At 49.3% G+C, this 60,841-nt stretch overlaps 2 protein-coding genes across 3 annotated transcripts; both read left to right on the plus strand.

Moving 5' to 3' along the window:
• The first annotated feature begins 18,737 nt into the window (after positions 1–18,737).
• On the plus strand, positions 18,738–25,717 carry LOC119093071 (calmodulin). Its single transcript, XM_037215959.1, has 5 exons — positions 18,738–18,788; positions 20,313–20,487; positions 20,917–21,058; positions 24,883–24,983; positions 25,203–25,717. The coding sequence occupies exons 1-5, from the start codon at positions 18,786–18,788 to the stop codon at positions 25,229–25,231; spliced, it is 450 nt and encodes a 149-aa protein (XP_037071854.1). The 5' UTR covers positions 18,738–18,785; the 3' UTR covers positions 25,232–25,717.
• A 10,213-nt stretch (positions 25,718–35,930) lies between these two features.
• On the plus strand, positions 35,931–45,882 carry LOC119093931 (transmembrane protein 254). 2 transcript variants are annotated; one of them, XM_037216952.1, is made up of 5 exons: positions 35,931–36,062; positions 37,106–37,267; positions 38,935–39,031; positions 44,757–44,860; positions 45,455–45,882. In XM_037216952.1, the coding sequence occupies exons 3-5, from the start codon at positions 38,951–38,953 to the stop codon at positions 45,633–45,635; spliced, it is 366 nt and encodes a 121-aa protein (XP_037072847.1). In that variant the 5' UTR covers positions 35,931–36,062; positions 37,106–37,267; positions 38,935–38,950; the 3' UTR covers positions 45,636–45,882. The 2 variants fall into 2 exon arrangements, with proteins under 2 accessions (XP_037072847.1, XP_037072848.1); XM_037216953.1 differs by having other exon boundaries at positions 35,934–35,976.
• The last annotated feature ends 14,959 nt before the right edge of the window (positions 45,883–60,841 follow it).

Genomic DNA, 60,841 nt, shown 5'->3' on the forward strand with positions numbered 1-60,841 from the left:
GTCAAAAACCTTGGTGTGGTGATGGACAGAAATCTCACATTTGAACCGCACATTGATCAGCTTGTTGCCAGGTCGACGGGCGCTCTGATGGCCCTGTCCCATGTCAAGCATGTACTCCCAAGAGACACCCTCGTTCGCATTGTCGGAGCTCTAGTTCTTTCCTCCATTCGATACTGTATAGCACTGTATGGTACTCACGGAGCCACCCAGCTCCATCGCATGCAAAAACTTGTGAACTTCTGTGCGCGGGTTGTTGGCGGAAGGCGAAGGTGTGACCATATATCGGATGTTGTCAGGGATCTACGATGGCTTAGTGCTGATCAGCTCGTCAGATATCATATGTTGTGCCTGCTCAAAAAAGTCTTACTCACGGGTCAGCCACCAGATGTAGCCGCGATGTTCACGCGTGCTGAGCACTCATGAAACGCGACAGGCTAACCAGCTGGGGCGCCCCCGAACGGTGAGCAACTCTGGCACTCGCCGATTTAGCTACAGAGCATCGGATTTGTTTAACTGCCTGCCGCCCGACTTGCGCAATGTTCAGAGTCTAGGCCGCTTCAAGCGCCAACTTATGGAGTTGCTACTGAGTGAGGCGAATGTTGGCACATGAGTGGGTGCGTGTGTGAATTCGATTGTGTGTGATGCTACGATGTGAATGCAGTAGTGTGATTCACCGAGATGATCCTTTGACCGATGTGTGATGTGTTAGGCTATTTTTACTAGGTTTCACATTGTCTCTTTTATGCCCGTTTTTATCAATGATGACGTGTAACTTCTAAAAAGCCACTGGATCTTGTGGAAAGTTACGAAATATATGGATATGGATATGGACAGTGCCGACGGTTTGGCGAAGGCGGTAGACCGGGCGACCCCGCAGAGCGGCCTCATGGGTACCGCCCTGCGCCGCCGGGCAGGGGACATGGACCGTCAAGCGGCCTTGAGAGACCGCATGGCATTTGCGGAGAACGAACCCGGTGTGTTCGCGTTCAGAGAGTGTGCTCCGACAGCCAGACAATTGTAACGAACGGTCTAAAGGAGACGTTGGAAAAATGCGTCTTACGTCTGGACGAATGGTCTGGACGTTGGAGGTTCGCGGTGCCAGGCGTCTGCAAAGAATAGTGACTTTTTGGACGGCAAGGCAGCTCCGCTAAACGGCGCGAAGCAGGGAACAAACATTCAGCCGGCTCCGCGGAATGGGCAAACGGAGGACATTTGGCTAGCTCCACTGGACGACCTAGCGGAAGCAGCCGTCAGCCAAGCGAATCTGCCACCAAAAATCACTCGGACATCGACCGTCGGATAGCCCTCCCGAACAGACGCGGTGTCGTCAGCCGGTCTGGACGCCGGTGTATCCGGTCCGCTGACGCGCTCTAAATCGCTGGGTCAGGCGCTGGCCACGCTGTTCTCACGCTGCTGTATAGAACGCCTGGGTTCACGCTCAAAAGTCGAATGAAAAAAGTAGAATGAAAAAACGTCGAACGGCAAAAAATCGAAATGTATAAAATTAGAATGAGAAAGAAAGGGGCAGAAGGGGACAGCGCGGACCAGACGGAACCAGACAAAATCACGAGGAAATGGGCGGCACAGAACGAGATCAGTCGGGACTGCACGAAGCATGATGCTATCGAACAGTGCAGGATCGTAACAGACAAATGTGAAGGTAGCCTTTGGCGAAAGCTGTCATCCAAGAGCCTAAATACGGCGCCAAAATGTTCAACTATTTCTTTCAATCTTTTAAACAACAAGAGGTTTTAACTCTTCTGCAGCATCACCTGGCTCTCGCCGGCTGCGCGGTGGCGCACGGCTCCCGTATCCCCGGCGTTTTACGTTGGGGAAAGGGAGGAGAGCGGGTTAGCAGGGCGGGCGCATGGCAGCAGACATGACAGAAACCTGTTTATGGACTGTGCTTACGAACAACTCTTTCCATTAAGAAAACTATGGCGCTTGATATCAGCGAAAATGGCCTTAAGGTTATATTTGTTCTGACTTTAGGAAGGGGGCTCCAGCACCATTCCCCACTGAAAAGGAAACTACATCCCTGTAGTCGGCATTCTGAATTCAGAGTTACTTTGCCGAGCTATCGACCCTCCATGTGCTAGAAAACATTGTTAAACGAATATACTGGCAATATTCGGCGCTTCAAGCCGTGCTCGCGATGACAAGTGTGTCATCATAATCACTCAGTAGTGCCCCATGGGCTTCCTGTCGGTGTTTGTTCCTTTCGACGTTTCGTCTTTGGACTTTTTTGCCTTATCCCTCTCGGCTTTTATTCCTGTCGACTTTGTCTCGTTCGACTTTTTTATTTGTCTTTTATCCCTGTCGACTGCTATTCCTTTTGACTTGTTGTCCGCCTACTTTTTCCCATTCGACTTTTATCCCGGTGGACTTTTCGATCCCTGTCGACTTTTTGCCGTTCGCCTTTGGTTTGACTTTTTCCATTCGACTTATTGTCCAACACCCGACGCAAGACCTGTTCACGGGAGGTGCAACCGTTTCGGCTGCGGGCACTGCACCGAACTGCACAATCGCGGGTTTGCGGCCGGCCGGCCCGCTGAGAGTGCTGGGGCAGGGAGTCAGTCGACGGCATCGCAGGCAGCGGCGTCAGCAGCCAGCTGCTGATGCACAGCGCGCAGACGGTGCTGACCGTGCCCCTGAAGCGGCTCGAGGTCTGCAGCTTCTGCCTAAGATCTGCGCGCAGTGTGCTGGACTTGGACCGGACGTCATTCTGCTCATCCGTTTGTCAAGATCTGCCGCAGATGCCTGCCGGCCAGCTGCTCTGCCCACTGTTGGGTGTGGTGGAGCATAGCAGCCGGCTGATCAGCGAACGTTACGCGGCCCACATGTGCGCTGATCAGCGGACATTACGCGGCCTACATGTGCGCTGACCAGCGAACGTTGCGCGGCCCACATGTGCGCTGATCAGCGGACATTACGCGGCCTACATGTGCGCTGATCAGCGGACATTACGCGGCCTACATGTGCGTTGACCAGCGAACGTTACGCGGCCTACATGTGCGCTGGTCAGCGGACGTTAAGCGGCCTACATGTGCGCTGATCAGCGGACATTATGTGGCCTACATGTACGCTGACCAGCGAACGTTACGCGGTTGATATGTGCGCTGCGCGATGTATATAGTGATGTTCATTCTGAGTTATTACAGTTATTTCGCGAGAATATGCATGCAACATTCATAAACTGCTTAAAGCTTATTGCTCACGACGTACTGTTCATTTGCTCCTCGACAGCTCCTCTCAATGGCCCTGATTTCTCAATCTCGACTCCTGCCAATAAAAACAGGCAGGCGCAATTTGTTGAGCTGAAAGATCGAACGTGGAGAGCGTGCACGCTATGACATTTGCGTTGTCATATTCCCCACATCTACATGCGTGTGGTACGCGTTACTTGCTTGGCCTGGTGTCTATTTTTGTTGAAAAGTTATTACCGTACAAATTACTTTGGAGGAAGACGATCAGTGTTGAATTTCAATGGGCAACCGATGCTGAAGGACTCGCCCAACCCTGAAATACGTGCAGATCAGGCGCGGCACATTAGAAAGACAAAAGAGTGGGGGAGCAGACGCGCCAAACTCCGAAAAGCATACAGCATGAATGATATGGCTGTGGATGTAAAGAAGTGAGATAAAACGCACGTTTCCCTCCTCCCCGTATCTCTACATGCCTCCTCCCTGCATCTCTAGAGGTTTCGCTGCTATTGACGTAGATATTGTATTTGTCTCTGATGAAATAAAATATATGTTTTCTTAGAATAATTGTATATATATATATATATATATATATATATATATATATATATATATATATATATATATATATATATATAATTTTACTAATAACATACATTTTTCGCGTTCTTTCATTTAAAGAATTCTTTTTAGCTAAAGTTGTACCCCATTTTTCAATTTCACCCACTCAATCCCAATTTGTTCCGCGTTCCAGAAATGTTGGTACATCCATTGCTCATTCAGTAATTTGCCGCAGATTTGTTTTGGTTAAATCTACGATGCAGCCGTTATCCCTTTGTCAGTCATAACACATCCTTCTAGGGGTGTAACTTCATATAATAAGTTGCGCAGCTAATTAAGGATGAGTGCCTTTAATGTTCTACAGACATACAAACTTTAGAACAGGTTTACCTCTGGATTTGACGGATTTCCCGCCCACAGTTGGGGGGGGGGGGGGGAGCAGATCCCCTAAACGTGAAGATGCGCCTCTACAGCCCTTACATTTCCCTCACATTTTCCCTTTAGTCGCTGCCTATGTTCATCTAATCTAGCCTAGCCGCGCCATTTGACGTATATAGCCCCTGAACTACGCATATACAAACCTTTGCCACAGTTGCATGGAAATTGTTGATTTTTTCGTCGCATTTTTCATCACTTGATTAACATGAAACAGTAGCGTAATGCAACCGTGACTGATCATTCAAGGTAGACGCGTTAGGGTATCGATGCACATTTGTAATACATTTGCAGATCCGGGATGGCCAGACATGGACATAGATGTAAGCGTGACGATTGTTGCAGTTGATGCATAATGCATCCTAACATAACCTTACCTGGCCTTGACTGAATGACATTTAACGGCTGTAGGCGCTCGTCGGGAATAATCAGGAATCTTTATAATCGTGATCGAAAACGTAAGGGAATCCAGCAAACCGCAACTCTCCAAACCGTATCAATGCACTATGCATAACTTTATAAGGCACATGTGCACAATAGTCTTGGATATGATTGAAACACCTGGGTCCACCAAAAGCGTCAGCTTGGAGAGCCTTCGGTGCTGGCGGCCGATAACACCCCATAATTGTCCGGAGTTGTAAAAAAACTTTCTATGCTCGTGTTCCATACGTCCTGCACAGATATTCGTGGGTAGTGATCAGACGTGTAGTTGCCGAACCTGCATTATCCAAACTGTCCTTTTCCCGAGCGCTGCCTAAAATTTTCAGAAATTGAGGCTAGATGCGGCCATGCCGCCTACCGGCAGCTGCGCGCAACAGCTGCCCCCCCCCCTCCCCCCCCCTCCCGGTGCGCCGACCCGAGCCGACTGCAGACGCACTGCGCCTGCATGCGCCGTTCCTCGGGGCATGCGGTGCTGTTGCGACACGTGACGTCACCAGACGCAGGGCGACCGAGCTGCCACCGTTTGCCACGCGCCATAACCGTCGGACGGCCGGCCTTGACGGGGCGGGGGGGACCGTCCAGCCCATGGACCAATCGATGCGACAACCTCGGCCGAAATCGATAGTCGCAATGCAACAGGCTGCGGATGGGCGTTATGCTGGGGTCGGTCATCACCCTGGAAAGAGACGTGACCTCGGGCGGGGCGAAGGCCACCGGGTCAAGAGATGTCGGGTCAATAATCTGGGGAGGGGTGTGACCTCTCCCAGGGTGTCAGTCATCGGCCAGGAGAGATGAAGTGTCAGTCATCGGGTCGGGAGATAAAGGCATGTCGGTCCTCTTGTACATTTCACAAGGAAACTGCTTGGTTGCTTGACAGCGACATGCCGACATGAAATAGGTAAGGCTATTCCGTGTGTCATCATAACATCACGTTATTGGTCAGCTGGAAATGAAAAATGTGCATAGTGAAGCCCTGTCGTCTCCACTTCGTGGTGTGCGTTTTCAAAAACCCTACTTTTCCCCCCATTCCGGATTGAATAAGCTTTCTGAATCGTGTTGTGAGAAATACCGACGGCTTAATTCGCCTGTAGGTGAAATTAACAGGTCACCACGCGCTGTCTCGATGGCGCATCCAGTCCCTACACTCAAATTGCAAACCGCGTTCCGCATTGATCTTCGATAAGTGGGTTCTTTTGAATTTAGTTGTTAGAATGTTGGTCTAGTTTTGGCTGGCATTTGGATGCGTTTAACAACACTCTTATTCATTTTTTGAACATAATTTTGTTTGATGTTAAGCAATTTAATTTTTATTTAAGAGATTAAATTTGATTTTTATTCTCTATTTTTCACGTAAAAGTGAGAGAAACCGTGCGCAACAAAAGCCCAATCGTTGGCACTAAAACGTCTAGTGGCCGTTCACCAGCCTCCAGCTCTCGATAACCCAATGACCGTGCGGGCCGGGCGACGGAATTGTGGCGTCGGTCAAGGCCGTGCCGCCCCGACTGCGGCGCATTACAGGCGCCGAGTTATGAACAGCTGTCCGAAGACGTCAGGAATGACTCCGCTAAAACAAAGGCGTCTGACATTACCCTCTGGGAAACAAGTCATTAATAACAAGCCATTTAGTCTGCCGGATACCAGAACAATGTTTTCCTCGTTTCACCAACGGGCTGTGAGCAGTACTGATCCGGTATCTTCTTTTGAAAAATCCTCAGCGTCTAACAAAGCAATATCATATGCCTCAGTTCCGGAGCGGTGAAATACTTATTCGTTCTGATTGTCTTAGTCGTCTGGCTTCTTCTTTCGTACAATGACGTAAAGCCTCTTCGTTAAAGGTACCTTCACATTTGAAGATAGTGAAACAAGCATCAGATATGTTTATATAAGCTCACTTATAACTATTGGTTTACTATTAAGTGGAAAAGGCCACCGCAGACAGCATAGTTTCTCTATTTATTAACCGCACTCCCCAGCATATCAGCATGTTTACGTCATGGAGCGTTTGTAAGACGCTGAGGTGCTGCCAAACTGGCCGTGCGAGAATGCCGCTCTAGTACGCACTTGTAGTTCTTAAATCTCCCGATAAGTGACCGGGCGATGCTGGAGGTGTTGCTGAACCAAATATCGTTATGTACTCGTGTTTTAACCCTTTCTCGTGGTGTTCTTGCCTTCTTCTCTGTGTGTTTAATGTGTTAGCTTATATTCGTATATTTGGTCGTGGCGCTTTCTCAAGTTATTCCATTGTAAGTGCTATTTCCGAAATAGGATATCCAAGTCCTTTCCTTATGTACCACAAAGCGCGCCTCGTGATTGAAACTTGCACAGCCTTGCACATTATTGCATAAAACCCAATTGAAGTTTGTGATCTGTGGATGTCGTGCTCACTAAAGTCAAATATGAGCGACTCGTCGATTACATTCTTCTTGGCGACGTAGCCTGCTCGGCAAATGGGGTGGCTGGATTTGAGTGACGTGTCCATGACGTGATGCATGCCTGGACCTTAAAATAGCCCGTATGAAAAAGTCTGCACACCTTCGCGGGCGTGTAGATCAGAAACTAGAGGGTTTGGGTTTTAAACACGGCAGGGCTATACGTTGTACGGGACTATCTTCAAAGTGGCTATTCCAGCTTAAAAATCATACAGAAATAAAGGACTTCTTCATCATTGAGCAATTTCACCTTATTTTGTTTCTGTTGAGAAACGCTCCACATATAAAGCGAGTCCTCTGTTGACGAGAGAGATTCAAACTAGCTAAATGAATATATTACTGCTGGTGTTGGCTATACGTATAGACGCTGTTGTCGGAATGGCTGTTGGTGAAAGCGGTGGAGCGAAATTCTTGAAAAAAAGAAAATTTGGACTTGGAAGCCGTACCTCTATTTACTTTTGGAATTAGTGGCACGGGCGAGGTTGTCACTGGAAGAGCTACGCTAACTAGCCCAATATTTGCTTTACCCAGCCTACGCTCTTTAAGAGCAGCATTCTAAGTTAATATGTGAATGCCATTATGCAGCGTTCCTTGGGACAATAGAGAGTCGGCGCTGGTGCTGAGTCCAGTTACGGCAAAAGAAGAGGTATGGTAGGTATTCCGCCTCCTTTTTCTTTCCCCCTTTCCCCTCTCTGCCCACCTGATGATGGTGAAAGCCGAACACTCATGCCCCATCTACTCTTCTTCTGATGCTTGCTCATCTATAAGCCGTAAGTCCCGAATGAAATGTGCCACAGTTGAAGATATTGAAGCAAGCATCAGATATCATGAAATATGTTAACCTATAACTATTGGTATAGCTCTATGTCGAAAAGGCTGATATAGACAATACAATTTTCTGTTTAGTGAATATACTCCTCGATATATCATTATTTGATTGCATCACCTTGCCTTGTTCAACAATGACTTAGAGCCAGTTGACGGCAGTTTGATCTGGAAATCGTTCTTAACTAAAGCCAGTTATGAAAGACTTGACAATTGCATTTTTATTGGATCTCGATCGCCGCATGGTCAATGGCCATGGCCAAGAAGAGCACGGCTGTGGACTGCACTGAATGACCTTCAAGATGAGTTCTCAGTTCAAAACCCCATGCAAATATGGTACACGCCCTTTTAACAGAGAACAGGTCAGCACCATTTTATCTAGGCTTCAATAAAACATTTAGCTTACTATTATGGCTTCAAAAGTCACCTATTCATTATCGAATGCATCATATACATCAGTGTGGTGATCCGAGAACTTCGTTGAAACATAATTTTAGAATTTTACAAACCACAAAGATCTGATTGTAGTTGGAATAGAAAATTACAGTGTAACACGCAATGAAAAGTAGAACTGCAAGTCTGTTTCATCGGAATCGATTACGGGATTAAAGCATATTTCCTGAGATCGGTATCGATGCGATTCAAATATGTCCTTCAACTCTAAGTCAGGATCGAACTGAACGTCATATGCTGTGTAAGCGTCTGAATCGAACCCGCATAAGTAGAATCTAGTTCACAAGTACAAGTCTGGTAATGTAAGTCATGAGTTAAGACCGCGCTCATCGAATGTAGACATTCATTTGCACCCATTTGTTTTTTTCGAAACATTTCTGAAGTAAGGTCATTATATTATGAAACGGTCCTTATATCTGGAGCGATGGTGTTCTTTCTGGTGTGCTGATCGGATATGCTCATGTGGGTAAAGAGAAACATAGCCGAAACAGAATTGCATAGCGTCAAAAAATATTTAGGCATTCCTTCATCACATCTTGAGGATACAAAGATCCGGGAGAGACTTAACGTAAAGGAGAGACGTTATGGGTACCATCGATCTGTGCAGCATTGTACGACGGCCAGGCATGCAGTGAACAGTTAATATGCAAGCATTCCTAGGTAAATACGGTGAACAACGAAAACGCAAACATCCCAGGGGAGGGGGAGGGCAAAGAGGGAGGCCCTACCCGTGTGCGAGCCAAGAATGAATGAGGTGATGTGGGCACGACGAATGCGCATGCTTGGAGTGAGTGTGGTGCGACGCCAAATGCTTTTATTATGTAAAGGAGTGTTCCCCATGCTTGCATGGTGTTCTGAACTGAGATAGCCGTTTTGAAGACTACGCGTTGGAGTTCACAGCCCTGTCCCTTTTCAAGACTTAAAACCTCTGATTTCTGACCTTAACGTCTGCTAGCGTGTGCAAATTTTATTGTGCAGACCATCTTTAGACCACCCAAGCGTGCACCCAAGCCAAAAACCGTCACACAAATGCTGCCACCTCACTGGCCGTGAGGTGCTCAAGGCCAGGCAGAATAGTATTATCGAGTTATTCATGACTGGCGTACGTCAGCACGATTTCTGGCTCCAACGGACTTCAACTGACTTTCAACCAATGAAACGCGTCCGGTACAGGTTTCGAACACAATGGTTGTTTGGCGTTTCGTTGTTTGGATTCGAGCTCTTTCGACCAGAAGTGATCATTTTAAGGCTGCGAATCATAAGCACTTGGCACATAAGCACATGAGCACGCCTCGTTGGCTGGCGCATGCAGCACGCGTCTTCGCGCCGTGCCCCGGGCATGTGGCACATCGCGAGGACGCGTGGGAAAGCAAGAAAGGTTAAAAGACGGATCGAACACGAATAACGTTTTTATAATACACAATACAGGAAGGTTGACAATGGTACGATTTATGACGGAGATAAGGCTGGGAAGCGACTAGCTTAGAAAAGCATCATAACCGAGTATGCAACTGCAAGTAAACAGCATAAAATCACCGACAAATATACAAGAACGTCAGGAAAATGACCCAAAACACACGCACTTGACGATATTTGGTTTCTGAAAACAGCGCACCGAACCACGACACCTCTCGGCGAGTTAACGTACTACACGTGAGTCAGCCCGTCCACTACGGTGACTATTTCGTATGACCAGTCTGGCATCCACTTTGACCTCATACAAACGTTTTATGACGCAGTCAAACAGTGGCGTATTAAGGAACATGTTTACTAAACAATTATATTGTGTTGCCAAGAATAGCTTTTTCACTCGAAAGCCCATATCAAACCAAAAGTTGCAAGTGACCTTATTTCATCATGCCTGATGCTTACCTGAATATGCCCAAATGTATAAAATTATCTTCAAGGAATCTGCAAGGGGGGAATCCCCAGAATATGACAGATCTGGAACATGCATTTACAGGATGCGTTATTTCGTGCTATGTTCATTCTATATTAGGACCTCCATTTCGGCAAAATGAGGTTTTTCTGCTCTAGGCTTATAAGATGGTGACCTAGTTGTTAACAGATATAGAGTGCATGGGAAACTACGGTAAACAGTAGCAAAACCCAGCTCCCGGACAAAAAGTCGAATGAAAAGTCGAATGGAAACAATTTAACGCAGGCAGTCGGAAAGGATAAGAGTCGACAAAGGTCAGTAAGATTGAAAACAAGTTGGTGGTATTTTTTTTTTAGCTCGTATGAACGTCGAATCGATAAAAGTAAGCAAGCAGATAGTCAAACCCAGGCGCGGAGCGGTCGTGGTGCAGCATTTTGCGGCACGTAAAATGCTCCACAGTCCTGTCTGGCAAAAAGGCGATGGCAAATTACCCGTCTAAAGGGAATGCTCCGTTTTTTTGTTGTTGTTGTATTTTATTACCGTGGCCTTGTTGTTGTCATGTTGCCTTGATCGCCGCATGGCCAATGAAATGGCAGGATTTGAATGGCGTCGTTTTGGCGTCATGGATTTTTGGTGATCTTGTAATGGTCTGCACATCTTCGCAGGCGTGTAGCTCAGAAACTAGAGGGGTTGGGTCTTAAGAGCGGCAGGGCCGTGAACTGCACTGAATGATCTTCACTGTCTGTTTCAGTTCAAAACTCCATACATATGTGGAATACTCCCTTTAACTGGGCGCACAGGTTTGTGGTAGGTTCAGGGTGAATGGAAAAACCTATGCTTAGCAGGTACCCGGAACTTAAAGCCGCACATACCAACCATTTGGAAACCAACATCTAAAATCGAAGCATTTAAGACGAGGAAGCCTTCATGATTTGACGTCCAGCATGCAAGGGAATGTTGCCGAGTGAGTGCACTCGGATGTGCCTGTGGATTCAATGTGTTTCACTATCTTGCATCCATGGGTCCTCTTATTTAGGCTCGCCCTCGCTCATCCGACAAGCGCTTCTCGCAAAAAGCCAGACTTTACGGCATAACCACAAGGAACGCACCTGAAGCGATGTACGGACGAAAAGCCGAATGAAAATAACTTCAAAAAGCAAGACGAAAAAATCAAACCTCCAAAAGTCGACATGGATAAAAAATCCCCTGGGCTAAAAATAGAAATGGAAACAAAAACTCGAGCAGCCAAGAATCGACTGAGCTTGAACTATAATTTTAAGAAGTCGAAGAACAAATCCGGCCGGAGTAATAGCCGAACTGGATAAAGCATAACTGAAAAAGTTGAAGGACTTAAAGTCGACTGCGACAAGCAAAAGAACTAAACAAAACAAAACGGAAGACGAAATTTCCAAATGGCCAACAGCAGGCGGAACTCCACGAAGCATTATTAAGTGCTTATGATGATACATCCATTATCATAACAACTTGAAACACGGAGTACCGACAGCGTAATGCATATTTCCTCTAGGGATGTAATTGTTTATTCAGGTGGGGAAGGGAAGAAATGGGTTTTGAGCCCTCAACCCTCATCCCCAACTTTAGAAAGAAAGTGTTTTGAATCCGGAGGGAAATCCATTTTGTGACGTTTGGAAGGTAGGTTGCATCATTTCTCCTTTTCCGCCCTGGAGAAAGGGTGGGTGGAGAATCATGAGAAAATTGGGGGTACCAAACCTACTGGAGCGGGTATTTGTACCGGCAAAATGACAAAATTTAGTTAACTTCCGCCAAGCACCGAACGAACCATTTCGTCATTGCAAGATTCGTACCAATCGCTGAGTTGGTTGGAGCACCTGCCTTCTGATGCAACCGCCCGTGGTTGGGCGAGTTCGAATCGCCTCAGGCGTGGCTTCGTGCTCATAATTGGAAATGCCGCCAATGGCAGTGGCCGCCCCCCCCCCCAAAAAAAAATAGAGGACAGAACGTGCCATGCCGAGATTTGGGCACGTTACAATTCACTCCAAAATTCTGTCATGAGCTCGGAATTTTACGATTGGCTGGTGCGGTCAGGGATCACGCAAAAAGCATGGCCTAGCTTGGGGCTGATCACAGTTGTCCATCCAACCAAAAAGTTTGGACCTAATGCGAAAAACTATAGGTTTATCAAGGAAAAGTTGGATTATGTTTCGTCAAATTTGGTGTGGCCACTGACACATTTCCCATGCCCCATTCTCCACCTGCGATGTCAGGCGGGTTGGTCCAACCACCTCCTGGTGCGAGAAACGGTCACCGGGTCGGCTGGGTCGGCCGGCCACCAGGGATCGACCTCAGCGCAGTCTTGGCCACAATACGTCAACCCCCTAGGACTTTGAGGACCATCCTACAAGTCTGACCCCGGTATCAAGCGTGAGAGAACTAAACAATATACAACAACACAGTGCTTCCCCTCCCCAATCAATAACAGCAAATCTGTTCGGCTTGGTTGCACCTTTGACACTGTTTACCCTCCACACACAGCGATACACCGGCTGGGACCAGTCAACAAACGGTCGCCGCGGCCGCTGGCACCGCTGCTGTCCGTGCCTCGCGGGCAGCGCTGCCCGGGCGATGACGTACCCGCGGGCAGGGATCGCACATTCAGCGTCCGCACGGCCATTGTCGGCTAAGGCGCCGTCACCGCTGATATCGAGGCAGCTGCAGTCCCCACTATCTTGATTCGGAGATCCGACGGGTTCGCCAGGACATTCGCCTGTTTGGCAGATGTACCAGGTAGTCCCCTCCCCCCCCCCCCCCCCCTCCTCCCAGGCCGGCCTTACAGTATGATCTTGGGGTCTTGCGCGAGGTCGTGCTGTCCAGGACGGGAGGGGCAGAGCGGGCGGACGCTGGTGTTGTAGAGCTACGTCAGAAGACAGCTCTTTCGACTACGCAAGACCGGAACAGCTGCCTTCTGGTCGCACGTGTCCGCCGCCCGCTGCCCGACGTCAGCAGATGGCCGGTGGTGTGCCGGCGCGGCCGCGTGCAGCCGGTGGCCGGGAAACACTTGGGCGGGCGATGGCCACCTGCATGTGAAGTGTTTCTGAGCTCCAGGAGACCTCGCGCACATGTCACGTGGAGCGGTCCAATAGCTGCTCCAGGCTAGGTGCGGCCACCCGTTCGGACGCGGAGCTCGCCCGGGTCAGCGGGCCGCGGGCAGCGGGTCGCCGACGCCCGGGCCAGTCGCCGTCATGACCACGCAGCAGGCACCTCTCCGAGCAGCGTGATGAGTTGGGACATCTTGGATCGGCACGGCAGATCCGGTAACCGTGTGGTAACTTATGAGCCGCGGGAACAATAGGGTAGAAGCTGGGCGCGATAGAAAATTATGCGCAGGTACTTATTGGCATGACCCAACATCATTGTACTCCAAAGCCTCAGACTATCCAGTCGTCATCCGTTGTCACAATTAATATAATTTATACTTACGAATCTAGAATTCCGCGATCCAGATGTATGATGCACATATAGACATCAGGCCCACAAAAAGCCACAAGGGCCATCGAGAATCGCCTACTTCAGGCTCCGCACCCATCCTTGACATCAATCTTACCACGTGACCTGCCTGAATTTAGCTTGAAATGAGATCCTGAGACCGATAGAACTTGTCCAAGCCGTTATTAAATGTTGCTAGGGAGGGAAATCACTACAAATTCGTTTGGCAGTCCATTCCAGTGATTCACGGCTCTCTGATTAAATAACATCTGCCTCTTCATAGTTCTACTCCGGCCTTTCGTTAAATGAAACCGGTTTCCTCTAAGTCTTGGCCTGATTTCAAGCGCTCCTTGAAGATCTACCTTGTTTGCCCCTTTCATAATCTTGAATACCTCTGTCTGATCTCTTTTAAGTCCGCAATGTTTCAGTGAATGCAAATACAGGGCCTTAAACCAAACCTTATATTCTTAGTTGTCAATCCCATTTATCATTCTACTTGCTCTTTGTTCTGCTCTCCCCAGCCTACCTATATGTTTTTGGAAGCATGGGGACCAGGCCTGTACACGATACCATAAATGTGGTCTGAATTAAGCCAAGTACAGTTTTTTGGCAACATTCCTACTCCTGTAATGGACGTTCCTGTTAATAAGTCCCAGCATCCGAAGTGCCTTGCTCTTAGCAGCCCCACACTGCCTTCAAATTCCTGCGTTCATATATTAGCCTTCATATCCCTGGAAATCATAACCCCTAAGTTCTTTTCGTACTCAATCTGGTCACGCTCTCGGCCTCCCATTGTAAATGACAAGATTGTGCAGAGTTCCTGGCAGGTGGGATAGAAAATAAGCACTTTGGTCTTCAGTGACTGAAACTTGTCAGAATCCACAGCACAATATAATGCAAAGAACTAACCACGACCTATTCCTCTCCTACCCGCGAAATGCACACTGTCAATCTTGGCAAATGGTAGCTAGATTACTGACGATTGGTGAACCCCCACTCCGTCATTCATGACCAATGACTTTATTGTAGTGTAGTTGATAGCAATACGGGCTTCCCTATGACCCACAATATTGGGAGCAGTCTCCTGAAACAAGACTGTATAACGCCGATTTGAATAATGCAAGAATGTCATAGCAAAGTTTGGATGAAGATCGCAGAATACGTAACAGACAATCCTCTGTTAAATTGAGCGTTGAAAGCGTGATAGTTATGCACCAAGTCCAGACAAAGGCAATCGCAGCTGAGTCCTCTATTCCTATATTTGTTATATAAATCGGCCAATGTTCATATTTGTTGGTAGCCGTGGGATCCCACTGGCAATGTGATTTGCAACCAGTACTGTTTTGCTGTGTTCGGCGGCGGGTGTCTAACTTCACTTAGGCCTTCTGCTTTGCACAAATCGTTGTTCTTCAGTGGCATACTGTCCTGATCAAATCCCGTGTTTCCGCAGAGAAACTGCATCCCGTCATTCCAAGTACCACCAGAACCATTCATCTTCGGGAGCCGCGATATAACAGACGGAGCGTCCGTTTGTGGGCATGCTCAGGCGCTGAGCCGGTGGTCCGACTGTGTAGCATCCCCTCAAATGCGTTGCCCAATAAATTAGGCTAACATGTCAAAGCAGAGCAATCGTTTTCTTAAATTGAATCGCATTTTTGAGAGAGTCATTTACTTGAGCAGGATGGTAGTGATGGCTTACAAAGGAAGTGCAAATTACGTAAGCGCAGACGATATTTCACCTTTCCTTTTTTCACATAACACAGTAGCTTATATTGGATCAAGACCATCCATGAGCGGCTCTCACCGGTGTGAGGATGAGACCCTCAAAAGAATGCAAACCGACACCCCTTTGAAGTACCATATATTTCGGCTAGCGGCTCCCACACAGCTTGACGTGCGTAGACGGGGCGTAATTTCGCTGGGCCAGACGCCCCCGAGCGGTGCTATTTCACACTCGGTGTGCTGCCATCCGTAATATTACAGACCATAGCCAGCTGGGTCCTCCAGTCCCCTGGCATCTCCACGGCAAGTCTTCTTCAGTTTTGCCATTTCGCCTCCATCATGGCCAGTACGGGGGCCTCTCAAGAAATTTGGCGGCCATCAACATCCTCGCTCCAGTCAATCCCGGTCTGAGAGGGAGCAGCTTTTCCACCTCCACTGCAATGGCCTGTAATAATCATGTACGAGTATGGAGTCTTGCAAGACAGCCAACGCCAACCGTTCGGGCCTATCGCGAAAGCCCTTCGTCGGTGTTTCCCTTCGTCGGCATGGTGGAGGCTCTCGGCAAGCTCCTGAGGTCAACTGGGTACGGGTCAAATGGTTACGACCAGTTATCATTTGACACAGATTAGCCACTTGGACCATTATACATCCATTCCAAAGCGGTCGAGCGCACTGCGTTCTCTAGGGAAGCCCACTGCTTTCCGCTCATTTCCTGGCCAGTCTAAACTCGTCTCCTCGCTCTGACGTTATTGCTGCAGGATGCCAGTCATGCCAGAGTCAACGCCACTTAGATTTTCTTTTAAATTAAGAAATGATTCATTGTTTCCTGCCTTGCACCATCTTGGGGGCATGGCCCAGTTAACCAGACCCCGCAATGGTCTGTTCTACTTTCGCCTCCAGAGCCTCCAGACGATGAAGGAGTCGAGCGGGCATGTGCCCCCTGCCCCCTGAATGCGGCCTCGTTCTAACAATAACTTACTAAAACAAGGCAGCAGCCCCTTCCCTGGATCCGCCCATGTTCAGAAAAGGCGCTTAAAAAATATGTTATGACAGAGGGCAATGCAGCCGATATGGCGACCGTCCCGACACGCCCCGAGAGCAGCGCATGCCGCGTGGACGACGGGAACATGCCCGCCCGACTCCTCCATCGTCTGGAGGCTCTGGAGACGAAAGTAGAACAGACCATCGCGAAACTTCAGACAGCTTTAGATCATGGGACAGATGGTCCTTGCTGACGGGCTTGCTGAAGCCAGCGACATGTTTGAGCTTATGGGCTTGCTCCGCTAATGGGCCTCTGGTTGAGACGGGGTGAGGGGGTTCTCGCCCGATGCTGGAGCCTCCGGCTGACACACGGACTTTCCACTCTTTGATGATGGATGCGAATCCCTGCATCGCCATTTCACTTACCTCCTGCCTTTGTCAAGTCGGCCCCGACCAACACGAGAGGCCTTATGACCTTCGGCGTCCCGTCCTTGGCCCCGTTCAGCAAATGTGCCCCTGATCGACCTGAGGATGATTGCCAGCACAAGATCCTCTTCTTGGCGCTGTCGACCCCAGATCAGCACGGGGCACTTCGCTATTTTAGAGACCCTGATCAACGCAAGAGGCCCTCTTGTTGACATCTGCAGGCCCCCGGCCTTGATCATGCATGGGAAAGCGGCCCCCTAGGGCTTAGACCGGCGCGGAACCGACTGTTCGGCGCTGATAGTCTCAGTCAGCTAACTGACACACAGACCTTCTCTGTCTTATCGAGCCCCCGTTCGGTACAAGAGGCCTTCTGATTGACGTTTACCATTTTGAGATTTTGGGGGTGCGACCCTCAGGCTGGGGTATTTTCATATCACATCTGGCTTGCCCCTCGGACCCTCCAATCGGGTCCTTGATCCTCTCCTCCGGGGGGCCCAAAGGACCCCTCGGGACCCTCGGGACTTAAGACCTATGGGGAGGGCGTGGGATACATGTTACTGTGCTTATAAATACGTCCTACCTCATTCTAGACCAGTTCATCGTGCTTCATGTGCTTTCATTGTCAAAAAGCCCCAATGAACGGAATACGTACTCAGGTTCTCGACACTGTCCCTGTTCAGCGAATGGCACCCGACGAACGTAAGTGATCCACTGTTGGGCGGTGTGGGCCCCTAACCTGCAGGGGGGCCTCAAGCCCCAACAGTGCAACAAAAGGCTTCTGACTTCAACGCGCACCCGGCCTTGCCCTGCTTAGGAAATGAGTCCCCAGGCCGGTACGGGCTGACGGCTCGGCGCTGGTTCGCTCTGACCGACAGTCCCAGGGCGCCCCCGATCGCCGCATAAGGTACGGTTCGGCGGGCCAGCACCTAAATTGGCACTGGCATTTCAGAACCCTGCCCGGCCGGTCGGGACCCCTTAATACGACCCCCCCCCCCCCCCCCCCCCAGTCTGCCGCTCGAACCCGTCAACGTTTGTCCCGAGATTCCTCAGGCCCCCCGGAACTAAGGGGGAGATCTCGCCCGCGCCGCTGGTCCCAGCATCCCAACGGAGTCGCTGAGCCAGCTGTCAATGCAAGCTTTTACACCTTCCCACGATTTCTCTGCAGCTAAAAATGTTGCAAACTTGCTTCGGCCATCTCGGAACACATTCGAACTTATGAACCCACAAACGACACGGGCCCCGTGCAGTCAGTTTTGCGGGATTCTCTGCAATGCTGCACGCCGCGCACATCAGGTAGCGTTGCATGCTTCTGTAATACAAAACAGCATACTTAATGTTTTGCACGCCGGGTAAAAAATAATCAGGACACCTCCACTCCTCATTCAAGTTTCACAGCAAAGCTGTCATCAAAATGTATCAACAGCTGAGGATTGCTAGCAAAACTGCCACCCGAGCCTCGATTCACTCTTTGAGCGCGTACCATTCAAACCGCGGGACTGAATTCCGATCCCAGCATGATAGCGACCGCTTCCGTCATGGCCTATCTGGGAACAGCGGCGCTGCGGCCGGGATCCACGCAGGCACCGAGTACCGCATTGCAGTAAAGGACCAACCAATCAGAGAGGAGCAAGAGGTTCCGTGCGTATGAACATAGTATTCGTGCCTGAAAGAACGTAGTTTTGTGTAGATATACAAATGCACTTAAACTACCACACATGAGAAAGTGAGGGCACATTTTAACGCATATAGATATAAGTATGAGCAGAACAGCCCGTGAAAAGCACTTCATATTTGAAATTACTTGCAAATTGCTTCAGTCCTTGTGTGAAAGTAGTTCCCTGCGCACGGCGGCAGTACTCGAGTCGTCGGCGCGGGAAGCCGGGTGCCGCATTTGGAGGCGAGGTTCAGTCCGGTTTGAAATTGTGTGGGGTGTGGTACGTGACTTCGTGAGCAAATCATATCAGCATGGTATGTATGATGCTGGACTTGCTTTGGCGGTTTCGTCCTGGCTTACTTTGTTGGTTTAAGTTTTTGGGGATCGGTGGGGCCAGGAACTGGTGACACCTCCAAAAGTGGGTGCAACAAACTCCTTCAATAATTTTCCGAATGCGCCCATGTGCACGTTCATTGGCTTTTGGGATTTGGGTTCTGGTGCACTTCCTCCCCCCCCCCCGACCTTTTAACATGCTTGTGATGCGTCTCGTCGACGGAAGCGGATATTTACAGGTTCTGTGATTGGATCGGTAGTGATTCTGGTTGTATGGTATGTAACGGTCCAAGTGGATGTTGGGCACTGGCTTGGACTGGGCCTCCTTTGGCTGTCAGCCATTGGTGCCCAATTCATTGAGCACTTCCTTATTTTTACAGCCTGAATTGTAATGAGGCTAAGTTGGATTTTCCAAAATTGTGAACTTTTCAAGGAATTAAAGTGTCTGAAGTGCATTTACAGCTTGGATGTTGGGAAACTCCACTTGTGTGGGAGACCTTAGCACAATTGAATACAATCCTGTTTGTAGTGCAAACTGATTGACACATCAAAGGCATTTCCCTCCACTTGTTTTGACTGAAATGTATGAACTAGGTATGTGCTTTGTGAGGTATTATTGCAGGCTCACATTGTCCATTCTAAACACGACAATGTTATGCAAAGTTGACCCAAATTGACCTCTGTGCTGGAACCTTGATGGTTTAATGAATACATATTTTAGAGCACCTGTCACTCCTGGGCTGCTGCTGTACCACCTGAGTTTCTACATAAAAGGGCCTATAAATGGTGTGGGTGCAGGGTGTTGTTCATTTTAAAGTTTGCTTAGGTGTTGTGAGCGGTTCCTCAGGCCATTTCACAATGTCCTGGGCAGAGGTATGGATTTTGGGCTAGCATAGCAGTTTTGTCCCTCCCTTAACGAGAACCTCCAGGCATAAGTGTAAATTCAATTTAATTGTAAAAGGCTTATTTATTTTGCATTGCTCATTTTGTGATCCTGTGATGTCCAAGGATGGTTGTTGATCTGCATGATCTGCAAACCAACAAGACATTAAGAAGTTAGCCTTGTAATTATGGGGTCCTGAAACCACAATACCTTTTAGGTAAAATTAAACAAAGGTCTATGATCACCTTTCTTTGGAGGTCCTCCACTGTGTATGGGCCCTGGGATGGTCTGTGTTTGATCATTTCACTAATGCCCTGCTGCAGCTCTGATGTCCTGTACATGTTGTGATGTCTGTGGGTAAATTGGTCAGTGCTAAGTTCATGGAAATATCCACACATTTTGTATTATGGGTCACCCAGTGCATACACAAAATTTGGGTTCTCAATCTTTCCACTGAGTGAACACTGAAGACCAGTTGGTCACTTAGGTGTTGTGAGCGGTGTTTGTCTGGACATCGCTCTGCATTCTGACAGAAATTTCATCACTACACCTTTTGTGTGCCTCTCAGCAAGCCATGGTATGTTTGGTTCGGTGCTGCAATGTCGTGTGTATGTTCTGGCAGGCCGACCAGCTTACTGAGGAGCAGATTGCCGAGTTCAAGGAGGCGTTCTCGCTGTTTGATAAGGATGGTGACGGCACCATCACCACCAAGGAGCTGGGCACGGTGATGAGGTCACTGGGACAGAACCCCACTGAGGCCGAACTCCAGGACATGATCAACGAGGTGGACGCGGACGGTGAGAATATAAGGGCATATTGAAACACTTGTTGCCTCTGGTGAAACGTGAACAGTATGTCCTGGGTGGTGTCCATTTCAGTGATAATGTCCCTCATCGGATGGATGTGGTGGTGAAATCTACTTCATCCGCTCGCTGCTGGATGTCCTAAATGGACAGAATTGCTGGCTGTAGGGTCGTTTCCTGCGCTGATTTACTGGTGCCCTCGGTCCACTGATGCAATGTGATGGTTCACTTATCCATGAATGGTGTTGCCATTAGAGACCTCTGCTTTCAAAGGATGACAGTGGCCCGAGGACACAGGCTTCCGTGTTGTGTGCCATTCACCTGTTGCAACCTTGAAATGGATGCATGAACTTGGAAACCAGCTCCATCCGCAATTATGGTGTCTGAGCGGCGTGAAACGGATTGGCACGTGACTGGTCGCAGGCAACGGTACAATCGACTTCCCTGAGTTCCTGACTATGATGGCGCGGAAGATGAAAGACACGGACTCCGAGGAGGAGATCCGGGAGGCGTTCCGCGTCTTTGATAAGGACGGCAACGGCTTCATCTCTGCTGCGGAGCTTCGGTAGGGAGCGTGTTCGTGTTTTTCCATGTTATTTGAAGCAGAAACATACCATTCGGTAAGTTGGTTGCGGCTGCACTGCTTGAACTTGTGCACGCATAGTACTGGGACAACCACAGCCACACAGTCAACAATGTCTTTATATTTTGGGAAGTGTTTTGGTTAAGATCCATTTTGAAGCTTTGATGCCCCTGTATATGTGTGGCCTCATGCTGCATTCGTGATAGTTGCTGCCAGGATCGTGTTCTTAGTTGTCTTTCCTCCTCGTAAAGAGAATGTTCCACATTTGAAGATATGGAAGGAAGCGTGAGATACGATGAAAAGCTCACTCTCTAGATGACGCAGTTTCTCTATCCAGTCAATATGCATCTCAATACGTCATTGTTTGATTTTATGATCACACCTTGCACAACATTGACAGCCACTTGACGGCCGTGAAGTCTGGAAAGCATGCTCACAAATACCATATATGGATGACGCGACAATTATATCTTTCTTGGCCCTGATCGCTGCATGGACAATGGAATGACAGGATTTGAATGACGTTACTGGGGGGACGTCAATACCTGGGTGACCTTGACATTGCCTCTCCGAGGTAGTCTGCGCATTTTAGTGGGCGTTTCTTTTGCAAACTAGAAGGACTGGGCCTCAAGAAGGGCAGGGCTGTCAACTGTACTAGTTGATCTTCAAGATGGCTATTTCAGTTAAAAACCGCAAGCGAATGTGGAATACTCCCTTTAAGCGACACTACCCTGCCCTTGTTCGCCCCTTTACGCGTGAGGCTAGACGACAACCCAGCCTGGTTCTCTTTTCGGATGAATGAACCTTTCAGCCTTTCATAGCAGCGCCAGGATTGCCTCGGTACGACCAGGCCCTTTACACTAGCTTGGCGAACGGGCCGGTACTGCGAGCGTACTGCACGTTTCCCGAAGTGAATAGCCATCGATCCAATGCATGAGGTCGTGCTCCGCCCCGCGGACGGTAGCTAAGGCACTTATGTTGGTCGATATATGCTGTCGGTGGTGCGGGCTCCAAGCACATTTTAGCGGTAGTCCTCAGTTGAGCGTATTTATATGTACAGTTACATTTGTTACTGGCGGGGTGAGTGAGCATGCACTCCTTGATCCGCGCGTGCACTGGTGTTTGACGGAACCTCTTACGTTAATCATGCTTCCATCTGTTGCGATTTGTTAGAGATAAATACGACAATTAACGCTTAATGTCAACAATATCAGTTAATATGTGATAATGCAAATGGTATCATTTTACATTTGACATTCTGTTATGAGTTCACATTTTATGATGATATTGATAATAGCAACGTTATATCGGGTTTCTTGTCATCAGTCTTTAGTCTCGTGATAAGACGCATCGCTGACTTTATTCCCAACTGCCAGCTGTGGTTATTTTCTGAGGAAACCAATTCTAAACTTATCTGCTTAATTAGTGGGATGGCCCATTGTATCCATTTCATCGTCTCCCGATCGCTGGTCGTTTGTTATCGTCATCGCTGATCGTAGCGCAAACCTACCGGGAAATCGACGGCTTTATTGATGGGGAGCTGTGTGATCGACACTCATTAAATCGTCGTTGGTTGTCACTGTTAATGTAAGGTGATTCCTGTCAGCTAAATTACTCGTTAGAGTAAAGAGCACTCGATGGCTGAAAAGTAGTTGCTTCAGAGAGGTGCATCTTCTCGCTTGCAGAATAGGCGTCGACAAGATCGTGAATTCTGAGAATGAGCTGCACTGTTCTGGAACTGGAGGGTCAGCCCGTTTATTCAGTTTATAGCCCTGTTTCCGGCTGAGCCCACTCGATGGGTCTGCAATTGGCTGGAAGATGTCCATCCAGTTGTAGGGCTCAGGTGGGATCTGCAGTGCATCATGTTTGTTTTCTCAACTTCCCGAAGCCTGCAGCAGCGGTGGACACCAGACACCAGCTTGTTGGCGGCAAAAAATCTGGCTCGCACATCATGCAAACAAACCAATGGGCGACACGCTGCCCGGTTGCGAAATCTTTGGTGGCGTTGAAACCAGGGCCACTGGTGAAAGACGCCCATCGACCGACACGACGCCAGAAGGCGAGCTGCGTTGGCACATTATCCAAATTTACGCGATCGAAAAGCAGCCTTGCGTGAACATTTACCCCAGTGATAACGCGGGTGCTTTCACCGAGCAACACGCAAGAGATTTAGTGCCTAGGTTTTGTCCGGAACCGTGAATGTTATGCTCCATTGCTAAGTTGCAGGCTTGTGATGGTCCTATGCTACGCATCGATCGGTTTGTATTTTCCAAGTGTTCAGAATGATCAGGGCATGTGGTGCGACTAGATGCAAGTGATAACTTAGTGAAAAAATGCCGACCTTGACTGGCATAATATAAAGCAAAATGTCACCGACATGACCAGAGGCCAGAGATCATGGACCGTCGGGGCTGGGAAATTAAGATTTGCACAGCACGTATGAGAGTGTTGTAAACTCATCCCAAATTTCAACACCATGCTCAAAACCGTCAAGAAGTTACTCCGGGAAAACCTGAGATCATTGCGGACACGAGAGAACCCTTTTCCCCGAGGCCCCTCAGAGGGCGGGGGTTGGGTGTGGCATGGATTATGAGTTCTTGCTAGTACGTTGTTATATTTTGGCTCAGAATGGACATACAGACTAGACGGATATCGGCTTTTTTGGTCCGTTTCTATGTCGCAAATTAGTTCGGCACCGTAAGAAATCACGATGCGGTTATCGGTCTTGTGGGGCACGTCAGTCATGGTTATCAGTTCAAGCCCTTTGTCAGGCAGCTCATAACTTGAGTCTTTAAGTGTTGCGTGAAGCTAGAAATATTCGGTTCCGCCAGACCGTCGCACATGGCCGTCACGATCTGAAAATCGTTCACTTTGATTGCATCGTTCTCTTCAAGTATTTTGTTTTTATTGAAATCGCCCCGAACACCTCACAGTTGCATTCTGCGTGTTTTGGCTTGAATGTCATCCGTCTGATTGGAGCAGGCGCCGTAATGCTAAATGTCGGCACTTCCTTCATGCTCTCGCATTTTGAATTAGTTTCCACTTTAACTTTGTGGTTCTATGCATATTAGCCTCGTGATCGCGCATTTAAAGTGACAAAAGCATTTAAGATTTACGCTATCGTATTTTTTTCGTTTCCGGTCTTTGCATGAAGCGAAATAGTGCATAACATGATGGGGATGGATTACTTTAGGAAAATGTGTCCGAGAGCGGATCTCCCCTTCAGCTTTTTCGAAGAATTGCCTTTATCTATTGACTTGTGATGGTGTCACCGACGGGTAATCCGCCTTATTAATTGTGCTGTCGTCCAAGAAGAGAACTGCCGTTCTGTGCGTGGACTTCCCCACTTCCCCTCTGCTCTTCCCTTTCCCTTACCAGTACCCTGTCGATTTGGCAGCATTCGTACAAGGTTACTGGCTGGGTATATTTACGATGTATTTGCATTGAATTGGTAGTTATTGGGACGGAAATGCTGCTGATGTCCGGTTCTATCAGTCATTTCTTGATGTGCAGGAACGTATTTGATAGTACAAGGTGGCGTAGTCCGCTTTTCTGAAAGCCTAAGCGTGGCTCATGTACGATCCCGTGTGCTACCACATGCTGCCAAGCTGCCGGAGCTCGTATCTCCTTGATGCCTCTGATTTGTATACTGGTACTAAGACGTGTTGCTCAAACTCGCGCTAGTCCTCATTTAAACAGATGCATGATGCAAAATTCAACAGCGCCGGTAGCGCAGCCACGTGTGGAGAATGTAGTTGATGCATCCATTCGTGGCGTCAGTCGCTCACCATGCATTTTGGCGACAGGCATGTGATGACGAACCTAGGCGAGAAGCTGACTGACGAGGAGGTAGACGAGATGATCCGGGAGGCGGACATCGACGGTGACGGCCAGGTCAACTACGAAGGTAAGCGCTCGCCTCGCGATGTTAACATTTGTTGATAGGCATGCGTAATGCATGTTCCCGAACGTTTGCCGGACGTCCCCGCGGCGCATTTAGTACCAATGACTCACATACTGCAGGGTGTGGTCGTGTCAGCAGTTTTCCCCGTGTTCCCTCGTCAAGTTTTCCGCCTGTGCATCTGCCGCAACTGCGGATCCGACGGGCCTGTTGTTCCCGTTACAGAGTTCGTGACGATGATGACGTCCAAGTGAGCAGCGGGACATCCGGTGCGTGCCGTTTTTGGAGAACATCCGGACAGTGTACATGGCTACATTGTGGGATGTGGCTGGCGCCGGCCGGCCGGCCATACCGTCGGCCCAACATCACGGCCAGCGCGGCCGCCGCCGGCCGGGAGCGCGGTCCGCCGCCTCCGCCGCGTGACGACCACCAGCCCTATACATTCCTGATTTTTATACGTCTCCACTGTGGTAGTTGGGTCGCCAGCTAGCCGCGACCGTCGCCATGTGCTGTCATCACCGCTCTTCGTGTCCACCATTTTATTCTTTGCGTTCCCCCGTGATGCGTTCTTTTTGCGTTTCCAGCGTGGCTCTTGATTTCATGAAAGGCAGACGTTTTGCCGGCGTGCAAGCGCTCATAGGCGAGTGGAAGGTACATGCAGATACCAATGTCAGTCAAACGTGATTAACAGTGATTTAGCGATGAAGAGCATGGTAATATATGATGGAGGTCCGCGTGAAGAGATGTTTGCGAAATACCCAAATACCCAGAACAGCTACCACGTCAATGCGTTCACAATCAATATGCTGGTATAAAACCATATTCATATAACTCGTGTGTATTTGTATCTGCGAAAGCGTCGGCTGACTCCCATGTTAGCCAGTCATAGTCGCAGTCAACTGACGGTTGTCACAACTTCAAACTCATTTCTTGCCTATGCTATAATTTCTAGATCTGTAAGTGTCCCTTTTGGTAATGAAAACTCAAATTAGTGACTTCTTGATCACTTATTTACGGAATGGATGTATAAAAACGCCAGCTGACCTGCGTTTTTTAGGACAATACCAAGCGACACGTCTGGCGAGGTCAACTGGCAGTTTCCACACAAACTCAAAGCCATTTATATATATATATATATATATATATATAATGTATGTATATATATATATATAATATGCATATGTATATGAATATGTTATGTATATGCATCGATCCAATGTGGATGAAATCTATTTTCGTCGCGCTTCCACGACTTGCTGCGGTCATCTTCCATCAGACTCGAGGTGGTGTTTACGTCGACAGTGCTGTGAGGTCGCCGTAAATAGTGCGATTAGAACGCAACATGGCCGGCAAAACAAGTACCGACGAGTTTTGTGGTGCATACGTCATCCTTTCCAGGCATCGATATGTTTCCGCTGCCGCTGCCCACCGGCAATGGCTGTAATTCTTTGGAGTTAACCCACTATTCAGGTAGGAAGGCAAGGTCAGGCAATGAGTGGTATCGCGAGGTCGGACAGCGCAATGATGTCGCACCAGGGTAGCGTGTTCGTGTCTCAAACATAGGTGCTTAAGTTTAGACAACGGTTATTGGATCACGGCCAGAGAAGTCCACCAGCGGTCGCCAATGTCACGAGCAATGCAACGGCGATAGCAGAGGCCCTGTGGCGGCGCGTTGCAAGTTACATATATATATATATATATATATATATATATATATATACTGGTAATAACTTTCTGCAGCTACCGACATTTTTCCACGCTAGTTATTTGCGAAATTGTCACCCGACAAGGACAGCTGGCCGCGGGGAAATGTACACGAAACGGCAGCTGACAAGGTCAACTGACAGCGAACAATGCCAAGTTATTTCATGTGCATATGATTATACTTCCTTCAGCTGATGTCAGTTATTGTAATTAGAGCTTTCTCAAACGGACGAGTTCGCGAGGGGGCTCCCGGAGCTACAACCCCCCTCCCCCTCCACTAGCGCAGACGGCCGTTCACCCACCCAAGCACTGCGTGGTCATCTGCTACGCTCAGCCGCTCCAGCGCGTCGCCAGTCGGCTGCCGGCACTTGTTAGCGGGAGGCCGGTGCGCGTAGACAGAAGGCGGCGGCCGAACCGATGAAGACTAGACGCGGAGATGGTGGCGTGGACGCCGCGGCGGTGCCGCCTGCCAGGTGCGGCACGCGGCAGTCCTGCGCGCCAAAAACGCTTACCATCGACTGGTCTAAGTCGTGTGATCACGACAAGCGGGTAAAACAAGCGGTTCTCATGATGTTTTTGTTCTTTTTTGTGACGGCCGCGGATGTTTAAGTCGTGCATGTATGAAATATGGTACATTACACTCAATTGCGGTCACTCATCAGATGCTTAGCCCTGCCCCTAAGGGTGATGTGTACCGCTAGCGGTGGCCGACCGAGGTCCGTGGCGTGCCGACCCTTGCGGCGCGCCGACCTCGTGGTCACTGCCCCTGGGACGGCGGCTGTACCGCACTGTCGTGTCTCCTGGGACGGCCGCTGCGGCTGCATTGGGCCTGCACGACTGCCGGGACCGGCAAACTACGGTGACCAGCGTGCGACCAGACTGTGTGGGGCGGTCCGACAGCGGCACACGCGACAGTGAGCCGAGTGTAGATGCAACTGTAGCTCGTGGTTCCTGGGTCTTGTCAACGGGAATGTGAAAACTAGCTCCAGCAATGCTCTGACAGATAACGTGCACGTATCTCGACGTCGTCCTCACCATCCGCCCTCTTAACCTCATTCTCAACGCATCCTATATCCTCGCGACGCCCCGTTTATCCGGGGCAGGCTATGCGTACCGGCTGCGAGTGGGCTCAGTGCTCAGCTATGGGGCCGGTTGAACACGACGCGCTCGGGCTGGGTGGGTGGGTGGAAGGGGTCGCGGTCAATTTGAGCCGCTGAGATCTTAACAAACCAAGAGGGCTAGAGACACTAAGCTTACTGGGCGCAAGACCTGTACATGGCCTCAATTATTTCGAACTTTTAGATCCCGATGTCAACTTTCAGGTTTAATATGGTCAAAGGAGACAAATTCCAAATCTGAGAACGAAGCGCCCTGCAGGCCTCGTGGCGCTTCTTAAACCTAAATACCTCCTCAAAGCAAAATATTACTTTTTTACAGGTCAGTCACCTTATTTGGCATTGAGATCGTCACGGTGACAAAAAACCAGCGAGATTGTTTGGCTCGTTTAACTTAAATGAACGTCACTGATAAAGCTATGTGGCGTACTATTAGAAAAAAGTTCATGGGGGTAATTTTAAGCCAGTAAGCTCCTCTGCCTTCATAAAGCTCAAATGATACCTCTGTTTACATCCCTGTGATCAAGACATTCGAGATTTGTGTTAAGTACTATTTCATATAGCAAGTTTCCCAGTACAAATGTAGTTTGGTTTTGGCCTTAGTGTGAGCTTCACACCTAATCCAAGGTGAATGGAATTGGCTGTAATCGTTAGTTCAAGCGTCTATTTTTCTAAGAAACCATCTCAAAGATTTATGGCTCCGTGAAATACTCCGTTGCCTCATCAGATAGAGCGAATCCCTTGAAAGTGCCTTCGCTGGTAGCTATTGCCTGATTCCCACCAGTCGTAGATCAGGAACGGCATATCTATGTGTTACCAAAAGATGGGATATGTAATTGCCCACAGATATACAAAGTTTGGTACGACAGCACTGCGTTATTCGGAAAGTATATTTTAAAGTCCTCGGAGTAAACTTACTCCAACCCGAGCGTTTCAATGGCCGCTGGTGGAGGCCCGTCCGGGCGCCCAGCACATGCCCCGCTTAGGGGCTCCTGAGCGGGCTCATGCTCGACGGATGCCGACCCCCAGGTGCATGCAGGTCTGCACCACCGCCACATCCGCTCTCTTTCATCCCATGGCCCTGAAATGCTCATGGCTGGTTAAAAGGGTTGTTATCGAGGCAACCTAAACAGCCTAAACCGTGTCGCATAATCAAGACCTACGGTCAGTTTTAGGGCACAAATACACGGGAATTCATAAAAGTCATCCGGGAAAACACGCGGAAGCGGAATATGAGCTGGGGGACGCCTCTTGAAGGCGTTTTTTTACCGTGCGACGCCGCACTTTCGGCATTCTCAAAGCCTGGGGGCCACTGACCCGTAACCCATATTCTCTCCGACTCGCGCAACCTTGGCAAGTCATGACCACGGCCCTAACATACGCATCGCGTGATGTCACCAAGGTGTCACAAACCTACGAAACTGCTTCAGACAGTGATGGCATTGGACTCAATGACACGCCAACGGAACACAGACACGACACTCCCTCGCAACGCGACGTTCACCCGGGTAACGACAAGGGCGTTGGACGGTGTGTGAGCCGGGGCCCGTGGAGGCGCCGTGCATTCAGAACAGCGGCGCGGCGGGCGCGCTGGGCGCCTCTAAACGTGACGCGACTCGCAGTTGGACTAGCGCCTGCCACTGCCCGAGGCCGGCTGGTCTGGCCCCATCCAGACCGTCCTGCTGACGTCAGAGGACGGCTGATCTGGCCCATCCAAGACCGTCCTGCTGACGTCAGAGGACGGCTGATCTGGATCCACCAAGACCGTTCTGCTGACGTCAGTGACCGGCTGCTCTGGACCCATCCAGATCGTCTTGCTCACGTCAGCGGACGGCTGATCTGGCCACACCCAGACCGTCCTGACGTCAGCAGCCGGAGAGGCGCCGTGCCTTGGCTGCACCGATTGCCTATCTGTTGACTCGGTCAGCGGATGCCGTCACGCCCCTCAGCGCGGCAGATACGGCGAGACGGCGTCGAGCTCGCGCTCCGTCCCGGGACCGCGGCCGCCGCTGCTCGGGCCGCCGGCAGTCGCTCCCGACCGGCCAAACACTCGGAACATACGGCGAGACGGCGTCGAGCTCGCGCTCCGTCCCGGGACCGCGGCCGCCGCTGCTCGGGCCGCCGGCAGTCGCTCCCGACCGGCCAAACACTCGGAACATACGGCGAGACGGCGTCGAGCTCGCGCTCCGCCCCGGGACCGCGGTCGCCGCTGCTCGGGCCGCCGGCAGTCGCTCCCGACCGGCCAAACACTCGGAATACGTCCTGGGCGTCGCCGTGAACGGGACTCCGTAGGAAACAGGCCGATGGCCGGCAGGCGCTTAAGCGCGCCGGTTCACCGCTGGTTACGTTCGAAAGCAAGCCCTGGTCAGGATTTGTTTTGGTGTTGGTTTCAACTATACGATGTTCGCGCGCTTACCTCAGCTGATTTGACGAAACGGCGTCCCCGCAGAGAAGTGCTTAGAGATTGTTGAGATGAGCGGATGTGTGCTTGACTCCAGCGGAATGAAATCCGATTATGGAATCGATTCCATTTCGCACCAATGGCTGGGGAGCCGAATCACATCCGGAATTTATTCGCACGGCTTGTGAGAGAATCAGACTTGATTCGATTTCGGCTAAAAAATATCTGATTTACAAAATTATCTCACCATATTATCTTGGGTGATAACCGTTCGTTCGGTTGATGGAGAAACAACGGGTCTGTACTAAGTTGTATCTGCCAGAATTACACAATTTCACAATTTGGAAGGCAGGCATTTTTGCCACATTACTTATTTCGATGTTTTCAGGATATCTCAAATTCATTGCAGTTTCTGCACCAAAGTTATGATCCCGTTACTCACACAGATACATGGCAATATGAGCTTTGTGTTGTATCCATTGCAATAAGTGAAAAATATATGATGCCGGTTTGTGCGCATTTATGCGCGCGCACGCACTCGCACCCCCACCCACAAACACAAGCACGCACGCATCCCCTCTCACGCACAGCCACGGATGAGGCACAAACGCACAGCAAGAAGTGAGTATCGGGTCTAGTGAAAAAAGGTCACAGTTTTCATAAAAAGAGAAGAATGTCACGTGAGGGGTGGTGCAGTTAAGTAGTTTTTACAACATTGTCAAAATCATTCTTCTTGCCGCGCGAGCGTTTCTTCATACGTTCGTAAACACTCAGTAATATGTTTCAATGTAAGAGCGATCACTGATAGATGTCATCACTCACTCGTTTTGCACCGGATATCGAGTCATGTTCCCTTATCTTATGTCCATGCGGAGAAATATGCCTATTGGCAGCCACTGAGAAGTTGTAAGTAATAAAAACCGACGCATAGATTTCAAACTACACTCTGTCTACCCTTCCCCTCCCCCCCCCCTACACACACACCTTTTCCTTGCAAGTTCCTGTTCATGCAGTCTGACGGCAAGCACTCAAATTTTGTAGCCTATTATTCGAGCTAAAAGTGCACTCGCAATAACACACTAGTCGATATTGGACAGACGGCAGAACTTACCGAAGCGGGGGAACGTTAACACCCGCCGACTATAAACCACTTTCGCCAGCCTGGCAGTACAAGTTTGGCATTCTTGGGGTACGAATTAATTCAGTTTTTAAAGACAACATCATTTTCCATGGTCAGAAACCCGAATAACGAGAATATACAAACATGATTGTGAACGGCTATGCGTCTGGCATAAGTCTAACTTCGGAAGCGTATTTAAAGAATACCCTTCCTCTCAGCTCGTCGCATTATCATTATAAGTTCCTTCATATGAGGTTGACAAAAAAGTTTAGTGCACGACTTTGTTATTCCCGCTAGAATGACATGGCTGGAGTGTGATACATGCCCCTCATACCACAATGATGTCCGGACAAAGGTCGATTGGAAACAATTTGAAATTGAAAAAAGACGAACAGAAAAAGTCGACGGTTCAACAATTAACGTCAAAACTATGCCCTTGGTGTTTGTAAAGGAACCTGTGGTAACCAGGAATCCAAATTTGCATTTGCAAAGGACCAGTGAGGACCAGGAACCAAGATATTGTGTTGGCAAAACCACCAATAGCATCTAGGAAAGGTGATGTTCATGAAATAGCCAGCTAGAGCAAAGGATTCAAAATCTCGATCTCGGAAAGGGGAAGGGGGAACCAGGAGCCAACGGTGGGAACCAGGCACGTGCATATCCGGCACCTGACGAAAAAACCGGGATTGGCGACAAGCGCCGCTTCGGTGCACCGCACCCTGCCGTGAGTGCCTGTGTTGCTCGTGACCGTCCCTGAAAATGTGGAGAGAATTTCCGTGGGCATAGGTAGAGACTAGCAGGTAACGCATATCGGATCGTCTACCTGATAACTTGGGACACGGTCTACGGAATGTGAACGGGTTTTGGTCGTGAAGGCTCGAAGGCTGGCTTCCTGCCAGGAGTTTTTAGTGCGCGCGGGCGGGCTGAAAAAAGAGGACCCAGTGATGGTAGGATGCGACACCCATTGAATGCCTGCACACATCCGGGAACAGTTGGCAACATCATGCCAGGTGTCAAATTATTAACGCTCGCCCTGATTCGCCGTTTTCCATGGCGCGGACTGATATGGAGGTTGGTGCGATCCCGCAGCGTTTCCAAACTAATGAAGACATAACTTAGCGCTGAAAACACCAGTGCATTGGTCTCAACGAGATATCGCGATAGGTACTGGTTTTAAGTTGCTACATCAATAATTGACCCATTGCGACCGGTCAGGTTTTCAGGATAGGTTTTCCAGAGAATCGTACTTGTTCAGTTTGACAGCATCATACTTACAAAACTATGCCTTGTGGCGACACAAAATGGCAACAGTTAAACATACATTTATGATATATGGCTCCGTTAAAGGGAATGCTCTACATTTGCAAATAGCGAAGCAAGCATCAAGTGTGATGAGATAAGCTCACTTGTAACTGTTGGCATTCCTTCAAGTGGAAAAAGCTGCTCTAGACAACACCGTTTTTTTCTTTAGTGAACACGCCCATCAATGCGTCACTGTTTGATTGCTTCATCGTTCATTACATGACATTGATTGAGAGCCAATTAAGGACCCGTTATATATATATATATATATATATATATATATATATATATATATAAATCGTGCTCACGAGCGCCAGGTATGAACGACACGACAATCATCTTTTGTTTTGTCTTTGATCGCTGCATAGCCCATGAAATGGTGGGATTTGAATTATGATATTATAGCGTCGTGAATGCCTGGATGGACTTGAAATAGACTCCCCGAAAAAGTCTGCACATTTTCGAGGGCGTGAAGTTCAGAAACTAAGAGGGTTTAAACCATAAGAAGGGTGGAACAGTGAACTCCACTGAATGATGTTCAAAATGGCTGTTTAAGTTTGGAACCTCATACAAATGTGCAGTGCGTTCCGCGACACCGTCGGTTGCCGCCCGCCCGCCCGCTCAGGAAGTGGATCGCCGCGCAGTGTTCCTAAAAAAGAGCCGCTGCGCCAGAAAAGCGAGGAATACATTTTTGTGTCAAAACTCGTGCAGTAATGCCCCTTAGACTATTGAAAGTTTGGGTGCTATTGCGTAAAATTCCGGAGAGGTATTCTCAAAAAACCTTAGGGGTGGATGCACCGCCCTATCAGGATGAAGGTTTAGACTTTCCTGTCTTAAAACCTCTTGACTGCCTGCTGCGATGAGCAAAATCGCGCGTTTTTTTTATCGCCGACCGAATTCCTACCGGCAAAACTTTCACCAGCAGCGTAACGCGACACCATGCGACATAAAATGGCAATGAAGTCCATGCCCCGTGGCGTCATCGAGTTCTGGCTTGAATTGGGGTATTACCGAAAGCTTCTCTCATCGCCCTAACTTTCAACGCCATGCAGATTACCGGAACCCTCATTCATACAATGTCATCCGACTCAAGTCAGGACAGCTGCTGTTGCCCTACTTATTGATATGCGTCACCGGAACTAACCCCGAACGTGACGTCATCAAACCGTTCCATTGGCATGGGATTTAAACTTACGCGTCACCATTTTTGATAAATGCACGGTGTATTTGTACACCAAAATTCAGTCGTTTAAATGTATACAGAGCTGCAGTAAAGGCAGGTGACAACGGACTAATGAGTTCACACTGCTTTATTTCATATAATTATCATCATCGGAACATGGTAGGATGTCTGCACGTCAATGTCAGAACTGAGGCAAGTTCTAAATCAGGCAATTTCTTTCTGCTTAAGTTCAGTATTGCAATTTTGCTCAAGCTGCAAGACGTTCCTATTCCCGTGTCTGATATGTGGACTGTGGGTAAGCTTGCAAACACAATGGAATGGGATGAACATGGGTAGTTTGAAGCCGGGCACCTAATTCTACCGTGGCAAACGTGTGTCTGCCCGGATCCAAGAGTAAAGGGAACCGAGACCCCAAAATGCAGAAGAATATTTGAGCAAGATCCACAGCCAAAGACCATAACATCATGCACCAATTATAAATGCTTCGGCCAGTGAATGATCGACTAACACATAAAGCCTGTACTTGGATAACGTGAGTTTCTATTAAAAGGCACTATAGCGATATACAGCCTAATTAAGACTGAGCAGTTTGCTTGTCTAGAAAATGGACTCGCTCGGCTCGTCGCACGATATCATGGCATCTATGACCGTGCTATATGCGCTCTCATTTCCAACCCATTGAAGGACTAGCAAACGATGCATGTCACTACTGTAAGAAAAAAGAAAAGTCATAAAGTCCAGAAATGCTACTAATTATTTAAAGTTGAAAACCGTAGAAGGGCTGGACGACCCGAGTTTGCTGCGCCAAATGTATCAATCTGGATACAATAAGCGATCTTTCCATCGTTGCCACTTTCACCAATGCGCGTTAAATGACATTGAAGTGTGGGGCGCAGCACTCAAAGACAAAATGCGTAGCCCTGGGAAATGTCTCAAGCTTCCTGTGCTGGTCTGCCTGATTCTTTTGTGGATTACTCAGCTGGCGATTGTGAAACCTGAGTCTGAACATACGCTCGGGGGGGGGGGGGGAGGGTCAATTTGACCCCGCCTAGCTTTTCCAAAAAAAAACAACTTCAGAATGGTGCAGCGTGGCGACGCCCCAGTTCGTGTAGCTGCCTAGACGATTGAATAGCCAAACTTATGGTGCAAAAACAGAGGACGTATCGTTCAAAGTCACTGATCTGAATCCGTCATTCAGGACGCTGTTGCCAGTAATGGGAATTGGTATGTCTTGCTCCGCAAGTTATTCGCAGGTGGTGTCCATTCGCAGCTGGCTGTCTCAATTCCCAGGTGGTGGTGTCAATTATCAGGCGGCGGTGTCAATTCGTGGGTGGTGGTGTCAGTTCACAAATGGTCGCATCAATTCACAGGTGGCGCTGTCATTTCGCAGTTGCGGTGGTTTGTGAATTACTCACGAGCTGTTGGCGAACAACCACCCTTGCGAAAAGGCCAGTTGACAGCTGGTGCAGTGGACAGGAAGGTCGACCGAGACCCTTGGCGGCTGTGCGGCGGAGTTGCGCGCACATGTAGACATCCTCTCAGTCATATCTGGCGACAGAGAGGCGACAATATTACCTGTTGATCTGGACAGCGCAGATTGGGTCCCTGAATTAAGGAACACCTGGCATGTCTTGCTAAGTCTTCTGAATCTAAACCCACCTGTGCAAATCGCTCGGACTGAATTTATGTGAATTTATAACAGAATGGCGGCCATAGTACGGGTAGCTGGCGCCTACTTTCTGTCACGATGTCCGGTGTCTAGCGCAGCGGCACCGTTTCCTAGCGTATCTCTGGATTCCTTCGCGTCGTGTTTTTTGGTCGTGGGGCGCCCAGAGAACGCGGGTGGGTACGCGCCCCTAAAGCCTCCCCTTCTCTGGATCCGTCCGTCCCTGAGCGTCGGACCGGCCTGGCCCGGTGGTGTCTCGGTCTAGCGCGCGGGGTGCCGTTCCCCGCGGCTCCCGCCCAGACCTGCCTCGCCGGCCGGTGGCCGAGCGCAGTCCCCGCCGTCTGACCTTGAGATATGGCGGGTAGCGCCGGGCCGTTAACGCCACGTGACGCACGGTCCGGCCGGCGGCGGCGGAAACCGGCCGGCGGGAGTGGCGCGCGCGGCGGCGGACACGGGGCGTGCGCTGGTGACGTGGCACGGAAAGGTGGCCCGGACGCCACATCCGCCGGTTGAGTGCAGCGGCTGAACGTTTTGCATGCGGGGCAGAAATCTGTCGGGTTAGCCTAGGGAGCGTGTTTAGCTTCGGGACGGAAGGTGTGTGAGAGGCATTTTGATTATGCTGCATGCACTGTCGCAGGACCTATGCTACATGCTCGCTGGTGCTGGCCGCCAAGGCGCCTTTTCACAGCTTGGCACCGGTGCTTGGCGGAGTTCTGTGACCATCACGATGATTTCCATGTTGGTCACAGAGCACGCAGCGTAGTCTGTCTCTCGTCTGATGAACGGTAAAGCGCATGATTCAGGTGTACAACATAAGCTTTGATATACATGCAAGCGCAGCTCCCAGCACTGCCCACAATTTACATCTTCTGTTTCTTGGCCTGCGGCGCGATTTTTGTCATTGAGGTCAATTTGGATGTTCTCGGATTTTCATGGAGTTTTGGTTATAGTTGTCTAAGCTAGATGTTTATCTTCGCCGTCTCCGCGATTCAGCCACATTTCCAAACGTGCATACTGAGCAGTGCAAGATTATGACATGCGGGATGGAACACAGGAGTGAAGATCTAAATATCCAAAAGCTTCCCGGACATGATGAAAATATTTCCACCCCGCGTAGTGCCTCGCTACTGCATCGCTCGGATTCTCAGGCGTCAGTCGGGTGAAACATCCTCATGGCTCACTCGCCACCTGGAAAGACCATTTGAAATGGACTTGGTAGTCGAAGCGCTGTAACAAGTTCCAGATTATCGTAGAAGGACCATTTAACGACCAGTTAGCACATTCCCATCCTCTTGTCAACGAAGCAGCTTCGTTCATACTGTTCCTCACTTTTTCACCTAACTTTTGAGACGGTTAGTTGAAAAATTTCTGAGCTGTACTTCCCATGTATAGCGTGCAGCACAACACCAGAAAGTCGTTAACAATTTACGGCGAAACAGTTCAGTCAGGTCCGTTCATCCCTCCTTTTCAAGCGATCAGTCGTCACGTAGCGCAGCCACGTCAACGCAGGGAAAGAGGCCAAGTCGTCAGGAATGTCAAAGAAAAAAGCAATGTGACCCTGTTTTGAGGCGGATTGAACATTTTTGTGCTGGATTGCATGAAAGTAGTGATCTCAAGATTGTACTCATCGTTTGCAGGGGGCGATAGGGAACACCGACGGAAGCGACATCTATATTGACCTCGGAACAGGCGGAGAGATGTCGCGTTGGTAAGCGCTGTACAACAGAGCTACCTTATCAGCGGAGCGAGGCAATCACACGTAAACGGCGGACCGCCTGCCAACGAGACCTTCTGAACCAGTGAGTCAAAACTACCCTGCTCTTTAGCTTACGCATCAACTACACACTCGCCTATTCTCGGCATCACCGTGCATAACCGTGTCGCCAGTGTTTTCCATTTATCCAAGGATTCTCTGCTCTCGATGATTGTTAAGATCCAGCTAGATCACTTACTGATGGCTGGTCAAATCCTAGGAACGAAATTTTTGTTCACGATATTCGTGCTTATTCCATATGATTTGTATCTGTTTAGGCCCATCGTATTCTTGCTGAGCTCATGCGCCATTTCAATATCTGAATGATATGTGCTGCAAATATTGAATGTTGTTTTAGTGAGGTCAACGTGTTTGTTCGATTTATCATGTGATGCGTTAGGAATATCACATATATACCATGTGGTCAAAGGCAGGCGCGCCCAACAAGTGGCTTGCCACCGCTGTGTTTGGATCAACTTTTTCCGGATCCATTCACCATCGATTCACGACCTTTGTTAACGATCCAGATTTTGCTGATGCAAAGTATGATATCGTGTTTAAGAAAAGTGCATTGTTGATTCACATCATGGCTCGATGATTCATTTCTTATTCGCAGCATGATTTCGCAGGGTAAATCCATCCGTCATTGATGTATTGCACATGCAATGATTCTGTGATGACTGGATTATTTTCAGTTGATAATCGCTGATTCACAGCCAATGTTTAGAAGTTCAGTCTAGATTGATTGCAATTTCCGTCTTCAAAATAGCAACTGTACGAGTTGATTGATAGGGGTCGCAATTAAGGCACCAATTTCTACTGCTTTGAAGATCTGAAACTCAGTTTCGTATTCAAACGGGGCTGCTGTACTTGGGTGATGGCTCACTGTGTCATGCGTTAGGCAAATATTTGATTAATAAATGATTACACATAGTTCACTTAGTCTCAAGCAAAACTCAACACTGCGCATGGTAAATTACCTCAACTCGCGTTGTTACTCAACCAAATGGCCAAACTGTGGCAATTAATTCTTTTCCAGCATAAAACAAAGAGAAAAATAAAATTGGCTCTCCAAGCTTCACCTTGCCTTGATATGGTTACCTGGTAGATGACAAGTAACCAAAGGTGAACACCGTTACTAAAAACAAGTTGTATTGTTCTTTATTGCGGTTGCAAATGTAGTTCGGTTACTCGTTACTGTACGCAAAATATGTCAAAAGTTGTTGCAGTTCATCACTCGTCATAAAAGGGGCCTAATTTTATTCTACAGCCCGTTCAAGTCAGCAAACTTACTGAACGCTCACAAAGGTGAACGCCGTTAGTTTCACACCAAGTTTCACGCAACGCTCAATGGACGGCTCCGGAACAAAGCATTCTGCTTTTTAACTTTTTGAAAATGCTACGATTTGAATGGCTTTTGTACCAAAACAGCTTGCACTTTGCAGTTGGCAAGGTTATAATGCGATTTTACTCAACCATAGGATCTCAAAATTTTACGTATGTTAAATACAACTGCCTAAAGAAGCTTGCGTAACATGATGCTGAATTCATCAGCCGATTTGACCACAAGTAACAGCTTAAGCCATTAAAACGGACAGAAATGCCTCCTCTTCACCCAAGCGCATAGCCCGTGACGATGACTCGTTCCATGTCCTCACTATGGCCGACTAGTCCACAGGGCATCATTGAGATCTAGGCAACTCCCCGTTTCAGGTCGAGAGTGCACAAGATGGCCGTGGCCAGTACATACTTTCGCTGGGTGCAGCCGTCCAGTGTCATATTGACGGCTCTCCTCTTCTACGTACTCACGGTACGAACAGCGATTTGCGGCATGGATGGATGAATGCTGAGGCAGTCGAACATTCTTATATGAAACAGCGTGTACAGGGGACCGCAGTTGACATGGTCATGACCAGGGCCGGCCTATTTCGGCCTCTAGCGGGCGTTAAACTGCGAACTTGGCAATGATTCAACATGCATTGGAAGCACATCAGTACAAGCACCAGTGACATGCATCATTCAATCTCTGAAATTTTCGGACGTCTGCAATTTTGACAAAACACCCCATGGCGACGCAGGCAATGGGGATCTTGGCATGGGCTCTGCCATCACGATCCTCCCGGCGGACGGGCAAGTCACGTGATTACTGCGACAGCACACGGCACCAAATAACCTGAGGATGTAAACACGCATGTTCATTTGAACGTTGCGATGAGGTGACCATGGCTGGGACGGCTAGCAGAGCTGGCTGGGCAGACAACACGGTTAAAAAGCCGTGGCCAGTGGCTGTAAGGTTGGGTCAAATGGCATCATGCATTACCGTTACGAATATGTAAGCAGCGTCACAGTGGCCCATTAAAACTATGCAGACCAATTATGACTTATTGACCAAAATGTAAAGCATGCGAGCATACGCTGAACAGGGCTGTTTTGACCTTTACTACCGCACCGTCGAACGACTGGGCCGGCCATCAATCGCTGCACCCCCCTGACCTGCCTGCTGCCTAAGGCATACGTCGGGATCAGGTCTGCTGTGCACAGCAGCTTTGTGCTGCGTTGCAGTGTACGGTTCCGGGAGTGACCTGTGAGAGGCAAGGCGCACTGGAGTGTGAGGGACTTTATTTGTGCTTTGATTGTACCTAGTTACGAAACAGTGTTCAGAGAGAGACCTCTGTACACTTCTACCGGCAAATTATTCCCTGTTTGGTTTATGTGCCTTGGGACTGCTCAGAAGAGTATTGGGGAGATCTTACCCCTTCCCATGAAAATCACGGTAAAATCTTTAGACGCATATTTCACGATTTTCGTGCACTTCGTGAAGGTCATGCACGTAAATGATATCTGAAAATTATGAAGCAGGTCTATGACCCCATAGCACACTGCTGACCTGAAAATATCCCTTTTTATTTGTTGATGACGATGCCACAGACAGAACCATTATATTGCACGCATTATATTGCTAATTATAAACACATGGCTGCAAAGTCACGCCTTTCTCATTGGTACCTGCCGTTGTTCTGTTTTTATCACACAAATACTCAGCGTAGTTTACTTATAAAGACCTATATTTCGGTGCAGTTTGCTAGGGGAGGAGGGGAGGAGGGCATGTGCTTCGTGTGGGCACGCCAATAAACTTATCAGGGAGTGGGGAGGGGGGGGGGGGCGTAGGAGCAAAGCGGACGGAGATATGAGTTTTTCGAATTAAGACAAACGGAATATATCCCACTCCAGGTGTGAAATGCCTTCGGTCCTTCAGAAAGGTCCTAAAAGGAGCCAGCAATCCAGAGAAAGGAATGAAACAACTACAACTAGCATCAGAATGCAAAAATCCACAATGAAATTGCGCCTACATGGGACCCATTTAATGACTTCTCAGTCGGTAGCATATGCAGGTATGCCGTTTGTAACCAAAATTGGCAATCGAAAGCCCAAGATGGAAGGTATTTTGAACCATCCATGTTGCAAGTACACAAGTAAGGAATGGCATGTCAAAGTTATTGAAATATGGATAGGTCGACACTAATGTATGTCATGGAAAAAGTATCAACAAAAAAAACGTTGTCCGTGACCAACAGGCACCACAATTCAACCTTTCCAATTGCATAGACAACAGTAGGTACCTGCGTGATGGCTGATTACGGTTCTCATTGTCCAGTATCGAGGCTTGTAATTAAAACAAAAACAAAAAATGTTCTGCTAATGCTGGATTTACACTCCAAATACCTCCAGTACGGGTGTACACAGAATGCTGACCAATCTCGGTATTTTCATGCCAAATACCAAGTAAACGAACGACACGGAAAGTAAACATCCTATTTGGTGAAAGATTAGGGCGTCATAAATGACCTCATGCTTTGCCCCTGGAGATCTAACCATTCATTCAAACGTGACTAATGACTACGAGGTGCTCCACACGCCACGTAAAGGCCATTGGTATGCATCCGAGCTCTTTGATTAGCTGGCGACATAGGCTGACCTTTACTGACCTGCGTGAGCTGATTTCGTCCTTCGATGCATGCATTTTTTTAAGCTTCTGCTGGGATCGCTGGTATTATTTGATAATTAGTGTTTTCCTTTGGTATTTCTCCTGGCTAAATATGATATCAGCGTATGCACCCACCATAACATATTTTTGTGTAAAGTTGCATAATTTTCAGAAAAGGTGAGCTGCAGGAGACAGGATTGGTATGCTCCTATGTATTTCATAGACATGTTTCGGAATTGCGATGCTTTTAGGGCAAAATTGGAGTGCAATGCTTTTATTTCAGTCCAGGCATGGGGGGGGGGGGGTGTTTGCTGTTTGAAAATATCCTGTGTAGTTGCGTCCATCATATTTGCATTCAAACCATTGTGTGTTTGAGCGTGAGACATATTTTTCGACCATATGATTCGTTTGATAAACGGTACGCAGAACTCAGGAATGTAGTTTTGCAAAATGGTCTTGGGGTGGCCTGCCCAGGAGAAAATGGTTTTAATTGTTTTGTTGCTTAGGGGCTGGAGCTCAAGTCCTTAATTGAAAAGGAAACAACACCCATGGGAGAACCCCACTGATGTGGGATTATTTCAGGGTGGTTCTTGCCCTTTAGTTGAGATATCATCCCCTCGAAATGTATAGTTTAGTGGTTGCACCTAAATAAAGGTTAGAAGGTTCTTAAATTATGGTAGCCTACTCTCAAAGCAACAGAATACCACGGGTGATCTGTTTATAAAATGGCATGCATTGCATAACTGGAAACTTGATAATGAAATATTGTTGCCCTGGCTCATTATTTTTGTGCAAACAAATAACTTATTTTCCCGTCAGGATTTGTTGCTAGCAATTGCTTGCCAATAGGGAATATATTTGTAATTAACAAAACACAAGTAGGAGAATATCGCATTTAGAATGTCTGTAATGTGGCCAGCAATGCCCACTCAACGCCCTGTGTGCTTTTAAACCCCGCACTTTGTAGAACTGCGAGCTCAAAATTGGGAGCTCCAATCGGCAACGATATTTCGTGAGAGGACCATCCCTATTTGGCGATAAATGCAGCCAGTGCCGGCAACAGTGTTTGCTTCCTCCCATATCAGCTTGCTGCTTCCTTGACACGCTGAACCCACCGTCAAATACAGGTTCCCACGCGACAAGTGATCTGTCCGTGATCCGATGCCGAACGGCTCCGACGCTTGAAAAGCTTCCCCTGACGGGCCAATCAGAACAGCTTCACCCACGCGCCATAATGCACGCGCTCGGCGGTAGGGAGGTTGGCGCGAATGAAATGGCACGATCAGCTGATTGGCCTAGGCAACCGATGGCCATAGCTGCGTAGGGCAGACTGCAGTGGAGATGACTTCGCAGTAAGACCGAGGGAAATGCAACGATGATACAGGCATGTATGATATGGACATTATAATAATAGTTTTAAGCATGCAAAGATCGTTTCAGTTTTGCTAAGTTTTGTTGATGGAGGTGGGTACACACCGTGCATGTAGGGCAAGGGAAGCAGAGAGCACAGTACGCGGTACAGATTACGAATGCCCTCGAAACGGGGCATGCGATAGCGTGGACGTACGGCGTCTAGCAGCGGAGTGCTTGTAACACCGCGACAAATGTCAGAGCATGATATTGTCGCCATTTAGCGTGCTACATCACGAGAGAGGGAAACGCTGGTGCGTGCCTGCTGACTTCGAACAAACATGCGCCTAGAGGTGTGGGTGGGGTAGAGGGACGAGCACCATGGGCTGCACACATTTGTCGCGTCAAAGAGGCACCAGCTGTACGACATGCAGAAATAACACTTGACGAGATATAGAGTGGGATGTGCTGACATAGACACAAAATGGTATGCAATCAAATTCACGCAGAAAATTTCATACCGCGGTTCAAATGCAGAGGCACACAACAACTTAGGAAAACATGAAGAATAACGCATTGATGGATGAGGTGTGTCATGCCACTAGGTCTTGGCTGCAATTATGAGCTTTACTTGACTTGTGGGTAATTATGAGTGATGACCTATCATGCGTCTAAAAGGCATTGCACAATCAAACATTGATGACGATGATGAACAAGGGGCTGCAGTAAAAATGCTTATGACCAGGGACCGGCAAAGTTTGGCTTCCAGCGTGTGTTAAACTGCGAATTGAGCTATAACTCAACATGCATTGGAAGCGCGTAAGGGAGGGCGTCAGTCTAATATATCATTCGATGACTAAATCTTTAGGACGCCTGTAATATCAACATAGACCTGTGTCTTACACCCTGTGGCGGCGCAGGCCAGCCGTATCTTGGCATCGCCTCTGCTAATCTGGGCTGTGTTTGGCCAGTCGTATCTTGGCATGGCCTCTTCTAATCTGGACCGTATTGGAAGAGGCGATACCAAGATACGGCTAACCCGCCTGCTAGACTCACCTGATACGCATCGAAGGACGAAATCAGCGCAGACAGGTCGGTAAAGGTCGGCTTATGTTGCCAGCTGCTCAAGGAGCTCAGATGCGTAAGGCTGGCCTTCACGTGGCGTACTGACCAGCTCGTGGCCGTTAGTCGTGTTTGAGCGGATCGTCAGCCCTCAGGGGTGGGGTATGAGGTCAGGCATGGCGCCCTCCTCCACCTATGGCGGCCTCCAGGGAGAGATCCGAATTTGGGGTTGCTTTGATCAACTTTATCGGGTCAGTCCGCCCCCATCTGATTTTAGGGAGTGACACCACTTAGTGCAACGTAACGCCATTTAGTGATCGCAACATGTAACGTTGCTATCCAAACAGACCCTTCACCTTGTTACACTTCCTTTCCTCTCCATCAAAGCTACCTGCACCCCCATGCGTAGCGTGATTAGTGAACGGCGCCCAATGTGTGTGCACACACTTTTGTAGCATTTCGCAGTTCCAATGCATCGAATTTGATACGGAATGGACCGCCTGGAGAGAACGTCGTTTATGCGAACAGTTCGTGGCTGGTTATATCCGAGTGCCGTGTGATGGGTGTCGTGGTGGGCTGATCCAGGCTTGGTTATATCCGAGTGCCATGTGATGGGTGTCGCAGTGAACTGATCCAGGCGTGGTTATATCCGAGTGCCGTGTGGTGGGTGTCGCAGTGAACTGATCCAGGCGTGATTATGTCCGAGTGCCGTGTAATGGGTGTCGCAGTTAGCTGATCCAGGCGTGGTTATGTCTGAGTGCCGTGTGGTGGGTGTCGCAGTGAACTGATCCAGGCGTGGTTATGACCGAGTGCCGTGTAATGGGTGTCGCAGTGAACTGATCCAGTCGTTGTTATGACCGAGTGCCGTGTAATGGGCGTCGCAGTTAGCTGATCCAGGACGTGGTTATGTCTGAGTGCCGTGTGATGGGTGTTGCGATGGGATGATCCAGGCGTGGTTATATCCGAGTGCCGTGTGATGGGTGTCGCGGTGGGCTGATCCAGGCTTGGTTATATCCGAGTGCCGTGTAATGGGTGTCGTGGCGAGTTAATGCAGCATGACGTCATATGACGCGGCAGCCGGTGCCAGAGACGCAGCAGCGGCCGCGTGCCCTGGCTGGACTGGGCGCTTCGTTTTCAGGCGGTGTGGCTGGGGCCGACCCTGGCGCCGGAGGCTTACCTCGGACCGGTGGCACGCCTGCTCCACGCTGCTCACGGTCACTTCAGCAACAACGCCAGACAAGGGTGAGGAGCACAGTGAGGCTGGACGCCGCCAGAGCTGGTCCGACATCGGGAAGTTCAGCCCACATTGTCCTTATAATAAATAGAGAAGAGTGCTGCCTGTTGATGCACTCGCTGGCTGATACCGCGTGCTTGTTTGCGAACACTCGAAAGCATTACAATAAATTATTAAAAACACAAGAAAGCGTTACAAGAAAGCATTACAAGAAAGTCTTTCGACCATTGCTCATCTTCCTAGGACACGGGTGTAGCTTCTGCCGAGGGGAGGGAGGTCTGCATAACACGGCGCCCTTATTTGTGTCGAAACGGGCTTTTGCTTCCATCCACAATCGTCGCAAGATAGACATCTATTTTGCAACGGCGACTTCCCTTTCAAAAGACACCATGTTGTTGAGATCGTCGCCTCCAGGTTTTGACTTGTCTACCAAACCTCTGAATGATGGCTACACCCAAGACCCAACACACAAGGGGCTGGCGCTGCGTATGAAGCTGGCGCGGCTGCTCCCTGGTGGCGGGAGGTTTACTCTCCTGCGCCGGTGTTCAGCGGAGGGTGTTTCCCTGCATGCGTTCTCTGTCTGACCGACGACCGCTCCCCAGGCTGATTGCCACCCCCGTGATCCACGCGCTGGAGTGCATGGTGGCCCTGCACCGTTGCCGTCGGCTGGGCATCCGGGGCGCGACCACCGCCGCCTGGCTGCTCCAAACCCTGCTGTTCGGGATCGGCTCTCTCAAGTTCCTGCTCTGGCCGATAGATGACTCTCACCAGAAGCGACATTAACGCCGCCGGCGCCTCATCTCGTCTGTCGCGAACAATGCTGTTTTTTCGTGCCTGGTCGTGCGGAGAAGCGTCTTTCCGCCGTGACTGAAGGGCCGGTCACTGACTGCGCACCGCGCGGCTGTCCCTGTCATGGTGTCCCGCCTGCGTGTGTGCATGTGCACCTCTGTGAGACGCCGCGGGACTGTCCCTGTCATGCTGTCCCACCTGTGTGTGTGTGTGTGTGTGTGTGTGTGTGTGTGTGTGTGTGTGTGTGTGTGTGTGTGTGTGTGTGTGCGTGCGTGCGTGCGTGCGTGCGTGCGTGCGTGCGTGCGTGCGTGCGTGCGTGCGTGCGTGCGTGCGTGCGTGCGTGCGTGCGTGTGTGCGTGCGTGTGTGTGTGTGTGTGTGTGTGTGTGTGTGTGTGTGTGTGTGTGTGTGTGTGTGTGTGTGTGTGTGTGTGTGTGTGTGTGTGTGTGTGTGTGTGTGTGTGTGTGTGTGTGTGTGTGTGCACCTCTGTGCGACGGTGCGCGGTTGTCCCTGCCACGGTGTCCCGCCTGTGTGTGCACCGCTGTGTGACGGCGCGGGGCTGGCTTGGGTGCCAGACGCGAGTTTGGGACCTACCGGGGCTGGAATCGAGTTTGGACTGATGACTTTATGGGACTTGGGTTCACGTAAACCGATTAATGTCGTGCTTGAATCGGGACCGATATCACTCCCCAATAAAAAAAACTAACGAGCTCAAGGCATAATTGCTTTTGATGGTGGAAACGTGTTGTACTATTTCATGCAGCTATTTATAAAATATCGACGACCACGGAGGGCATACGCCACGTTGGGGCATGGCGCAGCCAGAATTTGACGACCACGGAGGGCATACGCCACGTTGGGGCATGGCGCAGCCAGAATTTGACGCCGGAGACCTCGTATGGCAGTCCCGGGACCTAACCCCTCGATCATCTCTGTTCACGAGGCTCGGTTTGGAGCTCAAGCCTGACAGTGTGGGGTTCAGGCTCAGCTCCAAAGGCATGGCAAATCTGTGAGCTAGGCGTTGAAGGAACAACCTAGGCTGTATTTGGATGGCGTTATTGATGTCAAAACGTGACTGCTAGCTGATCAGCCAGAAAGAAGAGAAAAGAGCACAAAAAGCTTGGTTACCGTCTACATGGTTATATGTCGTGATGCGGTGTCGGTGGCATATCATTCAACAGAACAGTTTTTCTATGACATCTCACATGGCTCGGTTGGTCTTGATTGCGAGCCACTTTGAACTTACGTGGTATGACGTAAATATATATATGAAGGCGTATGTTCATGTCAGAATACGACCGAAGAAGAGTCAATACTTGCTCTTCCTAGGTCCCGCAAGAATCAAATAACAACCCAAAGATAACCTCTGTTTTCACGCATTGTTCGTGTGGCGAATGCACAGATTGGCTTGTGGTTTTCCAAACTTGAACATTTCCATAGGGCACCATTGAAACATCACATCTACAGAGCAAAGAATAGACAAATCAAAAGCCCTCATTGGCGCTTGCTCAGGCACACCATCAGCTCGCATTTTCTGTGGTCATGGAAAAGCACTGTGTGAACATGTCCAAGCGTGCGGAAACAGAGCAAACCAATGCATTGAAAGTTATTTTTTCCAAGCATTCCTGTCCTTGTGTTCGCTGTTTAGCCCTGAAAAACTTAAAAGCAAAATGTATCGGTTGCCTTTTTCGAACTCATACATTTAAGTTATGAATATGCTGTTTATGCCAATCACCAGCCTGGCCACTTTTATAAGTATTCTAAAAAATGACGTCAAAACAATAACTTAATTAACTTTCATTCAGTCCCAACGCAGTGCCCTGAATCGGATCCCCCAAAGACCTAGGGGCACAAAGTCATTCTTTTGATCGGAGATGGGGCTGTCCAGTCTCTGCGGCGCCGTTAGAGTCTGGTCGTTCGCCGCTGAAACACTCACGCACCATTGAGGTCGGAATTACAGCTCCTAGAACAGCACGGTGCCATCATGATCGGGTTACAGAGCTTCAACTTGAAGTTCGACTCATTTCATTTGTTATTTTGTTGAATGCGCATCCACGTTATGATCCTTTCGCGCCTAGCTGTCCAAGAGTGACACAATACACAGAGGAACGACGCATATACGCACATGTAAAAGTGTAGGGACTTGGTCGAACTGTACGCTTCTGCGGGAATTAAGTGGTTCGTTGCGGGTGGCGCTGTGGCGCTGAGGGCAAGGTCAAGGCCGCAGGTATTACGCATGGGTTGCTTCCATACCACGGTGCGCGCCAGGACTGCCATATCAGCGATGGATGACAATGGTCCTGCATCAAAAGGCCGGCTCTCAGCGCTGCCCACAGCGAGACGGCGGCTCGCCCACTCCCGTGACGAACGTGATGGCGCAGAACCGACAGGCGAGTCACGGCGGGACGGGCACCACGCGGCCAGCGCCGCCCGAGCGCCCCGCTCCGCGCCCAGGGCATCACGCGGCCAGCGCCACCCGAGCGCCCCGCTCCGCGCCCAGGGCATCACGCGGCCAGCGCCACCCGAGCGCCCCGCTCCGCGCCCAGGGCATCACGCGGCCAGCGCCACCCGAGCGCCCCGCTCCGCGCCCAGGGCATCACGCGGCCAGCGCCACCCGAGCGCCCCGCTCCGCGCCCAGGGCATCACGCGGCCAGCGCCACCCCGAGCGCCCCCGCTCCGCGCCCAGGGCATCACGCGGCCAGCGCCACCCGAGCGCCCCGCTCCGCGCCCAGGGCATCACGCGGCCAGCGCCACCCGAGCGCCCCGCCCCGCGCCCATCCAGCCAGCCGTCTCAGCCAACGGTATTGTGAAGCCTGCGGTCGCAGCGCCGACCGACGTCGGACGCGACAACCTGCGGTGGTCCTCGCCGTGAAGCCTGCGGTCACAGCGCCGACTGACGACAGGCGCGGCGACCTGCGGTGGCCCTCGCCGTGAAGCCTGCGGTCGCAGCGCCGACTGACGACAGACACGACGGCCAGAGTTGGAGTTGGCCGGGTGTCGACTGTCGACCAGGGAGACATCTGGCTGGGTGGGCGCGGAGCGGGGAGCACGGGTGCCGTGGACTGCGTGATGTCAGTCACGCCGTGACTACCCCGATTTAAAATAAGCCAAATTTGGTTTGAATTGCATTTGGCACCCACATGCGTCTGGTTCAGTATTACGTCGTTTGGCGCCAAGACCGGTTTGGCGCCCATCATCATCCACCGCGTCAGTGGACGGCTTATGCGCATATTGGACTCCAAGCGGCTCTCGACTTTGGTCACGTGTGGAATAACTCGAGAACACTCACTTGAACCATGGAAACCAACTTGTTTCCGTTTCTGCGAACCGTCCAGTGGTAAGTAACGTATGAGAAGACCCAAAACGGGACGTCTATTGCCAAACTGACACAGCGGCGGTAAAAAACGGCGCACGGAAATGCTGAAGTTTAGCCGGTTCGAGACCTTGAAATCGGCAATAGCCTGGTAAAACCAGGGCACATGCGGCAGTCAGCTGATGTATGTCAGCTGGGCCGTCCTGACGAAGACAGCCATGCGGCCAGATTTAAGAACGAAAAGGTTCAATGAACCCTTCATTGGTCAACAAACATCTTTCCGAACTTCTACAGCTATTTCAGCGGGCTGAAGTGTGTGATCTTGAGCCAAGATCACCGCATATCATCTGAGTTTTCCGGTGTGATGGCTTGAGAGCAACTCCTTTTCGGCATCTTGGTAATTTCTAGTTTTGGAACTTTCTTGTTTCTATCTGGCAATCGCACATTTTCCTATGTAAACACGGCTACTTTCTCAATTCAAGGAGTTGTTTCACATTTGAGTTACTGAGGCAGCATCAGATATGACAAAACAGGCTCTTTAATAACGATTGGTACGCTTTTCAATGGAAGAGACTGCTCTAGATAACACAAATTCTCTTTTTAGCAAACTCACTCTCAACACACCATTGTTTGACTGCGCCATGGAACGTTTTGTGTGACGTCGACGTGCTACGAAACTAGCAAAACTATTGATCGCGGAAATGCCATCCAAGCACATATGTAGTACTTCGTCTCACCGATAAATGGTGGTGGCGGTGCCTTAAGTGCTCGTTGAGCCAAATATCGGTATGTGCTAGTATTTTGACCCTTTTCGCCTTGTTCTTGAATAGTTATCCGTGAGCTTCAGAAGTTAGCTTATCACATACTCGGTTATGTAGATAGTTTTAACTTATTTGATACGTAATTTCCGTAATAACCAGGTATCATGCCCATTTTTATGTCATAGCGCACAAAACGTGGTTTATGATTGAATCCTGACCCTTTTATCCTCTTTCTTTCTTCATTCTGCATCCTCGCGACGCCCCGCTTGTCCGGAGCAGGCTGCGTGCGCCAGCTACGAGTGGGCCAAGAGGCCCCCTGAAGGGGGGCTCCGTCCGGGTGCCAAGGCCCGACAGTTGGTCAATTAGGCGCATATAATCCTGCCCGATCCGTTATCCATTGGCATTCATTCCAAAGCCCTGAAATGATCATTAGTGGTCGAAAGGGTTCTAATCCAACCATCCAGGTAACCAAATCGTGATTGAAACTTGCAGAGCTCGCTCAACATCGATTGAGAGCCAACTGACGCTCACTGTATTTGGAAATCGTGCTCACGGACGCCAGATCTAAATGGCTCGACGATATGTTCTTTTTGGCCTTGAACGCCGCATCGCCTATGGGACGACAGGAATAGAATGAAGTTGCTACGGCGTCATGCATCCCGGAGTGGTATGAAACAGTTTGCACGAAATAGTTTGCTCCTCTTCGCGGCTTTGTATCTCAGAAACTAGTGGGTTTTATGGCTGAAGAAGGGCGGGGCCGTGAACTGCACCGAATAATTTTTCAAATGCTGCTTCAGTTCAAAACCCGATACAAATGTGGAACACACCGTTTACAGGGAGTGCTCAAAAACATACTAATCGAAACAAGTGAGTTTTTCATCATATCTGATGCTTGTCTCAATATCTTCAAACGTGGAACATTCCCTTCTTGCTGGCAAGCCTGCCGCCGCTGCGATTAGAGAAGTTGCAGTGTTCAATTTGCCATAGCTTTATTCGTGGGCTGCGTGTTCGATCATTAACACATAATGCTTTTGCTGGAGCAGTGTCTACCGCCTATGCAAATCACTAATCGGAAGACATTACCTTTCGTTTGCTAAGTGCATTTGCGAGGAGCATTATTCATATAGGTAAGACAATAGTAATAGCCTCATTACTCAGAGAAAACCACGAAAATGAAGACATCGATGCGTTGATATTTCTGCAACATGCCTTTATCGAAACAATAGCGGAAGTGAATTCAAAGTGCCTGCCGATGATCCTGCTCGATTTTTAAGTTTTTTTTCGAAACAGCGAGCCACAGTTTTTACAGGACAGCAACGTTCCGGGATTAAACGGGGAGCAATGGCCAGCCACTGCTACGATACAGTGCTAGGACATCCAAACGAATTACATCATCCAAACGAATTCGAGTCAACCGGCATCACGTATCATATTTCATTCAAGCATGCAAGTGAGTTGAAGTAAACAGGCATCACGCTTCCCGCATCAATTATACATGCAAACGACTTCAGTTTAACAGTACCCCGATTTCAATACAAACAATGCCCCTGTCGGTGGCCATTTTTGGTAAAACACGCTCAGGCTGAAATCCAGGCAGGTATCGACCCTACGCCTCTTTTAGAGCTCAAAGCCATCTACAGAGCACAGGACCGCTCATGTCGGAATACAAGTGAATCTTTTCCTTTAAAAAATTGGCGACCAAACGTTAACGTACAGGGCTCATCATGACCCATTATGCGAACGTGACATGTGCCTAGATATGTGATGTGTGCTAGCTCAAAATCGTTTACATGTGTAAGTGATGCCTGACGCGTGATGCGTGATGCTTGTTTAATTGACATCTCTTGCATGTTTAACCGTTGCGTGATGTGTGGTGTCTGTTTATTCCAATTCGCTTGCATGTTAAAATGAAGCGTCATGCGTGGTGCTGTTCACTTGCATTCGTTTGCATGCACACGTCCTATCAAGCATTCTAATTCTTGGTTAGATATGCACTGTGTCGCAGTAGTGGCTGGCCACTGCTCCTCGTTTAATCCCCTGAATGTTGCTGTCCGGTAAAACTGTCTCGCTGTTCCCCCTTCCCCCCAAAAAAAACAACTGAAAAATCGAGTGGGACCATCGACAGGCAATTTTTAATTCTCTTCTGCTATTGTTTCGATAAAGGCATGTTGCCGAAATATCAAAGCATCCATACCTCCATTCTCCCGGGTTTTCTCCGAGGAATGAGGCTTTTACTACCGTCTGATTGACATGACCTGTGATGTTGAAATCACACCTTGGTATCCTATTGCTAAGTGCGGCTGGAATGCGAGTAGTGTGATGGACAGAACACGGCGACTTGGGAAAACTACTTAAATGCGCGCGCGTTTCAACTCCCAGGCTTTGAACTAAGAGGACCATTTTCAAGATAATTCATTGTAGTTCATAGTTATGCTTTCGTAAGATCTGAAGTCCTCTCGTTTCTGCGCTAAGCGCACGTGACTTTCCAGACTTTTTCCCGCCGCTTAATTTCAAGTCATCCAGAAACGTGTGACGTCATAGAAACGTTACATGAATTCCGTCGCCTCAGTGACCATTGTGTTCAAGGTCAAACCTGCAGCTATGACCATTGACTTAAATATGACTGGTGAAGGTCAGCACGAATCGTTGCATCAGCGGACAGCTGCTCACTTCCAGCCCGCTTAACGCGTTAAATGCATATTTCGAACCCGAATCTCGTCTTGTGATACATAATACAGGCATTGGTGCTGTGGTACTAGTTACGGCGGAAATGGGGCTGAAAATCGGATAACTTGAAAATATTACCGTAACTATGAAACCGAATGCAATTAAAATATATCACGGACAAATATCGGTACAAGGACGTCTCCAAAAAGGGCCACGACAAGCGCATGTAACAAGCGTAGAATTAGTTCATACGCATACATTAAGATATCACATTGCGGCGAATTGAGGCACTACAAGCGGGACAGCCCGTCTGCTACAGCGGCAATTCTGATACAGCCAGGCTGACAGCGGCTATGACGTCATCACAATGTTTCATGACGTAAGGAGAAGGTGGCATACTGAGGAGCACATTCCATACTGAGGATAAGTTAAGATTTTAGGGCGCGGCGACGTCGAAGGCCATATCACGCCCAGAGGAGCATATTTACTTAATTGTGAAAGTTTGCTGTCTAGAACACTATTTTGCACTTACCAACATACCAATAGTTGCCAAGCAAGCTTTTTCATCGCAGCTGATGCTTGTCTCAAGGTTTTAAAACATTACACATCTTCTGAATCTCTCTCAAGGGTGCTGTCATTTTTTCCGAAAATATCTTAGCTGACGACGTCTGTGCACTGCAGTTGTACTTTCAGCTCTGCACAATACACTTACCGACAAGGTAAGTCTACTGGGGACGTTCCGCTCGACTGTCTCAGAAAGTGATAAGGCATGGGGACAACGGAAAACATATTCGATAACAGCTGATACCCTAAAGCAAGAGTTATCGCACCATACCGAAGCGTTCCGCTCATCCCTGCAGGTTGCCAAAACTGCCCTGCTAGTAACGAAAGTGTGGTATTTATATTCTTCCTCCGGCCGTGAAAGACGGAACGTTGGGCATTAACAACGTTATGCCATCACACTATGGGCTGATATGAGTACTTGCTGCATGTTACAGACTGATGATAGCTGATACGTGTAAAAGCTGAGGCGCACCTTATCAACTATATGCGCGTTGACATTCGCAGCTCGAGTGGAGCGATAAAGCCCCGTCTGCACACAAATGCTGACCTTTGCGCGAGGAATCCATTGGAACTGGCCCCGTTGTTTGTTTTGTTTCGTGCTGAGTTTTTAAAGGCAATGTTCATCATTTGAAGACGTTGGAAACATCCGATATGGTAAGATAGCTCATTCATGATTATTGGTTTACTTTTAAGTGTAAAAGACTGCTCTAGAGGACAAAATCTGTGTATTTAGTCAGCACGCTCCTCAATGCGTCATTGTGTTGTTGCGTCATGGAACGTCCAGATTAAATCACTCACTTGTAGTTCTTCAACCTGCCGAGATATGGCAGCACGGGTTGGAAGTGTTCGCTATACCAAATATCGTTATGTGCCAGTATATTGGTCCTTTGGACGTAATGTTCTTGAATATTTATCCGTGAGTCTAAGATGTTTACTTGTATTTACATACTCCATTATAGCGCTATTCCTAACTTATTCGATTACAAGTCTGATTTCTGTAATAACTAGGAAGAATGTATAGCTTTTGTATTTTGTAGTCCTCACATAATTCCTTCTAGAACCTTGCGTCGCTTGCGCAATATTGGTTGAGAGCCACTTGACTGTCCTTTATATGCTCGAAAAAATGCTCACAAAAGCTAGATATGAACGATTCGACGATATTTGAGTTGAAATATGGACGCCGCATGACCGATGGAATGGCAGAGCTTGAAGAAAGTTATTATGGCATCATGGATGCCTGAGCAACCTTGAAAAAATTGGCACATTTTTTAACGGGCGTGTAGCTCAGAAGCTAGAGAGTTTAAGGTTTTATAAAGGGAAGTGCTGTGAACTTCACCGAACAATCTTCAAGATGGCCATTTCAGTTCAAACCACCTTACAAATGTGGAACACTGCCTTTAAGCTGTTTGACGACCTGATGCTTCGGAGTAGAGTCGAACAGCTGTAAAGCCTCGAAAGCCACCAAGAACAATTCTGTTTGTGTGGTTAAGGATGTGGCGATAAGATATGGTTTTGTGTGGCAGTGTACGTTCGCAATTTAATACATATTTGCTGTTTACTGTGAAGATTGCATGGTTGCGAATGACTATAAAACAGAGTGTAAATAGAATATTCTTGATTTCCTCTCTACCACTTGTACCCCTGTACTTTGAAATATGAACTATGGGATAGTGCGTTCTATTTGTCTCTCAGATAGCTATACTATATGCACATTTTGTGACTTTGGTATCGTGATGTGACGTGCTATAAAATATTCAAAGAATACTTGAGTTGCAAGGATTTATGGTGCGCAATCGATAAGTGAAACGCAGTCCGGCACTCCTGCATTAAAAAAAAAAACGAAACGCATCCACTAGATATCTCTCTGTGGAAGATAACGATGCATCAAAATGTGTCGACCTGCACTCGACTACTCTAACGAACAACTACGAATGTTAAACGCAAAGCATAACTCGATTAAACCTATTCCGGTCATTATACAGCAACGACCAATACGAATCCAACGTGTGTGGCCAAACCTCGAAATGCGTCTGATCCAGCAATCAAGGGAGACCTGAACGGTGGGTGTAATGCATTCAGCACCATTGGCCACGAACCGCGCCGCCTTGCACAGTCGGCTCGGCCGGCCTGCATCAGACACGTCGCCTGATCAACAGTCAGACCCCATCAACCGATCAGTCCCAACCACACCTGAAGATTGGCCATGTCAACGTACGCTCGCTGCCTAGGAAGCTGGATGAGATTAACGTGCTGCTGAGCGCGCAACAATTTCACCTAGGCTGGAATGATTGAAGCAGAAGTAGCGTGGCATCATACATCAAATATATCATGCAAGTAAGCTATGTAATGCATCAAAATATCTTGTGTATACTGGAGACTTGGCTTACACCAAATATTCCCAATAGCCTTTGTCCTCCCAGGATGCTGCTTGGTTAGAAATGACCGCACTGCACGCCGCGGTGGCGGAGTCGCCATCACTACATCAGGAGAAAATGCGAAGTGAACAATTGAACCTGCAGAAAAACGGGCCGAGGAGACGCTAAGGTCGGCAATAGCGTGGCGTGGCGTGTCACCGGCGACTGTCGGCGCGGTGTATCGCCCACCAAACAGCCCGCAAGCTGAGAGTCTGGACCAGTTACAGGACCAGCTCTGTGATGTGGCCTGCTCCTTCGAACCGACGGGACTTCTGGGAGACATGAAAATGAACCGACAATTAAACTGAAAATTAAGCGAAAATTAAGACAACTTAAGTGGCACCGGACATCCCAGGTGTCCAGTGCTACCTCAACTTGATCAGTGAGCGGAACATGACGCCATTGGTGGACCAGCCCACTCACATTCTGCCTACGCCCACGGCACTGGACCACGTGATCACTTATCAACCCGACCCACCACCAGCGGTCACTCTCCTCCCTGATACCCTCAGTGATCATCAGGCCATCACCAGCACTACGGGGCTGAACAGGGTGAGACATCCAGCCAAGAAACGCACAACTCGTGGTTTGTGGCGTGGACCCTGATTATCCAAAAGCTATTTGCGTGGTCGGAGGCAGAGCGATCTGACTATAGCTTAATGAACTTAACACCTCACTGAGACAGATGATGCAAACGCTTCCACCCCCGTCAGACAACAGAGTTGCATTGGCCGAACTCCATGTCCGTGTACGTACTTAACAATGGTCACCAACCCTACTCACTCACACACCGACCACAGTACCTTCTATCGCGGCTACCACTGTGTTTCTGGGCCATGGTGATCGTTGTCGCTTACAAAGTCCGGTCGAGGTGCATGAGACCAACACTGCCCACATTCTGTCCAACCCAAACGCTCCGCCCGGTTTTGACATTCCAAGAAGATAAGCGAGGGCCCTGGCCCCAAGCTTGAGCTGGGCCCCCGCAGTGTTGGTTTGGGCCCCCAACTGTTTGGGCTGGAATATTACAAAAACGTAGGAAAGAGTTGACTTTTACACAGAGACGATCTACTTTCATCCTTCCTGGAAATGGCGTCGTCATGGAGGTTGCAGGCGGGTGACTTGAGGAGGCAACCTCAATATTATGTCTTCAATTTAAGAGCAACTTCAGACATTGGGGTAAACCAGTTCATAATTTGACTTCTTTTTTCCGTCAAATGTAAGCGCAGACGCTAGTTTCCCGCAACTAAACATGATATTTAACGGCATTGATTCTTTGCTGTAAGATCTCACGAGACAACAAAATTGGGTAACACTTCTTTATTTTGGTGCAACATCCATAGTCAAGATTATGGGCACAGTTCAGCTATAAAATGAGAAACCATACAAAAAACGAAAATTTAACCGGGACGGATTTTTAATCTGATTGCGTGACACATATAGTTTACTGCCAGCACTCTAAACGCACCATCCCATCATTGTAATACATCTTTAACAGATCCATTTTGCCTTGGTCCATTAACTAAACGCCATGGAATGACCTCTACCGTGGCTGCCACTACACGACTGTCGGCTGCCCTGTAACCGGGCCGACACTGTCAAGCCAACGGCTAAATGGACTTCATTGACGAGCCATATATGAGCATTTATCCCGGAAGGCGAACCCACCACTACGCATTTCGTGATATCACAAATGTGGAAAGTATATCTTCAGCGCTCTACCCGAGTTGGGCTTCCACCACGATGACTGGTGCCTCTACGTCGCAATATAGGCTCTTTTTGCAAGCATTTTACGCATTGCAGCCAACCGGCTCGTAGAAAGGCGGTCTGTAAGTTGTCTATTCACTAACTACTTTTTCAAAAGTCATCATTTGTGACATAAAACATGGTTGCGCTCATTTCAACTCGGCTAATTACATGAAACCATTAACTGGATCAGTGTTATTGTTTTTGACAGCCTTCCACTTCTCGGGACAATATTATGACAAAGTCTGAGGTGGCTCTGGAATCGTGTAGGCAATGCATTTTACGACAGCTATATAGCCGCATTCTTCTACCACTTAAGGGAATTCAGTGACTCTGGATTAACATAGATACGACAGTAGTTCCAGAATAGTTTCCGAACGGCGTGGCGAAGCCGCTTCAAACTTCTTAAAGCTGTAGGTAATCGTACAGCGGGTCTTTTGATTACAAAATCAGATGTACCTTGCAAGATCACTGACCTATGGTAGGTCAAAATCAGGCCGTGGCTGCCAGAAAAGGCAATTTCTAAGGAATCGTTCAATCTGATGCGACAACAGAGTGTCACGCGAAGCCATGCGTCTCTGAGATAGTTAAGCTAAAAAGTAATTGAATTAAAAATTGAGACAAATTCCGTTGCACTATCGTCAGATATGAATGTCATACGGAGGTCTAAACCTACCCACCTTTTTACTTAAGAGTACAGAGTTGTTTTTAGCGCTCATTTCAAATTCGTTAATAACAGGGACCGCAACATACGTGATTCATTGGTTTTTTAAAGGTCAGGGTAGGTCGCTGACTTAAAATGACCCAGGTTGACGTCTTATTTTTAGAAGCATACCGCCTAACGTAACCCCTGACGCTTATTCGAATGCCAAAATAGAAGCAACTTGTTAGGACTCTGGTCATCATGACCTTCTAGTCGTAACAAAGGTCACTTACTTCAAATGAAAACCAGTGATCTTTTGCTTAGAACGAGTATCTATCTAGCATGTCCAAATGCATCAATCTGAAGGGTAATCTTGTATTAGCTTTTTGACCCGAAAGTCATTGCCCAGGAACCTGATATTCTGTCACAAGTGACTTCACATACGGGTAGACCTACCCTCACCCGAGCGAAGGGCCTTTAGCCGGTCACCGGGTGTGTGCTATATAGGGCAGCATTTTACTCAGGAGACGTCGCAATTCAAATTCAAGGAAAACGAACTTTCAGCGGATTGTGTGATTTGGTCAAGTGGATTGGGCCCTAGGCCCCGTAATTGGGTCTGTTGATGTGGCCAACTGTTTATCACCCCATAGAAACGAAATATATATGCTGATCGTATAAAGCAGTGTACATACCAACAATGCAACAACCGCTTCCCTCGTAACATCAAGTCGCGTTTGCTCTCACCGCCACGCAACATGTAATAGCTGAGTGGATAAACGATGCAATAAAGCTTACACAGCAGATGAAATCACCACGCAAAGGTCTGAGAGGTTTTAATGCAAAGCTGCGGAGTACGGGGATGACCGAAGTCCTTCATGACTAGCCCCACCCCTGTTCCCCACAACCAAAAGTACGTGCCGCCGCCCACTGCCGCCATAAAAGCGTAGCTTCGGCGCCTTAAGGTGGGCTCTAGAGGGACACCTTAGCTGGCTAGCCAAAGTGAGCCAGGTCCGTTGAGAAAAAACAAATTTGTGTGTGGAGGGGGGGGGGAGGAGTAGTTACCACGGTCTGGTGCCAAGTCAAAAAATAACCCACGCCGTGTAAAATTGTTGGTCATCGGACACTCGGTTCGGCCCCCTCAATCAAATACAAAAATTGACACCCCCGGAAGGAATGATAATTTGGGCAAAACTCGTCGCGTCCGTCGCTGGACAACAACATCGTCCTCGCCTGGCAGTTACTTTACCGATATTTCAGTCCATCCGGCCTTCCAGAATTCCTTCTGCTTCTCACGCATAGTGAACTGTACGCCGACATCGCTTGCCACGACAATCTCGCCGCCGTTAAGCAGGGCGCCTGACAGCGCGAACGAGCCGTACGTGATGAGCGTGTGGTTGCAGTTTGCCAGCAGCGCCAGGTCCAGCAGTGCCGGGTTCCTCTCCCCACCAGGGAAGAGCACAATGGCGTCGAGCGCCGACAGGTGCTCCCGGCACCACAGCACGTCATCGCTCACCACCAAGAACACCACGTTGCTGTAGCGGCTGAGGTAGTGCCGCACGCCGCGCGCGAAGTACCGCTCGTCCGGCTGTGTCATCCACACGCCCTCCAGGTTAAAGACGGCGCTATAGTAATCGCTGCGGCGCACATGAACACCGACGAAGGTGACGCTGTCGCCGCGAGGCGCCAGCGCGCGCCGCACGCGCCACATGTAGTCCTGTACCACTTGCACGATGCCCTCACTGAAGCGGAGCTCGCGGCGTAGTTCGGCATCGTGCTGGTGCACAAACTGGTACACAGCTTTAGTGATTTTGTCGGGGAAGCCGAGAAGTTCGACCCAGCCATCAGGCGACAGTGACAATCGCACGTCATCGACGGTTTCCATCTCCCGCAGAGCCCGCCCGCGCCAGGCGGTGGCGCAGTCGATCATGAGCAGGTCGAGGTCACCGCGCCGCGCCGTCAGCGCGGGGAACACGCCCTCGAACTCCTCCACCATCTGGTCAGGGATCAGCAGCGTGGCATTGTTGCGACGGGCTAGCGCCCAGGCGGCCAAGTACTCGTAGAGCAGGTTACCAGTGCGGCCACCGGCCCAGGGCACGACGGCGCGCGCCGGGCAGCTGTCAGGCCGCGCCAGCGTCCCCTGCCGCACCAGCTCCAGATCGGTGCTGCCGTGCAGGGTCGTCATCACGTCGGCCAGGGTGAGCTTGCGCAGCGCGGCACCGGGCGCCCGCAGGCGCTGGTGAGGCGGCGTGTCCACCCGTGGCGGCTGGACCGGGCCCGGCGCTTGCTGTGGCGCCGGTCCCGTGGTCACCTGCAGTAGCAGCACGAGGCAGCCAGTGGCCAACAAGCCAACTAGGTAGGGCAGCAGCTGTCGCCGACTGATGCGACCGATGGCGGCGCAGGGCGCCATCAGAAGGAAGCCAAGGCCGGGTGTTGGCGCCCTGCCGGGCCGGCTGTCGGCGTCCTGGCGGGCCGGCTGTCGGCGCCCTGGCGGGCCGGGTGTCGGCGCCCTGGCGGGCCGGATGCCGGCGCCCGCCGGGCCGGCTGTCGGCGCCCTGCCGGGCCGGCTGTCGGCGCCCTGCTGGACCGGCTGTCGGCGCCCTACTGGACCGGCTGTCGGCGCCCTGCCGGGCCGGCTGTCGGCGCCCTGCCGGGCCGGGTGTCGGCGCCCTGCTGGACCGGCTGTCGGCGCTCTGCCGGGCCGGCTGTCGGCGCCCTGCCGGGCCAGCTGCTACGTCTGCAACAGAGCTGGGCGACACGCCGCCAGATACAATCAGATACAACACTCACTCTCTTTTTCTAATGCAGACGTATCGTTGGCCGAGCCCTCAGCACGCTAACATGCGCCAAATCAATCGGTTATACATCTGCCTATCTCCACAGCATGATATTAAAAAAACAAAAAAACCTGCTCTCCGATACTTCATTGCTGCATATCTGGCTGAAGCTTACAAAGGTCTGCAGATGTAAGAAACGTTGTCATGTTTTCAGTAGGCATCGTATAATACAACATCAGGGCAAAGACTGACACAACTCTCCCTCCCCTCACCCCTACAATCTTGTGCACATTTCGGCTCCTTTTCCCACCATGCCTTTCATT

This window comes from Pollicipes pollicipes, unplaced genomic scaffold, assembly GCF_011947565.3.
Source record: "Pollicipes pollicipes isolate AB1234 unplaced genomic scaffold, Ppol_2.1 Scaffold_4002;HRSCAF=4701_pilon_pilon_pilon, whole genome shotgun sequence".
Lineage (NCBI taxonomy): Eukaryota > Metazoa > Arthropoda > Thecostraca > Pollicipedomorpha > Pollicipedidae > Pollicipes > Pollicipes pollicipes.

Coding starts and splice junctions, on each gene's coding strand:
- LOC119093931 (XM_037216952.1), top strand. CDS start 38,951: ATGGCCGTGGCCAGTACATACTTTCGCTGGGTGCAGCCGTCCAGTGTC. Junction 39,032..44,756: donor TCCTCTTCTACGTACTCACG/GTACGAACAGCG, acceptor CTTCGTTTTCAG/GCGGTGTGGCTGGGGCCGAC. Junction 44,861..45,454: donor AGCAACAACGCCAGACAAGG/GTGAGGAGCACA, acceptor ACCGCTCCCCAG/GCTGATTGCCACCCCCGTGA.
- LOC119093071 (XM_037215959.1), top strand. Junction 20,488..20,916: donor CAACGAGGTGGACGCGGACG/GTGAGAATATAA, acceptor GACTGGTCGCAG/GCAACGGTACAATCGACTTC. Junction 24,984..25,202: donor CGGCCAGGTCAACTACGAAG/GTAAGCGCTCGC, acceptor TTCCCGTTACAG/AGTTCGTGACGATGATGACG.